This window comes from Tasmannia lanceolata, unplaced genomic scaffold (assembly GCF_043159265.1).
Source record: "Tasmannia lanceolata isolate RefF3 unplaced genomic scaffold, GAP_Taslan_0.1 ptg000006l, whole genome shotgun sequence".
In the NCBI taxonomy this organism is placed as follows: Eukaryota; Viridiplantae; Streptophyta; class Magnoliopsida; order Canellales; family Winteraceae; genus Tasmannia; species Tasmannia lanceolata.
This window is the reverse complement of record NW_027518683.1, coordinates 19,642,659-19,703,606: the sequence shown is the minus strand read 5'-3', so window position 1 is coordinate 19,703,606 and position 60,948 is coordinate 19,642,659. Positions and strand designations below refer to the sequence as shown.

The window sequence follows — 60,948 nt, the reverse complement described above, 5'->3', positions numbered from 1 at the left end:
TTCAGCGAATTAGTAGAATTACATTCCCTGCTATTTTTCTCAAAAAAATGAACCAAACAAGGCATCACTAGTTGGACAAAACCTGCCAAAATGTCAACATGCATGTCAAATCAATAAAACAAGATCTGCCAAAAAGTCAGCCAGTAGGGTTGTTCTCACCTGCAAAAGCCAGCCGCGAAATGGCTTTCTGCCAAATTGCCTAGCGAATCCCTTTTTAGAAAAGTCCAAAAAAGGCCATGCTTGAAAACAATTCTGAAGTGAATGGAATGCAAAAGGCAAAGGCAATGTGAGAGGATACTATCAAACATCTTGGCGATTTGTTAGAAAGCCATTTGACAGTAAACTTTTGGAGGAGAGAGCAGCCGCACAGGTTCATTTTTTACGTTTTTAGCCGATATCTTCTGAAAATTATCGGTTCTCTCCTGCCAAAGTAAGCCGCGAAATGGCTTTCTGCGAAATTGCCTGCCAAATCCCGTGGCTGAAAATTTTCAAACACTAGCACTATCTTGTGTGGCCCACATGTTGGACTTTTGAGCCTACTGGTCTGGCCGACATGAAGGTAGCAATCAATAGTGCCGTGTTTGAAGGGAAACGATATCAGCACTACAATGTTTTGTTTTAATAGAAGCACGATCATAGCCTTGTCTTTTCTTTTTTAATTAGCTTGTAAGAGCTTTGACAGCTCTCTAAATAATACTAAAGGACAAGATACTTCCGCACATCTATTAAAACATTGCAGTGGTGATATCATTTCCCATTTTTTATGCCATAGGTAATTAGAAAACCTATGAATTTGATTTTATTTTCCCCTTATAAAATAGGACTTCCCTTATACATAAGACCCACTTATGCCATGTTTACGTGATATGATTTTTTGAACTGGAACACAACCACTCCACACTGATAAAAGACACTGGTGTTGTTAGTCGTTACACGAAGCTTCGATTCCGTTTCAAAGGCATGCATATACACAGTTCATAGTTGGGTGCTGATTTTTCTTCTCTCTAAGTTGAATACTATTGCTGTTGTAACTTTCTTTTTTCTTGTGCAGTTAGGGGGGCTTGAGATAGAAAATGGGGGAGGAGTTTCGTTTTTTCGAGTTGAACAACGGAGCGAGAATCCCATCGGTGGGTTTAGGGACGTGGCAGGCACCACCGGGAGTTGTCGGAGACGTTATCATTGCCGCCGTCAAGGTAGTTTTCGCGTTCTCAGTCTCATCACCTTTTCCATTTTCGAGTTTTCCTTCTTTCTTTTCTTTTTCTTTTTTAATTCGTTTTGATGTTTAATTGAATGCTACAAGCTTTTCATTTCTGCAGTTGGTATTATTTTCTTCTATGATCTCATTTCTGTTTCGATTTTTATCTTTTTTTTACAGTTTAATTTGGTTGAAGATTGAGTTATAGAATGATACGTGCATGTTATTGTGGTGTAAACGGGGTAGTTCGTGTTGTTATTATGTGGTTATCGTTATGTAGTTTAGGCTTGTGGGGGTTAATTATTGGTGATGTGTCTTTTAAGTGGGTAGATATGCATGCGATGTGGAACTACCTTTTGCTTGTATTTGGGTAGTAGTATTTCAATGTAAAAGAGAAAAAGAATTTTACAGCAAAAAGGAAACTAGTGTTTCAGGAGAGTCATGGTTTCTCTCAAATTGAACCATTTGGAGGTCTTGTTGCTTCGATACAACCCTTCCCTTCTCTTTTTCTATCTTTTCTATTTTCATTTGTGTTACGGCCAATTAAGCACATAACATAGAAGCTTTATAATCTGCAAGAAATTTGATACGCTCTGGTTTTAAATCTAACGTGCTTTGATTTTGAATCTGATGTGCTCTGTATTCTTTTATTTCAATATTTGACTTTATGTTATTGTGATCTTCTCTGATTTAAAGTGGGATTCGCTTTTGATTACTTATTTCCTAAGAATACTTAGTTCATGGACTGCGGCCGTCATGTTACAACCTTCATAATTTGTGTTTCATGCTAATGATGTTCGATGTCTTTGTGATGATTTATATGGTTATCGATTATATTGTGTAAGGTCTTACATATTTTATATATACTCTGGTTGCTATAGAAAGATATTTCTAGGATTTGCTATTTAGGTATATAGGATTATGTGAACGAGTGCGAAAAATGGACAAGAAGATGTGAAAGATTGTCAACATAGTACGAAATTATAAGATTTACAAGGAATAAAATAGATCGCTTTTTGACAAGTTGGATATTCGAAAAAGTTTGCCTTCCGTAGGGCTACAAAATTACAAAAAAATTCATTAAAAAATAAACAAAATCATGAAAACACTTCAGTTGTTATAAGTGATTTAGCCATGGCTCAAAATTCTAGCAGATATTCATTTTTATACATGTATGTGATCTCCACTAATTTTGAGTGGGATTTGCTCTTATGATTCATTTCCTAAGAATATTAATTTCCTAGATGCAACCATCTGTTATTGATAAGAGGTTTTGCTGTCACACTAGAAAAGGGTGGCCCAGTACACGAGGCTCCCGCAATTGCGGAGTGTGGAGAGCCGTAGTACAAATCAAAGGGAACTCACACCAGTTGCCTATATTGCCTATGTTGCCTTAGGCTTGTGGCACATATACGCCCATTACATTCAAATTTGCACAATCTGTGTGCTTAAATACATACAAATGACAAGCCAACATGTAGCATAACTTACCCCTGTTTTTGCTACTACATTCTGTAACAAAATTCAACATCTAGGGAGACGTCCATATGCACTCTTGAGTTCATTAGAGCCATGTTTTGACGAACAACATGCTTATTCTTGAATTGATGTGGCTTTTACATTTAGAGATCCATGGTATTCTTGAGCTATCTTTGGGAGTTTACATCCACCAAGAGGTGATGACTGATATCTAGGCCCATGCTGAGTTCCCCTCCCCCCCAGTTTTGAACTGTTGAAAGCGTAAGTTATAAATCCCGTTTATTTTCGTCCGGAATGGGTGAAATGCTTCTTTTCATATGAATCGTGATAAAAATGACCTCTAAGGGGAGAAAGCCTACCAAATTAAATGTGCTTGCACCTCTTCACTTGATCATTAGATATGCACCATATTCTCGTTCTGGCTGAGTGTGACTACTTTTTTTAATATTTTCAGCCACAATAATTTGCTGCCATTTGATGTAGTTGGATTGGAGTTTTGGAAAGGGCCATCAGCATATCTTCTAACCATGTGCTTTATGTTTCTCTTATCTCTGTTAATTGTTGTTTTACAATTTTTTTCCCTTTTAGATGAAGTGAGTTACTACTGTATGTAATCAAACATTCTTACACTTTATTAACGGTACAATGCAGGAAGGTCATTATGTTTTACTTATATCTAACAATAACTACTATGTGTAGTCAATCATTCTTGGACTTTATTACTGTCACAATGCATTACAGTAAACATGTTATACAATTGCTATGTCTAACATTATATGGAGTTACCTAAGCACAAAAATAGATTGAATTGCAAGTTCTGTGAATATCTGCTTGGCCATGATCTTTAACATGAAATAATTATGGTCCCTTGATCATGACATACTGTTTTTTTTCTGCCTCTGGTATTTTTTGACAGACTTCAAAGCTCTATTCTTAATTTGAATGGATAATATCACTATTTTTTGCTTGTTCTTGACCCAAATCAAAGTGGTGCTTATTTTGAAAATTAAGACTCTAACTTACTCTACTTACACGTCAATGCAGGCTGGCTACAGGCATATCGATTGTGCTCGAGTATATGAAAATGAGAAAGAGGTAATTAACTACAGTGATTTGAGTAGTTCATTATTTATGTTTATAAAATTTAAGAAAAAAACAATGGAGATGTCCAAGCTGTTCATACTAAGATAAACATAAAATTAAAAAAAGAATGAAACTACTTAGTTTAGCTCGACTACAATAGCAAAACAATTGCGACCAGACCAGTGAACTGATCTTAGGCTTTGCATCCTGACTAACACGATGAAATTATATACGTATTCTTTAAGAAAGAACGAAGATCATCTCTATATAATTTTCTTACTCGTGTACCTTTTAGTATTCATTTTTAAAACATTAAGTTATGTCAATCCTGCCTAACCTTCCTTGAGAACCTCAACATCCCTTCTCCCTCTTTATGGGGGTATTATACTTGTCATAGTTTGGAAAACTAAAGTATGTCTAGCGTGGTTGCGTGTGCATATGTGATGCATGAATTTGTTTGATCTCTTCCAGAGACTTTGGTCACTTTTATTTGCGAAAAAAGATGCTGTGAGTTGATTGAGTTATCTGCTTCATCTCACAGTTTTCCTTCATTTAATCTTGTTTTTGCTTTAATCGTAGATTGGTATGGCTTTGAAGAAGCTGTTTGAAGATGGTGTAGTGAAACGTGAGGATTTGTGGATTACCTCCAAAATCTGGTTGGTTTTACTTCTTTGTTTGAGTTGTAAAACATTAGAGGCACTTGGAGTATGTTGGTCACCGTTTGGATTAATTTTTTTTTTATAGATCCATCCATTTTCTTCTATATAAACAACGAAAATCTAATTTTGCTGGTGTAATTATCCTGAAGATGTGCCTGTGGTATTGGAGATAACTTTGCAAGATCTGCAGCTTGACTACGTAGACCTGTACCTCGTATGTTCTTGTTTCAATGTTAAATTGTGTACTTGGCAGATCATTTTTAGTTAATTGTGTTTATTATGCTTATAGGTTTATCCTTTACACTTTGTAGTATAGTTATAGTATGATCTAGGTTATTATATATGAGAAAACGGGTTCTACACACTAGTGTAGATAAGTTATCTACACACTAGCTTAAAATACAGTGGAGGGCATATTGTTTGGGTGATCCAAACCATTCATTTGATTGGCCCTCACATAGATAGGGTGTCCACAAAAAATCAGCTCCATAGGATCATCCCAACCCTACGATTTGTGGAGGTAAAATGGACGTGTATAAACCTTCACAAATCTGTCAATTTTTTGCCTCCACGGTTCGAAGGGTTAGGATGATCCTATGGAGCTGATTTTTTGTGGACACCCTATCTATGTGAGGGCCAATCAAATGAATGGTTTGGATCACCCAAACAATATGCCCTCCACTGTATTTTAAGCTAGTGTATAGAAACCATTTTCTCATTTTATATATATATTGATTGATTATAGTCATTATTTGGCATTCTCTAGTGTTCTTTGGTTTATATGATGGATGCACATATTTTTCCACGGAAAATATGAACGGATAAAACTACAAGTCTGCCATGCACGGACATCCAGGGGCGGAAGCACATATAGCGTGGAGGTGGCCGCAGCCCCCAATGACTTTCAAAATCCCTTTGCCATCCCTACTCCCTAGCCCAATGCTCTGCCCCGCGGACATCCACTCCCATTAGAACATTCTAAGCCTCCAATTTGTAGACGCTTCCTTGATGAATACAGACCGTTGCTTTTTTATTTTCTCACCTTCCATCTAGTGCTGCAAATTGGAGGGTTAGAATCACCCAATGGGGGTGAATTTTGCCCCAGGGCCCATCCATAGCAAGTGCTAGGAAATAAATGGTCTGGATAGGTGAGCAAGTGGCATCCACATTTACTTTTGCTGCCTGCTCATGGTCTTCAATAGAAAAATATGCTCATTCATCATATAATCTTATTCTTTTAACAATTAAAAATTGTGATGCTCAATCTCTAAGTACCGTGGAACATGGTTCTGGTGTACCAACATTTACCTAGAGCATACTCTAACTATACCAACAGCTCATGTTGAGGGAGACAGAGAAGGAAGGGGGTACTTCCTAGTGGAGGGGAGAGGTTGAGGAGCAAAGAGGGTGAAGGAAACTGCCAGATCTATGGATTTTCAATTTCTTATTTCCACAGCAAATTTAGAAATCTGATTTTTTTTCACTGTCAGCTGCTGAATTAGAAATCCAAGAATTTGATCCGATCCAAATTACAATGCAAAAAGGGCTGCCAAATTTGAGAAATCCAAATCAAAATCTTCTCAGCATCCAAACGGGCCCTTAGTATTTAGTTTTTAGATCTTTGGTTTTATGGAAATTACAGTTAAGTAATGTTATTCCACTGTAACTAACTTTGCTGCTAAATCCCTAAAGGTCCATTGGCCCTTAGCAAAGAAAAAGGATATACCTGGCTTCACCCCTGACTGCTTTACTGCACTTGACATACCTGCTACATGGAGAGAAATGGAGAAAATTTATGATTCTGGCAAGGCTCACGCCATTGGTGTGAGCAATTTTTCTTCAAAGAAATTGGAGGATTTGCTTAAAGTTGCACGTGTGCCTCCTGCTATCAACCAGGTGGAATCCCACCCTGTTTGGAATCAGAGCAAACTCCGCGAATTCTGTCAATCTAAGGGAATTCACTTAACTGTAAGTTTTCAAATCATTTGGTTGCTGATTTTCTATTTCATGTCAATTTATGATTTATATTTGAATGGTTGCATATGTGTTATGATTCATGTAATGGGTTTTTTGTAGGCTTATTCCCCATTAGGTTCTCCAGGCACAATATGGATCAAGAGCGATGTCCTTAGCAATCCTGTTCTGGATATGGTTGCAGAGAAATTGGGAAAGACACTGGGACAAGTTGCTCTTCGTTGGGGCCTTCAAATGGGCCAGAGTGTTGTGCCTAAGAGCACAAATGAAGCAAGAATAAAGGAAAATTTTGATATATTTGATTGGTCCATCCCTGATGACTTATTTGCGAAGTTCTCAGAAATCAAACAGGTAAGTGTATCGTTTCTTCAACATCAACCCTTTACTTCTAACCCAGTATAAATATTTTTCTTTCTTAGACTGCTTATCATTGTCGAATGCCGATAAATTTGATTTCCTTGGCTTGTTATCCAGTTGATTTAAATCTGGGTTGGCTGTTGAAATTAGTTATTAGGTATATATGAATACAATACTTACAGTGGAATGTAGGTAAGGCGCTTCTGTATCTGCTCTCTTCAAGACATCTAATAATCTTTCTATGTTATCTAATGATGCAGAGAAGGCTAATTGAAGGTCAGTTTCTTATTCATGAACTTGGTCCTTACAAAAGCGTCGAAGAACTATGGGATGGTGAAATCTAAGTACGCGTACAATGATGAAATCTAAGTAGGCGTACAAGCTGTAGTTGCATTCGTAAGTTTCTGTTTCTCATATGTGCTTCAGAATCTCAGAAGAGGTTGAATTTGTCTGAACACACATGTTCAATGTTACTGTTTTACATTTGAACTACCATAGCTTTTGAAATCTGTTCTTTTAACTCATAAAGTTCAGTGTCACTGTTCTACATTTGAACTACCAAGGCTTTTGAAGTCTTGTCAATAGATTGGAGCTGGAATATACTCCCGAAACCAGCCATTTTAACTTTTTGTTTTATGATGATTGATAGAGCCAAGGCCGCCCTACATAATGAGCCAGAAAAGGGCCCCTGATTGGATCCATGTCATTAACTGCAACTGAATTTATTTTCTCAACTGACTTTAAAAAGTTACAGAAAATGACTTGCATAAGGAGTATAGTCAGTTAAATTTTTTTCTTTCATCCATTTTACCCCTAGTTCTAGATACTTAGAAATCTCTAAAATCTCTCATTTGACAGCCTAAAAATCTCGCTTACGAAGGCAACATCTCTTGCAAGATTTTATATGGTGTAAGCCCGTATAGTCTATTATTTTTCAAAAAGTATTGTACGTGTCACACTGTGGGATGATGCGAACCGTCCATTTGATGGGCCCACCGTAGTATGATCCAACCATTCATTTGATGGGCACACTGTTCTATGATCCAACCATCCATTTGAAAGGCAACGATGTAAATAGGATGTGGCCCAAAAATCACTTACATAAGATAATCCCAACCCTCTGATCTATTGAGGAACTGCATATTATGGAAACTGCTATAGATCTGATGGTTGGGATCATCCTATGGAAGTGATTTTTGGGCCACGATCCATTTAAGTTGTGGCTCATCAAATGGATGGTTTGGATCATACAACGGTGTGCCCATCAAATGGACGGTTAGATCATACTATGGTGTGCCCATCAAATGGACGGTTTGGATCATCCAAGGGTAGTGGTACGCAGTACTATTTTCTTTTTCTTTTTTTTTGAATAATAATGGTCTTTTCGAGCTTACACCATATCGCCATCTTGCCTTTATAAGTAAGAGAGAGAGAGAGAGAGAGAGAGAGATTTTCAAAGGATTTAATTTTGCTTTAGTGGTGGAGAGATTTTAGGGATTTCTAAGGTAATATAATGAAGGGTATAATGGGTAAAATAAATAATAAAAAGCTATTTTTAGCTCAAAAGTCAAAATTGTATCACTCGTAATTATGAAAAATTTGAGGGGATTATTGATAGATATGTTTTAATCTAGGGAGTTTTTAGTAGTTATCCCTTAAAATTTTTGAAAATTTAATGATGAGAAACAAACAATAGAAAAAGGGAAATGTTTTCAGCACTACTGTATTTTGATGAGGACACTCCTCACTTTATTAAAAGTACGGTATGGCCCGCACCATAGGATGATCCAAACCGTCCACTAGATGGGTCACAGCTGAAATAGGTTGTGCCCAAAAAATCATTTCCATAGCTTGATCCTACGCTTCCGATCTGAATGTTAGAGGGTTGATCCTAAACCTCTATAGATCGTAGGGTTATGATCAACCTATGGAAATAATTTTGGGGGCACAACCTATTTAGGCTGTGGTGTGGACGGTTTGGATCATCCTATGGTGTGGACTATATCGTACTTTTAATAAAATGAGAGTGCCCTCATCAAAATACAGTAGTGTTGATAACATTTCCCTAGAAAAAATTTCCAATAAAAACAATAAAAAATCTTTCTAAGGAAGAATATTTTCCACCGAAAATCTTTTTCCACATCCAAACGTGCCCTAAACGAATTAGAGGATTTTATCTGAATAGTCATTGATTTGTAAGGGTGTCAATTTTGGCTCGAGCTCGGCTCGGCTCGTTAAGGCTCGTTAAGAATTTAACATATTTAAATATATATATATATATATATATATATATATATATATATATATATATATATATATTAATATATACACTAAAGGGTTATCCAGGGACTGAAAGGGGGAGGCAAATTATGTCACTTCATTTTTGAAACCCCATTTGTTACTTGGACCACCCCCATAGTGTAAAAAAAAGTAGTCAAATGACACTATATAGGGCTGTCCAGGGAAGATGAGGGGTGTGAACTTAATATAACCTGAGCTCGGTAAGGCTCGCGAGCCTGGCCGAGCCTGACCGAGCCGAGCCTGGTTCGAGCCCGAGCCCGAGCCCGAGCCCGAGCCGAGCCGAGATTGGCAACGAGATAAGAAATGTGATTCCATTGACCCTTGCATAAGAGATTGCCTAGATCAGAAGATTGATCATTGTAGGAATAGAGCATTTTCAACGGATGGATCATGACAATCGTGAAACACCATGAATCTAATCATTATGGCTAGAGGTAAGATCATTTTCCTCATTAAGATTTAATTGAAATATAACATCTAGCGCTATGTTTTTCTAATACACTGATTTGTAGAGGTCCGGCCCACGATAAGCCTTGCATGCTCACTTGTGGCGTTAATCTCAAGTTGTTGCATTCCCTTCTTTGGTTTCTCCTTTTCAAAATTTTAAGTTGTAAAAAATTTCCGTACTCGACGGCTATAATTCGGTTATTACCCCCGCGCATAGAAAATAACCTTTTTTTTATTGGTAAAAAAATAACCTTTTCCCATTGATTGGTTTGCTTAACACGACTTTCGCCGCGGGGATTTTTTTTATTCTTGGGACTTTTGTAGGATTTCCTCACGTTTGGTTGGTGGGCCCAAAATAATCCCAGGAACGAAAATAACCCCGCACGAAACCCCAGGAAGGAAAAAAAATACTCCCAGGAACCAAAAATAAGCTTGAGAAGATTTTTTTTCTTTCTTCCCAACAGTTCAAACAACCAAACAAAGCTGTCCCCCCGTAGTCCGGTCAACCAAACATGGGCTTTTTATTTTACCGGGATACTTCTAGGACTTTTTTTCCCCCACTAATCTCTTTGGATTTTTTTTCTCCCACATAAATCCCAGGAAAAAAAAAAAAAAAAAAAACCGGCAACCAAACAGAAAGGAAAATCTCCGCTAAACACACAAACCTTTAGGTGCCGTTTGGATACGCGGATTTTAGAATCCGGGATTTCTTCAGAATTGTAGCTAAGAGACAAGAGAAGAAATGGACCAGCCGTCATTTTTGACTCATTTTTGACTTCTCGCCTTTCTTTCCGTCAGCAACAGAGTAACAGATCTTCCCATATTTGCAGGTTTTAGAAATCTTAGGATGCAGGAAGATTTTTAAACCCTGAATTTCTTGCTTCAAATCCAAGAAACGCTATTAGGGCAGCATGCAGCAGCTTGATCATGAACCCTCTTTTACACGGCCGTTTGGATACGTGAATTTTAGAATCCAGGTTTTTATTTTGGAAGCATTGTAAAAGAGGGGCGACAAATAAGAAAATGACGGACGATCTGCTTTTTTAAAATCTTGGATATCAATTATTTTCTTTGATACTAAGTAAGAAATCCAAGTTATAGAAATCTCTCCCCCCCAACTTGAAATTTCTAAAACCTAGAAACACGGGATGATCTCCTACTCTCTCCTTCCACGAAAAGAGGGGCGAGAAATCAGATAGTCAGCTATCCAGAATTTTGAGGAAATTCGGGATTTTAAAAATCTTTGTATCCATTGATTTTATTTATTCATTTATTGTGCACATGGATGTTTATTTGTGTTGGGATGAAAACCATGTAGGCTGCCTCATGTTCCCTTCATCCCTTGTAGGACCCAAATATGCGTTTTACCCTTAAAAGTGATTTTTCTGCTTAATTGTTCCTCAAGATATCTTTCTGGTGACGGGGCTGTGTAGAGGGCCCACTTCCCCGAATCGTGGAGAGCGACTCGCAGATAAAATTATCTCTTCTCCCCCTCTCCAAGTCTTCGATTCCTTTTCACTCTTTTCCTGCGTGGTCATTTTTTCTTTGTTATATACTGTTGCTGTTGAAATCTATGCTTCCTCTTCTTTTATTAGGGCAAGCGTGAAATTTTCTTTGTATTCTGCAGTTAGGGGGTGTCGAGATCGAAAATGGGGGAGGAAATTCGATATTTCGAGTTGAACAACGGAGCGAGAATTCCATCCGTCGGTTTAGGGACCTCGCAGGCACCTCCGACCGTCATCGGAGATGCTGTAATCGCCGCCGTCAAGGTAGTTTTCGTATCCTCAATCTCATAGCCTTTCTTATTTTCTTTGCTTTCTTTCTCTCTTTTTTTTTTTTAAAAAAAAATTCATTTTGATTTTTACTTGAATGTATGATTTTCCTCTATGATTGAGTTGCAGAAGCTCTACTATCTGCAACCGATAGTTGAAGAAATGCGATATTCTCTGTTTTTAAATCTAACGTGCTTTGATTTTCAATCTGATGTGCTCTGTAGGCATTTATTTGAATATTCGAGATTATGTGGTTGTGATCTTCACTGATTTAGAGTGGGATTTGCTTCTGATTACTCATTTCCTAAGTGATGGCGCCAGAATCCGTGCTCGAGCGGGAATGGGGCATGATAAGTCCACCTTCTGTCGGGGCTCGGCTTGTGACCCGCGCTCACGGGCAAAAGGTGAAGGACCACCCGGAGTTGGAACACCAGGAGAACCCTTCGACACTCAAGTCAGACCGAGGCGTAAGGAAAGGAGAGTTGAACCAGAGGGGGTGGGGGGAGAGTTCTCCCTGCTGAGTTCTGGAAGGTGAAGGGATCTTGGAGAGTCCCTTTGGAGTGTCTCGTGATGCCTGACCTTTGAGTGGGGGGTTCCCTTTGTAATGGGGGTTCCGAGTTCCTAGGCATGATGTTACGGTGACGTGGCACCATGTATATCTAGGACTGGCAATCGGGATGGGCAAGCTCGAAGCCCGCTAAAAGCCCGCCCATAATTAAAATGAAAACCAGCCAAACCAAGCTTGGTCAAAAGTTGAACCCCGAACTCTAATTTAGGCTGAGCTTGATCAAGGGTTGTCCGGCCCGTTATAGGCCCGGGCCCGATAATATATTTACTATATAATTATTTTGGATTTTTTATGCCCTTAAAAATAACAGTAGATATTAATTAAATAGGTACTTAAACACTCTCTGTTACTCTTTATGATATTACATGGTTTTCTAGTTCAACACTTAAACATGAATACGTTCAACAGGTTTTTTTTGGATGGAATGTTCAATAGGTTTTTGGTTGTTAACTTGTCTTTGAGCTGGTACCTGGTCTCCTTACACTGTGCTTGCCTTATAGTCTTTTCTCGTGCAGAAAATAAGAGGTGATGGGCAAGCCCGAACTCGGCTCGAAGCCCGTTGTGGAGTTTGGGCAAGCAAATTTTCTAATTTAGTCAAGCCCGAACTCGGCTCGTAGTCCGTTGTATAGACATGGGCTGAGCTTGAGCACCTCAGGCCCGCCCAAGCTCGGCCCGATTGACAGTCCTATGTATTTCGCTGGAGATGGCGGCATTACAAACCATACGTGTACGGTCCTAGAAGGTGATGCGACATATGGCTGCTGAGTGTCACTTCATATGATGACAGCTTGGCGGTTGGCAGATTATAGGATCTTGTATGGTGGAGGCGGGATCTGATACGATCACTAGAGATGATACTATGTGCCTGGAGGGATCTTGCATGACAAGGTGGTTCTTGGGGAGGTGATGCCATGTGCCCGGAGGGCTTCCACTCGGCAAGAACTGGAGGACGGGGACTCGGCCGGAGTCACTCAGTCCTGGGTCTTCCTATTGAGAACCGGCTGCTGGGGCCTAGTTCACGGTGTTACGGGGACTCGGGCCAGAGTCACTCAGTCCTGGGTCTTCCTATCGAGAACCGGCTGCCGGGGCCTAGTTCACGGTGTTACGGGGACTTGGGCCGGAGTCACTCAGTCCTAGGTCTTCCTATCGAGAACCGGCTCCCGGGGCCTAGTTCACGGTGTTACTCATATCATCTATTCCTTCCGATTGGGATACACGTATGCATATCTCGAGTTCCCCTTTTTACCCCCAACATATAGGTCCCCCACTTCTTCTAGTCGGTACGAGACGGAGAAGTAGTGTAGATATCTGTGGGGCAATCATATTGCTTCAGAGGGTAAGATGGTCTTGTTTGATGAGGGAAAATGCTTTGGTTTCAGTCGATCAGTAAAAGAGAGATCATGAATCGAGGCGGCACAATTATTGCTCCCGCTCGATTCCGATGTAGGATGAAGCAGTTGCATGCGGAGATGATCGTGCGTGGGAGTTGGCGCTTTATATCACTGGGAATGGCACATCCATGTTGATGTTATGGAGAAATGATAGGGGGATTCCCATGGCGTGATCATGGCCGTGAATCCGAAAGGTCGCAACCCCCACCGTGAATGCGGTCAGTCACACTTTAAACGGTGTGGAGTAGTTTATAAAAGGAGCCTTCTTGCGTGGATTTTTGGTGAGCCAGTGCAATGTGTAACCCTTCAACTTTTTCCTCCCCTATGAGTGGGGTTTTCTCTTTTGCGCCCAACAATCATGTTGGTAAGGGTGGGACGGAGATGGAGTTCCAAGAACTCATATTTGTGTTTGGGGGCCATCGTCCCTGGTTTGCAATTGTCGTTCACCTTGTGTTTTGACCGTGTTGGAGAGTCGTCTTGTGTCTCGACCGTGAGGTCAACACACGATTGGAATTCACGGTGCCCCCTTGTGGATCCACCTCTGAGGGTAGTATATCTGATGCTACCACCAGTGGTTTGGGGAGTTAGGGCGGGGGTGTCATCCTCGCATGTCCAGGATTGTAAAAATCCTTCGGCAAGGGACCCGGTAGAGGAAGGCGAAGACGGAGCAAAGAGGATGGAATGGTGGAACCGGAAGTGCTAGCAGTGGGATGCTCGCATCGCAACGACAGAGGTCTTTAGCACATGTTTCATTGTTCTGTTTCTCTATTTCAGTGTACTTCCGCGCCTCACGCCTCGACTGTGGTGTTTCTTTTCTCTGTATGTAACGGCGAAGAGCCATACTTGTAAAATCTTGAAAGAATGTATAAAGTTTTCTTTTTGCATGTTGCATTTCTATGCTGTTGTTTCGCGCTTGGCTTGCTTGTTTTGCCTGTCGAAGCATGTACCCCCGAGTGTCAATACTCTTAAGATGACAAGGCAAGGGTAGCATGACCGGTCAACTTAATGAGGATGTGAGAGCTAGCTAGAGCCAAGGCGTTTTTGGAGTGTGAGTTTCCGTTTGTGGTGAATCACTGTTTGCTGGGCATTCATCATTTCTAAGCCAATCCCTTAGGATCTCCGGGTACCAGCCCTTTGGAGTGTTCCGGGTAGGTGAGGATGTTTGCATCTAGGTTGCAGAGCTTGCACTTAGGAGTGGTGTTGATGATGTATGGCTATTACGCGGGATGATCCAGCTCAAGAAATCTTCGAAGCACTTGACTAGTCCGCGCGATATTGCCCTCGACTAGACCGTGAGGCTAGAACACTTGTCTAACCCACAAGATATAGGGCTTATCTAGGCTGTGAGGCTGGATTACTCGTCTAGTCCGCGAGATATTGTACTTGACTAGGCCGCGAGGCTGTCCTTTGGAGAAGTCCATGAAGCGCTCGACTAGTTCACGAGATGTTGCGCTCGACTAGACCGCGATGCTAGAGCACTTGTCTAGCCCGCGAGATATTGCGCTGAACTACCCCGCGAGGCTGTCCCTTGGAGAAGTCCATGAAGTGTCTCACTAGTTCGCGAGATATTGCACTCGACTAGACTGCGAGGCTGGAGCACTTGACTAGACTACGAGGCTGGAGCACTCATCTAGCCTGCGAGATATTGTGCTCGTCTAGGCCGCAGAGCTATCCCTTGGAGAAGTCCTCAAAGCGCTTGACTAGTCCGCTAGATATTGCGCTCGACTAGATAGCGTGGTTAGAGCACTCGACTAGGTCGCGAGGCTGTCCATTCGAGAAGTCCACGAAGCACTTGACTAGTCCGCCAGATATTGTGCTCGACTAGACAGTGAGGTTGGAGCACTCGTCTAGCCCGCAAGATATTGCGCTTGTCTAGGCCATGAGGATGTCGTTGGTTAAGCCAGCAAGACGATTTGAAGCCCGCTTTGTCAGGGAGAGGATGTAACCGGTAAGAAGACCGACTTGTCCGGCGAGGAGGCGACGCATTGAGCACGTGTTGAGGCCCTCTTGACACGGAGAGGATGCAATCGTCAAGGGGATCGACACATCTAGCGAGGATGTTACGCGTTGTGTGCATGTTGAGGCCCTCTAGACGCGGAGAGGATGCAACCGCCAACAGGTCAACTCATCCGGCAGGAGACTACACACTGAGCTTGTGTTGATGCCCTCCCAACGCGGAGAGGATTCAATTGCCAAAGGGATCGACTCATCAGGCGAGGCGGCTGCGCGTTGAGCGCTTGTTGAGGCCCACTCGACGTAGAGAGGATGCAATCGTCAAAGGGATCGACTCATCCGGTGAGGTGGCATCATGTTGAGCGTGTGTTGAGGCCCTCCTGATGTGAAGAGAATGCAACCATCAAAGGGATCAACTTTTCCGTCAAGGAGGCTACGCGTTGAGCTCGTGTTGAGGCCCTCTCGATGCGGAGAGGATTCAACCACCAAATGGATCGATTAATCAAGCGAGGAGGCTACTCTTTGGGTGAGAGTTGGGGCCCTCCCGACGTGGAGAGAATGCAACCACCAAAGGGATCGACTTTTCTAGCAAGGAGGCTACGCGTTGAGCGCGTGTTGAGGCCCCCTTGACGCGGAGATGATGCAATTGCCAAAGGAGGCACAGGGATGGCGCCTCTTTGATGTGTACTATGATCCGTCCCCAGGTCAACTTCGTAGGACGAGGGTGCCTCCGGCAGCGACGGTCGAGCTGGAGCCCCGCACATTGGGTCGCTCAGGTAAGCGCAGTAAGAGCCGCATACTAATAAGGAGGTTAGTCCGCGATGTATTCACGGAGGAATCCATGTTGAATGAGCTCCTCGATGTGGTACTTAAAGAAGCGACAATTTTCGGTGCCGTGGTTGTAACCCAGTGTAAGTGGCAGAATTTGCTCTTGTCAACCCTCTTGCCTTCGGACCACAGTTGCTCTTTATAGCCTCCCGGGATATATGCTACTACATGGTCTCTAGCGAAGTTTTATGTGGGGCGTTCTCTCCACACCTCGGCTTGGGGTCTCTGACGTAGATGGGGGTTGGTCTTTCTCAGCAAGCCGGCCTGCTTGGCTACCCTCCGAAATGGGTCGACATTATATCACCTGTGTTGCCGGGAGGGTGATCTCGCTAGGCTCTTCCTCGACTCAGGACCATGGAAACGTTTCGGCCGAAATATTTCGATTTCGGTGGAAAACGAAACGAAATTCACAGTGAGTCGGAAAAGTACCAAACTTCGCCGAAACGTTTCGGAAATTTCGGCCGAAGGAAATTTTGGTGAAACGTTTCGGTGTAGTACAAAATTTCGGTGAAACGTTTCGGAAATTTCGGTGAAATTTTTACAAGATTTCGTCCGAAATTTCGTACCGAAACCGAAACGTTTCGGTTTCGCTGATGACCGGAACCGAGATTTAAAACCTTGCTCGGGACGAGCGTCGCGGACGCACATTCCTCATAACTGACAAAGGTGTTTACCTGAGCAGCCAAATCATTCATATTTCAATTGGGTTTCCTTTGTAAGGATTGTAGAAGTGGTGAAGAAGGTTTCAGGCCTCCTTGGAAGGCAAATGTTGCCATTTCAGTATCCAAAGGTCCTTGTATTTTATTGGTGGAGATAGCTCTTTAGGGACTCACCCTTTTGTTGCTTAAGGGTGGCTAGGGAGGATGGAGGTCCCCAGTATCCACGAGTAGCATCAAAGAAGGCGTCCATTTGCTCACCGAGCTGTTTAAAATAACTTGGTGGATTTTGCCGGGAGCGTGATGGATCAAACTCGCGCCACCCCTTCCAAGGTGGAAGGAAAGACCCGGCACATGACGACGTCTTCCTCGGCCTCGTGAAACATGATGGCCGCGAATGCATCCATGTATTCCCTCAAATCTGTAGAACTGTCATAAGGAGCAAATAGCGGTAACTGAAGATTTTTCAGAATCGGTACGCCAGTTATCTCCACCTTAAAGGGGAGATCATGCTCATGGTGACAGTCACTAGCCATCTTTGCTCTCTGAGGTAGTGGTGGCGTGTTCAATGTTAATGGCCCTCCTCTTTACTTCACAAAAGGGACAACTCTCAATGAGAGCACCAATCGATGGTGCCCGAATCCGTGCTTGATAGGTCCGCCTTCTGAATGGCAGGGCATAGATGAAAGGTTAGGGACCACCCGGAGTCGGAACTCCAGGGGAACCCTTCGACACTCAAGTCAGACAGAGGCATCAGGAAAGGAGAGTTGAACCGGAGAGAGAGAGAGGCGAGAGATCACAACGAGCCTTTCGAATGGCAGGGCTCGACTTGTGACCTGCGCTCATAGACAAAAGGTTAGGGACCACCCGAAGTCGGAACTCCGGGTCCCTTCGACACTCAAGTCAGACAGAGGCATCAGGAAAGGCGAGTTGAACTGGAGAGAGAGAGAGAGAGAGAGAGAGAGAGAGAGAGAGAGATCACCACGGATGGAGAGTGAACACTTGCACCTGGGGTTGTGTTCCAGAGAGAGGGAAGGAGTTCTCCTTGCTGAGTTCCGGAAGGTGAAGTGATATTGGAGAGTCCATTTGGAGTGTCAAGTGATGCTTGACCTTTGAGTGGGGGTTCCCTTATAATGGAGGTTCCGAGTCCCTAGGCGCGATGTTATGGTGACGTGGCACCGTGTATATCGCTTGAGATGCTGGTGTTACAGGCCATGCGTGTACGATCCTGGAAGGTGATGCGGCACATGGCTGCTGAGTGCTGCTCCAGATGATGACAGCTTGGCGCTTGTCAGATTACAGGTTCTTGTACGGGGGATTTGATACGACCACTGGAAATGGCAGTGCGGGATGGTGACATGACAAGGTCGTTCTTGGGGAGGTGATGCCATGCGCCCAGAGGGCTCCCGCTCGGCGAGAAGTGCATGACGGGGACTCAAGCTGTAGTCACTTGGTTCTAGTCTTCCTGTTGAGGGCCGGCTTCTGGAGCCTAGTTCATGGTGTTACTCATATCTTCTATTCCTCCTGATTGGGACATGTGTAGGCATATCTTGAGTTCCCGTTTTTACCCCCAACACTAAGAATACTCAGTTCGTCAACTGTGGAAGTCCGTTACAACCTTCATGATTTGTGATTCGTTGCGATGTTGTTTGCTGTCTTTGTGATGATTTATGTGGTTTTGGCTTATATTATGTGAAAAAGTATGAAAAACGGACCAGAAGATGTGAAGGATTGACAACCTAGTAAGAAACAATAAGATTTACAAAGGACACACTGGATCACTTTTTGGCAAGTTGGATATTATGAAACTTTTGCCTTTCTTGTGGCTATAAAATCACGAAAACATCCATTTGAAAATAAACAAAATCATGAAAACATCTGCCTTTGTCTGGTATGTTTTGGCAGACTTCAAAGATCTATTCTTAATTTGAAATGATAATATCACTTTTCTATGCTTGTTCTTGACCCAAATCAAAGTGGCACATATTTTGAAAATGAAGACTCTAACCCACTCTACTTACATGTCAATGCAGGCTGGCTACAGGCATATCGATTGTGCTCCAATATATGGAAATGAAAAAGAGGTAACTGCAGTGATTTGGCTAGTTCATTTTTTTTTTCTTTTAGAATTTTTTTTAAAAGGCCCATGACTCAATTTCTTAATTTTATGACCCGGCCCGACTTGTGACTCGTAAGAGTTTTTGACAGGAACAAAAATTTAGTTGAAAAAAATATAATTATATATCAAAAGATGAAGCATGTAAAAAAATATAATCTAATAGCCAAAAATATAAATAACTATATGCTTGTATCTTGAATGCACAAAAGTAATTAAGTTCTAAGTTCCAACTTCCAAGCTTTCAACCATCAAAACAAGAATGCCCAGGCCTAGCAACGCGACTCGACTCGACTCTTAAGAGGCTTATTTTTCAAGTTGACTCCCAATGACTCGTTCAAGTCACCAAACGACTCGGATGAGTTTTCAACATAGGCGAGTCGCCCATGCGACTTGCCTCGAAAGCCCATCGACTCGATTCGAGAGTTGACTCGTACGACTCGTAAGAGTTTGACAATCTACGAGTAACCTAGGCGACTCGCCTTCGAAGCTCAGCGACTCGACTCAACTCGGGAGTTGACTTGTACGTCTCAACAGTTTGACAACTATGACCAAGACAAACATAAAATAAAAAAAATAAAACCACTTGGTTTAGCTTCACTACAATAGGAAAACAGTTACAAACAATGTCCTGTCCATCCTCTCACCAATGAACCGAACATGATGAAATGAAATCTACTGTTCTTTTAAGAAAGATCAAAGATGATCTCTATATGATTTTCTTACTTTTGTACCTTTTAGTATTCCTTTTAAAAAAAAAAATAGTATTCCTTTTTATCATTATGTCAATCCTGCCTAAGCAGGGTGAGCCTTGGCTCAATGGTAAGGTTGCTCCATTGTGACCTGATGGTCGCGGGTTCGAGTAACGGAAACAGCCTCGCAGCAAAGCAGGGGTAAGGCTGCGTACATCTAGCCTTCCCCAGACCCTGCAATGGCAGGAGCCTCGTGCACTGGGCCGCCTTTTTTTTTTTTTTTTTATATCAATCCTGCCTAAGCTTCATTGAGAACCTCCACATCCCTGCTCTCCAATGCCTGCTCTCACATTATGGGAACATTATGCCTGTCATAGTTTGGAAAACTATAGTATGTCTAGTGTGGTTCTGTGTGCATATGTGATGCATGAATTTGTTTGAACTCATCCAGAGACTTGGTCACTTATTTGAGAAAAGACGTGTGGTGCGTTGATTAAGGTATCTGCTTCATCTCACAGTTTTCCTTCATTTAATCTAGTTTTTGCTGTAATTGTAGATTGGTATGGCTTTGAATAAGCTGTTTGAAGGTGGTGTAGTGAAGCGCGAGGATTTGTGGATTACCTCCAAGCTCTGGTTGGTTTTACTTCTTTGTCCGAGTACTAAAACATTCGAGGCACTTGGAGTGTGCTGGTCACATGTTGGATTTTTTTTTTTACATATCCATCCATTTTCTTCTATATAAACAACGAAAAGTGAATTTTGCAGGTGTAGTCATCCTGAAGATGTGCCTGTGTTATTCGATATAACTTTGCAAGCGCTGCAGCTTGACTACGTAGACCTGTACCTTGTATGTTCTTCTTGTTTCAATGTTAAATTGTGTACTTGGCAGATCATATCTTAGTTAATTGTGTTTATTATACTTATAGGTTTATCCTTTACACTTTGTAGTATAATTATCGTATGCTCTAGGTTATTATCTTTTGGTGTTACGGGGTTCTCTGGTTTATATGATGGATGCACATATTTTTCCACGGAAAATATGAACGGGTAAAACTACAAGTCTGGCCACTGGTTCATTAACCCAAACTATTAATCTGTTAGGCTCTGTGTAGGCCATGCACGAACATCCACTCACATTTGATCATTCTAAGCCTCTAATTGGTAAAGGCTTTCTTGATGAATACATACCATTGCTTTATTATTATCTCACCTTCCAAATTGGAGGGTTAGAATCCTCCAATGGGGGTGGATTTTGCCTCTTGGCACATCCATAGCAAGTCCTATGAAATAAATTGTTTGTATAATTGAGTAAGTGGTGCCCACTTGTACTTTTGCCAGCTCATATTTTTCCTTGGAAAAATATGCACATTCATCATATAATATATATTTTTTGGAAAGGCATTCATCACATAATCTTATGCTTATAATTATAAAAAATTGTAGTGTGAAATTTGAAGCACAACCATGATTTGAAGGTTGTGATGCTCAATCCCTAAGTACTGTGGAACATGGTTTTGGTACCCCAACATTTACTCCATAAGGTTTACTATGGGTTATATGTTTCACTCCTATGTTTTACTATTGAAGTTCTGGGGTATGTTTCGAGTCTTGTACAGTTCGTGAATTGTTTCATTTGTGAAGAAGATGACAGCAATTTCTCACACTAATAATGTCATCTGTAAATTGTGGAAGAAATCCATGTCAGTTGGCATTACCTCTAGTGTTTTCCTCATTGGCAAAACATGCCCGTAGCCCCAATATGTGAATGTTATGATTTCAGGATTGCACTATTCATGAATTGACGGATGGCAAGACGGGCCTTTAAGCTTGAAATTAGATCCAAGCAATATATCATCACAGCCATGATTTTAAATGACATCCGAGCTCCCTGTTTGACAATGGCACTCCACACTTTATTTACCACTTTTCAGATTGGCTATTGAGAGCATCTTAGGAAATACACCACTCTTTAAAAGTAATTAGAAAGTGTGCAGATTGGAGTGCCATTATTGAAACAAGGGAGTGAGGATATGAACTCTTCTCTCTCTCTCTCTCTCTCTCTCTCTATATATATATATATATATATATATATATATATATATATATTAGTCTTTATTTCTAAAATTCTAATTAGTATTTAGTTTACTTTAGTTTTATGGAAATTACAGTTAAGTCATGTTATTCCGCTGTAACTAACTAGCTGCTGGATCCCTAAAGATCCATGGGCCCTTTGCGAAGAAAAAGGATATGCCTGGCTTCAACCCTGAGTGCTTTGGTCCACTTGACATACCCGCTACATGGAGAGAAATGGAGAAACTTTATGATTCTAGAAAGGCTCGCACCATTGGTGTGAGCAATTTTTCTTCCAAGAAAGTGGAGGATTTGCTGAAAGTTGCACGTGTGCCTCCTGCTGTCGACCAGGTGGAATGCCACCCTGGTTGGCAGCAGAGCAAACTCCGCGAATTCTGTCAATCGAAGGGAATTCACCTGACTGTGAGTTTTCAAATCATTAGATTGCTCATTTTCTATTTCATATCAATTTATGATTTGTACTTGAATAATTGCATGCATGTTATGATTGATGTAATGGGTTTTTTTGTAGGCTTATTCCCCACTAGGTTCTCCAGGCAGAAATTGGATCAAGAGTGATGTCCTTAGCAACCCTGTTCTGAATATGGTTGCAGAGAAACTGGGAAAGACACCGGGACAAGTTGCTATTCATTGGGGCCTTCAAATGGGTCAGAGTGTAGTGCCTAAGAGCACAAATGAAGCGAGGATGAAGGAAAATTTTGATGTTTTTGATTGGTCTATCCCTAATGACATATTTGCGAAGTTCTCTGAAATCAAACAGGCAAGTGTATCTTTTCTTCAACATTAATCCTTTCCTTCTAACCCAACATAAATATTTTTCTTCCTTAGACTGCTTATCATTACCTATTAATTTGATTTCATTGTCTTGTTATCTGGTTGATTTTCTTCCTTAGAAATCAGTTACTAAATATATATGGATTCAATACTTACAATGGAATGTATGCGAGGAGCTTTCGCAGTTGCTGCCTTCAAGACATCTAATACTCATTTTATGTTATAATGATGCAGAGAAGGCTATTCGATGGTCAGTTTCTTGTTCATGAACTTGGTCCTTACAAAAGCATAGAAGAACTTTGGGATGGTGAAATCTAAGCAGGCGTCCAATCTGGTGTTCCCTTTCATAAGTTTCGGTTTCTCATACGTGCTTAGTGTCTCAGAAGAGGTTGAAGTTTTGTGAACACACATGTTCTAGTTCACTGTTTTACATTTGAACTCCTACAGCTTTTGAAGTCTTATTTTGAACACATTTTCAATGTCGTTGTTTTAAATTTAAACTACTAAAGCTTTGAACTCTTATATTTCTAACGAACAAATATACCTCAAGTGCAGTCACGCGTAGGGCTGGCAATTTCACCCGAAAAAGCGGGGATCCGCCCCGCCCCGCCCCGTTTGGGGAGGGGATTCCCCGATTTGAAAGGGGAAGGGGAAGGGGAAGGGGATTGAGGGGAAGGGGAAGGGGATGGAGTTGTCCCCGACCCGCCCCGACCCGCCCCGCTACTCTTTAAGTCAAGTTGAAAATTATAAGCATTTCCCCCCATGCCGTTAACCTATGTCTTGCTTCATCTCATCTTTGTAATGTTGCTCAGCAAGTATTCCTTGTTCACAGTACACTATATTTGAGGAACTGGATTTCATAAGAATGATACACCTCTTCCTTATGGTCAGATAACCATAAGATAACATTCGTCTTGGCAGCTTATTAGAGAGGTACAAAAATCATCTTGTGTCTAAGATGAGAAGCCCTTTTCACCCTTAATGCTGCTAATTTCTATAACATGTAGATGCTGTATGACTATTCAGCAAGCAATACTCACATCTAGTGCTTTTAGAGGTTGAGTTTCCTCAAATTATCTCATTTTTTCTCCATTTTGTCCTACTCTATTATTCTTCTTCTTCTTTATTTTCTATTTTGATATCATAAAACCTTAAAACAAAGTAGTAATTACAGTTAGATAATAACAATTAGGACAAGGATACTCAATTTCTCCAAACAAAAATCAAGAAACCTAAACAGATAACAAAAAAAAAGGTAATCAGAAAGATTAATACCAGAAAGCGGAGTAATTAGAAAATCCAGAAGAAGAAACCATGGCCCCGATCGAAGCCGCTGCGAAAATACACTGCCCTATCCTTAGAAGAAGCCCTGTGACCGTACCAGGCCCTCCAATCAAGCTCTTCATTTCCTCTCCTTCCAAGGGCCTTTCCTCAAAACGGAAAGCCCTAAGAAGAACAATTAGATTTCAAACCCTAATCATCCCAATCTCTTGCCCTTTTTCCCCAATTCAAATACTGATTTTGAATAGGAAAGAAGACCAATTTTTTTACAGCGTTCTAATCAATATCTAAAGATTCAGATCCTTTGACAGAATCAAAATCTGACCTAGGTTATTTTAAAACCCTAGAAATTCTCAGCGATGAAGGAAGACTGAGCAAAAAAAATTTCTTTTTTTTCTTTTTTTTTGACAGATCACGTATTCAAGGGCGAGGAGAGAGCTAAGAACAGTGACGAGGTCTTAGAAAAGGAATTGCACTAGTAATAAGAGAGAGGGGCCACGCAGAAAGTCACTTTTACTATCAATGGTAAAAAGCTGCTTTTTTGGGTCCTACAACAAAGGGGGCATAATGGTGGGTGTAAATGAAATCAAGAGCACACATGATCTCAGTCCCAATTTCGAATGTGTATCTCATGTGTGTGATAAAGGATTACAAAATCAACGGTTTAGATTTATTTGGAAGAACTCTAAATAAGCTTAGAGGGCGAGCCTTGGCACAACATTAAGGTTGCTCCATTGTGACCTGGTGGTCACCGATTCGAGTCACGAAAACAGCCTCTCTGCCAAAGCAGGGGTAAGGCTGGGTACATTTAACCCTCCCTAGACCCTGCAATGGAGAGACGGACCCTCTAGGCTGCCCTTTTTTCAAACTCTGAATAAGCTTGCCGGACTAAATACGGATTGCGTAAGCAAAAGGAAAGGTCCAATAAATGCTTAGGAAAGTGTAAAAGAAACTTCCTTTTTTGTATTTTCTTTAGGGCTCCTCATATTATAATTCAATATGGGCCCTAGACGATTGGACGGTTAGGATAGTTTAGGCATCCAACATCCAAAGCATCCATTTGATGTTTATAAAATGAGAAAGAGGTAATTAACTACAGTGATTTGAGTAGTTCATTATTTATGTTTATAAAATTTTAGAAAAAAACAAAGGAAATGGCCAAGCTGTTCGTACTAAGATAAACATAAAATTAAAAAAAGAATGAAACTACTTAGTTTAGCTCGACTACAATAGCAAAACAATTGCGACTGGTGTCCTGTCCATCCTCTCACCAGTGAACTGATCTTAGGCTTTGCATCCTGACTAACATGATGAAATTATTTGCGTATTCTTTAAGAAAGATCGAAGATCATCTCTATATAATTTTCTTACTCGTGTACCTTTTAGTATTCCTTTTTAAAACATTAAGTTATGTCAATCCTGCCTAACCTTCCTTGAGAACCTCAACATCCCTTCTCCCTCTTTATGGGGGCATTATACTTGTCATAGTTTGGAAAACAAAAGTATGTCTAGCGTGGTTGCGTGTGCATATGTGATGCATGAATTTGTTTGATCTCTTCCGGAGACTTTGGTCACTTTTATTTGCGAAAAAAGATGCTGTGAGTTGATTGAGTTATCTGCTTCATTTCACAGTTTTCCTTCATTTAATCTTGTTTTTGCTTTAATAGTAGATTGGTATGGCTTTGAAGAAGCTGTTTGAAGATGGTGTAGTGAAACGTGAGGATTTGTGGATTACCTCCAAAATCTGGTTGGTTTTACTTCTTTGTTTGAGTAGTAAAACATTAGATCGGCACTAGGAGTATGTTGTTCACCGTTTGGATTAATTTTTTTTTTATAGATCCATCCATTTTCTTCTATATAAACAACGAAAATCTAATTTTGCAGGTGTAATTATCCTGAAGATGTGTCTGTGGTATTGGATATAACTTTGCAAGATCTGCAGCTTGACTACGTAGACCTGTACCTCATATGTTTTTGTTTCAATGTTAAATTGTGTACTTGGCAGATTATTTTTAGTTAATTGTGTTTATTATGCTTATAGGTTTATCCTTTACACTTTGTAGTATAGTTATAGTATGCTCTAGGTTATTATATATGAGAAAACGGTTTCTACACACAAGTGTAGATAAGTTATCTACACACTAGCTTAAAATACAGTGGAGGGCATATTGTTTGGGTGATCCAAACCATTCATTTGATTGGCCCTCACATAGATAGGGTGTCCACAAAAAATCAGTCCGATAGGATCATCCCAACCCTACGATTTGTGGAGGTAAAATGGACGTATAAACCCTCACAAATCTGTCCATTTTTTGCCTCCACGGTTCGAAGGGTTAGGATGATCCTATGGAGCTGATTTTTTGTGGACACCCTATCTATGTGAGGGTCAATCAAATGAATGGTTTGGATCACCCAAACAATGTGGGCCTCCACTGTAGTTTAAGCTAGTGTGTAGAAACCGTTTTCTCATTATATATATTGATTGATTATAGTCATTATTTGGCATCCTCTAGTGTCTTTCAGTTTTACAGTGTTCTTTGGTTTATATGATGGATTGAAATATTGTTCCACGGAAAATATGAACGGATAAAACTACAAGTCTGGCCAGTGGTTCAATGACCCAAACCATTAATCTGCTAGGCCTTGCTCTGGATAGGCCATGCACGGACATCCAGGGGCGGAGGCACATATAGCGTGGGGGTGGCCACAGCCCCCCCAATGACTTGCAAAATCCCTTTGGCATCCCTACTCCCTAGCCCAATGCTCTGCCCCGCGGACATCCACTCCCATTTGATCATTCTAAGCCTCCAATTTGTAGACGCTTCCTTGATGAATACAGACAGTTGCTTTTTTATTTTCTCACCTTCCATCTAGTGCTGCAAATTGGAGGGTTAGAATCACCCAATGGGGGTGAATTTTGCCCCAGGGCCCATCCATAGCAAGTGCTAGGAAATAAATGGTCTGGATAGGTGAGCAAGTGGCATCCACATTTACTTTTGCTGCCTGATCATGGTCTTCAATAGAAAAATATGCTCATTCATCATATAATCTTATTCTTTTAACAATTAAAAATTGTGATGCTCAATCTCTAAGTACCGTGGAACATGGTTCTGGTGTACCGACATTTACCTAGAGCATACTATAACTATACCAACAGCTCATGTTGAGGGAGACAGAGAAGGAAGGGGGTACTTCCTAGTGGAGGGGAGAGGTTGAGGAGCAAAGAGGGTGAAGGAAACTGCCAGATCTGTGGATTTTCAATTTCTTATTTCCACAGCAAATTTAGAAATCTGATTTTTTTTCACTGTCAGCTGCTGAATTAGAAATCCAAGAATTTGATCCGATCCAAATTACAATGCAAAAAGGGCTGCCAAATTTGAGAAATCCAAATCAAAATCTTCTCAGCATCCAAACGGGCCCTTAGTATTTAGTTTTTAGATCTTTGGTTTTATGGAAATTACAGTTAAGTAATGTTATTCCACAGTAACTAACTTTGCTGCTAAATCCCTAAAGGTCCATTGGCCCTTAGCAAAGAAAAAGGATATACCTGGCTTCACCCCTGACTGCTTTGCTGCACTTGACATACCTGCTACATGGAGAGAAATGGAGAAAATTTATGATTCTGGCAAGGCTCACGCCATTGGTGTGAGCAATTTTTCTTCAAAGAAATTGGAGGATTTGCTTAAAGTTGCACGTGTGCCTCCTGCTATCAACCAGGTGGAATCCCACCCTGTTTGGAATCAGAGCAAACTCCGCGAATTCTGTCAATCTAAGGGAATTCACTTAACTGTAAGTTTTCAAATCATTAGGTTGCTGATTTTCTATTTCATGTCAATTTATGATTTATATTTGAATGGTTGCATATGTGTTATGATTCATGTAATGGGTTTTTTGTAGGCTTATTCCCCATTAGGTTCTCCAGGCACAATATGGATCAAGAGCGATGTCCTTAGCAATCCTGTTCTGGATATGGTTGCAGAGAAATTGGGAAAGACACCGGGACAAGTTGCTCTTCGTTGGGGCCTTCAAATGGGCCAGAGTGTTGTGCCTAAAAGCACAAATGAAGCAAGAATAAAGGAAAATTTTGATATATTTGATTGGTCCATCCCTGATGACTTATTTGCGAAGTTCTCAGAAATCAAACAGGTAAGTGTATCGTTTCTTCAACATCAACCCTTTACTTCTAACCCAATATAAATATTTTTCTTTCTTAGACTGCTTATCATTGTCGAATGCCGATAAATTTGATTTCCTTGGCTTGTTATCCAGTTGATTTAAATCTGGGTTGGCTGTTGAAATTAGTTATTAGGTATATATGAATACAATACTTACAGTGGAATGTAGGTAAGGCGCTTCTGTATCTGCTCTCTTCAAGACATCTAATAATCTTTCTATGTTATCTAATGATGCAGAGAAGGCTAATTGAAGGTCAGTTTCTTATTCATGAACTTGGTCCTTACAAAAGCGTCGAAGAACTATGGGATGGTGAAATCTAAGTACTCGTACAATGATGAAATCTAAGTAGGCGTACAAGCTGTAGTTGCATTCGTAAGTTTCTGTTTCTCATATGTGCTTCAGAATCTCAGAAGAGGTTGAATTTGTCTGAACACACATGTTCAATGTTACTGTTTTACATTTGAACTACCATAGCTTTTGAAATCTGTTCTTTTAACTCATAAAGTTCAGTGTCACTGTTCTACATTTGAACTGCTAAGGCTTTTGAAGTCTTGTCAATAGATTGGAGCTGGAATATACTCCCGAAACCAGCCATTTTAACTTTTTGTTTTATGATGATTGATAGAGCCAAGGCCGCCCTACATAAAGAGCCAGAAAAGGGCCCCTGATTGGATCCATGTCATCAAGTGCAACTGAATTTTATTTTCTCAACTGATTTTAAAAAGGTTACAGAAAATGACTTTCATAAGGAGTATAGTCAGTTAAATTTTTTTTCTTTTATCCATTTTACCCCTAGTTCTAGATACTTAGAAATCCCTAAAATCTCTCATTTGACAGCCTAAAAATCTCGCTTATGAAGGCAACATCTCTTGCAAGATTGTATATGGAGTAAGCCCGTAAGCGTATAGTCTATTATTTTTCAAAAAGTATTGTGCGTGTCACACTGTGGGATGATGCGAACCGTCCATTTGATGGGCCCACCGTAGTATGATCCAACCATTCATTTGATGGGCACACTGTTCTATGATCCAACCATCCATTTGAAGGGCAACGATGTAAATAGGATGTGGCCCAAAAATCACTTCCATAAGATAATCCCAACCCTCTGATCTATTGAGGAACTGCATATTATGGAAACTGCTATAGATCTGACGGTTGGGATCATCCTATGGAAGTGATTTTTGGGCCACAATCTATTTAAGTTGTGGCTCATCAAATGGATGGTTTGGATCATACAACGGTGTGCCCATCAAATGGACGGTTAGATCATACTATGGTGTGCCCATCAAATGGACGGTTTGGATCATCCAAGGGTAGTGGTACGTAGTATTATTTTCTTTTTCTTTTTCTTTTTGAATAATAATGGTCTTTTCGAGCTTACACCATGTCGCCATCTTGCCTTTATAAGTAAGAGAGAGAGAGAGAGAGAGAGAGATTTTAAAAGGATTTAATTTTGCTTTAATGATGGAGAGATTTTAGGGATTTCTAAGGGTAATATAATGAAGGGTATAATGGGTAAAAGAAAAAACAAAAAGCTATTTTTAGCTCAAAAGTCAAAATTGTATCACTGGTAATTATGAAAATTTTGAGGGGATTCTTGGTAGATATGTTTTAATCTAGGGAGTTTTTAGTAGTTTTCCCTTAAAATTTTTGAAAATTTAATGATGAGAAACAAACAATAGAAAAAGGGAAATGTTTTCAGCACTACTGTATTTTGATGAGGACACTCCTCACTTTATTAAAAGTACGGTATGGCCCGCACCATAGGATGATCCAATCCGTCCACTAGATGGGTCACAATCGAAATAGGTTGTGCCCAAAAAATCATTTCCATAGCTTGATCCTACGCTTCCGATCTGAATGTTAGATGGTTGATCCTAAACCTCTATAGATCGTAGGGTTATGATCAACCTATGGAAATAATTTTGGGGGCACAACCTATTTAGGCTGTGGTGTGGACGGTTTGGATCATCCTATGGTGTGGACTATATCGTACTTTTAATAAAATGAGAGTGCCCTCATCAAAATACAGTAGTGTTGATAACATTTCCCTAGAAAAAATTTCCAATAAAAACTATAAAAAATCTTTCTAAGGAAAAATATTTTCCACCGAAAATCTTTTTCCACATCCAAACGTGCCCTAAACGAATTAGAGGATTTTATCTGAATAGTCATTGATTTGGCAACGAGATCAGAAATGTGATTCCATTGACCCTTGCATAAGAGATTGCCTAGATCCGAAGATCGATCATTGTAGGAAGAGAGCATTTTCAACGGATGGATCATGACAATCGTGAAGCACTATGAATCTAATCATTATGGCTAGAGGTAAGATCATTTTCCTCATTAAGATTTATTTGAAATATAACATCTAGCGCTATGTTTTTCTAATACACTGATTTGTAGAGGTCCGGCCCACGATAAGCCTTGCATGCTCACTTGTGGCGTTAATCTCAAGTTGTTGCATTCCCTTCTTTGGTTTCTCCTTTTCAAAATTTTAAGTTGTAAAAAATTTCCGTACTTGAGGGCTATAATTCGGTTATTACCCCGCGCATAGAAAATAACCTTTTTTTTTATTGGTAAAAAAATAACCTTTTCCCATTGATTGGTTTGTTTAACACGACTTTCGCCGCGGGGATTTTTTTTATTCTTGGGACTTTTGTAGGATTTCCCCACGTTTGGTTGGTGGGCTCAAAATAATCCCAGGAATGAAAATAACCCCGCACAAAACCCCAGGAAGGAAAAAAAAATACTCCCAGGAACCAAAAATAAGCTTGAGAAGAATTTTTTTTTTTTCTTCCCAACAATTCAAACAACCAAACAAAGCTGTCCCCCCGTAGTCCGGTCAACCAAACATGGGCTTTTTATTTTACCGGGATACTTCTAGGACTTTTTTTCCCCCACTAATCTCTTTGGATTTTTTTTCTCTCACATAAATCCCAGGAAAAAAAAAAAAAAAACCGGCAACCAAACAGAAAGGAAAATCTCCGCTAAACACACAAACCTTTAGGTGCCGTTTGGATACGCGGATTTTAGAATCCGGGATTTCTTCAGAATTGTAGCTAAGAGACAAGAGAAGAAATGGACCAGCCGTCATTTTTGACTCATTTTTTACTTCTCGCCTTTCTTTCCGTCAGCAACAGAGTAACAGATCTTCCCACATTTCCAGGTTTTAGAAATCTTAGGATGCAGGAGAGATTTTTAAAACCTGAATTTCTCACCTAAAATCCAAGAAACGCTGTTAAGGCAGCATGCAGCAGCTTGATCATGAACCCTCTTTTACACAGCCGTTTGGATACGTGGATGTTAGAATCCAGGTTTTTATTTTGGAAGCATTGTAAAAGAGGGGCGACAAATAAGAAAATGACGGATGATCTGCTTTTTTTAAATCTTGGATATCAATTATTTTCTTGGATACTAAGTAAGAAATCCAAGTTATAGAAATCTCTCCCCCCAACTTGAAATTTCTAAAACCTAGAAACACGGGATGATCTCCTACTCTCTCCTTCTGCGAAAAGAGGGGCGAGAAATCAGATAGTCAGCTATCCATAATTTTGAGGAAATTCGGGATTTTAAAAATCTTTGTATTCATTGATTTTATTTATTCATTTATTTTGCACATGGATGTTTATTTGTGTTGAGATGAAAACCATGTAGGCTGCCTCATGTTCCCTTCGTCCCTTGTAGGACCCAAAAATGCGTTTTACCCTTAAAAGTGATTTTTCTGCTTAATTGTTCCTCAAGATATCTTTCTGGTGACGGGGCTGTGTAGAGGGCCCACTTCCCCGAATCGTGGAGAGCGACTCGCAGATAAAATTATCTCTTCTCCCCCTCTCCAAATCTTCGATTCCTTTTCACTCTTTTCCTGCGTGGTCATTTTTTCTTTGTTATATACTGTTGCTGTTGAAATCTATGCTTCCTCTTCTTTTATTAGGGCAAGCGTGAAATTGTCTTTGTATTCTGCAGTTAGGGGGTGTCGAGATCGAAAATGGGGGAGGAAATTCGATATTTCGAGTTGAACAACGGAGCGAGAATTCCATCCGTCGGTTTAGGGACGTCTCAGGCACCTCCGACCGTCATCGGAGATGCTGTAATCGCCGCCGTCCAGGTAGTTTTCGTATCCTCAATCTCATAGTCTTTCTTATTTTCTTTGCTTTCTTTCTCTTTTTTTTTTTTTTTTTCTTTTTAAATTCATTTTGATTTTTCCTCTATGATTGAGTTGCAGAAGCTCTACTATCTGCAACCGATAGTTGAAGAAATGCGATATTTTCTGTTTTTAAATCTAGCGTGCTTTGACTTTTCAATCTGATGTGCTCTGTAGGCATTTATTTGAATATTCGAGATTATGTGGTTGTGATCTTCACTGATTTAGAGTGGGATTTGCTTCTGATTACTCATTTCCTAAGTGATGGCGCCAGAATCCGTGCTCGAGCGGGAATGGTGCATGATAAGTCCACCTTCTGTCGGGGCTCGGCTCCGCGCTCACGGGCAAAAGGTTAAGGACCACCCGGAGTTGGAACACCAGGAGAACCCTTCGACACTCAAGTCAGACCGAGGCGTAAGGAAAGGAGAGTTGAATCAGAGGGGGTGGGGGGAGAGTTCTCCTTGCTGAGTTCTGGAAGGTGAAGGGATCTTGGAGAGTCCCTTTGGAGTGTCTCGTGATGCCTGACCTTTGAGTGTGGGGTTCCCTTTGTAATGGGGGTTCCGAGTTCCTAGGCGTGATGTTACGGTGACGTGGCACCATGTATATCTTGGACTGTCAATCGGGTTGGGCAAGCTAAAAGCCCGCCCATAATTAAAATGAGAACTAGCCAAACCAAGCTTGGTCAAAAGTTGAATCCCGAACTCTAATTTAGGTTGAGCTTGATCAAGGGTTGTCCAGCCCGTTATAGGCCCGGGCCCGATAATATATTTACTATATAATTTTTTAGGGTTTTTTATGCCCTTAAAAATAACAGTAGATATTAATTAAATAGGTACTTAAGCACTCTCTGTTACTCTTTATGATATTAAATGGTTTTCTAGTTCAACACTTAAACATGAATACGTTCAACAGGTTTTTTTTGGATGGAATGTTCAACAGGTTTTTGGTTGTTAGCTTGTCTTTGAGCTTGTACCTGGTCTCCTTACACTGTGCTTGCCTTATAGTCTTTTCTTGTGCAGAAAATAAGAGGTGATGGGCAAGCCCGAACTAAGCTCGAAGCCTGTTGTGGAGTTTGGGCAAGCAAATTTTCTAATTTAGTCAAGCCCGAACTCGGCTCGTAGTCCATTGTATAGACATGGGCTGAGCTTGAGCACCTCAGGCCCGCCCAAGCTCGGCCCGATTGACAGTCCTATGTATATCGCTGGAGATGGCGGCATTACAAACCATACGTGTACGATCCTAGAAGGTGATGCGACATATGGCTGCTGAGTGTCACTTCATATGATGACAGCTTGGCGGTTGGCAGATTATAGGATCTTGTATGGTGGAGGCGGGATCTGATACGATCACTAGAGATGATACTATGTGCCTGGAGGGATCTTGCATGACAAGGTGGTTCTTGGGGAGGTGATGCCATGTGCCCGGAGGGCTTCCACTCGGCAAGAACTGGAGGACGGGGACTCGGGCCGGAGTCACTCAGTCCTGGGTCTTCCTATTGAGAACCGGCTGTACGGGGACTCGGGCCGGAGTCACTCAGTCCTGGGTCTTCCTATCGAGAACCGGCTGTACGGGGACTCGGGCCGGAGTCACTCAGTCCTGGGTCTTCCTATCGAGAACCGGCTGCCGGGGCCTAGTTCACGGTGTTACGGGGACTCGGGCCGGAGTCACTCAGTCCTGGGTCTTCCTATCGAGAACCGGCTCCCGGGGCCTGGTTCACGGTGTTACTCATATCATCTATTCCTTCCGATTGGGATACACGTATGCATATCTTGAGTTCCCCATTTTACCCCCAACATATAGGTCCCCCACTTCTTCTAGTCGGTACGAAACGGAGAAGTAGTGTAGATATCTGTGGGGCAATCATATTGCTTCAGAGGGTAAGATGGTCTTGTTTGATGAGGGAAAATGCTTCGGTTTCGGTCGATCACTAAAAGAGAGATCATGAATTGAGGCGGCACAATTATTGCTCCAGCTCGATTCCGATGTAGGATGAAGCAGTTGCATGCGGAGATGAGCGTGCGTTGGAGTTGGCGCTTTATATCACTGGGAATGGCACATCCATGTTGATGGCAGTTATGGAGAAATGATAGGGGGATTCCCATGGCGTGATCATGGCCGTGAATCCGAAAGGTCGTGACCCCCACCGTGAATGCGGTCAGTCACACTTTAAACGGTGTGGAGTAGTTTATAAAAGGAGCCTTCTTGCGTGGATTTTTGGTGAGCCAGTGCAATGTGTAACCCTTCAACTTTTTCCTCCCCTATGAGTGGGGTTTTCTCTTTTGCGCCCAACAATCATGTTGGTAAGGGTGGGACGGAGATGGAGTTCCAAGAACTCATATTTGTGTTTGGGGGACCATCGTCCCTGGTTTGAAATTGTCGTTCACCTTGTGTTTTGACCGTGTTGGAGAGTCGTCTTGTGTCTCGACTGTGAGGTCAACACACGATTGGAATTCACGGTGCCCCCTCGTGGATCCACCTCTGAGGGTAGTATATCTGATGCTACCACCAGTGGTTTGGGGAGTTACGGCGGGGGTGTCATCCTCGCATGTCCAGGATTGTAAAAATCCTTCGGCAAGGGACCCGGTAGAGGAAGGCGAAGACGGAGCAAAGAGGATGGAGTGGTGGAACCGGAAGTGCTAGCAGTGGGATGCTCGCATCGCAACGACAGAGGTCTTTAGCACATGTTTCATTGTTCTGTTTCTCTATTTCAGTGTACTTCCGCGCCTCACGCCTCGACTGTGGTGTTTCTTTTCTCTGTATGTAACGGCGAAGAGCCATACTTGTAAAATCTTGAAAGAATGTATAAAGTTTTCTTTTTGCATGTTGCATTTCTATGCTGTTGTTTCGCGCTTGGCTTGCTTGTTTTGCCTGTCGAAGCATGTACGCCCGAGTGTCAATACTCTTAAGATGACAAGGCAAGGGTAGCATGACCGGTCAACTTAGTGAGGATGTGAGAACTAGCTAGAGCCAAGGCGGTTTTGGAGTGTGAGTTTCCGTTTGTGGTGAATCACTGTTTGCTGGGCATTCATCATTTCTAAGCCAATCATCATTTCTAAGCCAATCCCTTAGGATCTCCGGGTACCGGTCCTTTGGAGTGTTCCGGGTAGGTGCGGATGTTTGCATCTAGGTTGCAGAGCTTGCACTTAGGAGTGGTGTTGATGATGTATGGCTATTATTGTTAGTGATTTTGGATTTTCAAAATCATGTATTAGTGTTTTGGAAAATGTTTTATCAAAAGCGTTTGGGAAAAAGAAAATGTTTTCTTGGAAAAATTTGCTTTTACAAAAGGATGTAGAAGTGTAGTTGAAAAGATAGTCCCGTACCGGATGAGAGAAAAGAAAGAGAAGGGCTTATAAAGCACTACACTTTTCTATTACTTGTTTGATTGCACATTGGGTTGAACCCATGGTTGGACCCGCGGTACGGTGCAACGCACCTTTCGCACACGCGCACGCGCGCGCGCGGCGTGGGCAATGGGCTATAGGGCGCATAGTGGCGCTTTTTTAGGCGCACTTTGCACTTCGCACGTACGCAACGTCGCGAGGAGCGATTGGAGCCTTTAATTTTTCCAGATTTGATCTGCACCGTTGGATCAAGATGAAGGTGGACCGGTTGGATGGGTGGGTCAAATGGTTCGTAGGCCCATCAAGCCGAACGGTTGGGTTGGGCTTCGGTTCGGGCCTAATGGTTGGCCCAACGGGCCCATAACTCCAACGGTCAAAGGGTGTGATTAAATGGGTTGTGTCCCTTCCCCCAACGGTCAAGTGCCAAGGGGGTGCGATCCACACCATAGATGGTTGATCTAACGATGACTGGGTTGGAGAGAGGTTTTACTCAAACCAACAGTCACATCTAGGATCGATCAGGACCGTTCAATATCAATGGGTGCGATCTAACGGTCAGATTTCAAACATTCTGAAAAGGTGCCCTGTAGAGGTGTTTTTCACACTGAAAAGACACCAGGTGGTCTACAAAACGTACAAAATTCGGTCATTTCAAATAGAAAAACGAATTGGAAATTCTGACAGACTTTACACTCTCTTCTACACTCCTACAAAATCCCCAAGTATTTCTACATACTGTTTTTCTTTTGTTTACTGTTCTAGATACTGTTTTTCTGCAGAAACATTATCTAGAAATTTCTCTAAGGCTTGAACTTTCAGAAGGGCATTTCGGGTTTGATTCCGCTAGTGCTACGCGTCATCAAACATTAGTAGGGCTTCCCTACTAGGCTTCATTGTATCTTGGAGGCAATTCGCGGATCCCCTTTGCACACTACTAGTGGGGGCGAATCTTGTCTTAAGGAAAGTGATATCACGCCTTGAAGCAACAAGTTTCTGTTTTCTATCAACAACAGTACCCTCAATTTTTCAACAATTACGCGGGATGATCCAGCTCGAGAAATCTTCGAAGCACTTGACTAGTCCGCGCGATATTGCCCTCGACTAGACCGTGAGGCTAGAACACTTGTCTAACCCGCAAGATATAGGGTTTATCTAGGCTGTGAGGCTGGATTACTCGTCTAGTCCGCGAGATATTGCACTTGACTAGGCCGCGAGGCTGTCCTTTGGAGAAGTCCATGAAGCGCTCGACTAGTCCACGAGATGTTGCGCGCGACTAGACCGCGATGCTAGAGCACTTGTCTAGCCCGCGAGATATTGCGTTGAACTACCCCGCGAGGCTGTCCCTTGGAGAAGTTCATGAAGTGTCCCACTAGTTTGCGAGATATTGCACTCGACTAGACTGCGAGGCTGGATCACTTGACTAGACTACGAGGCTGGAGCACTCGTCTAGCCTGCGAGATATTGTGCTTGTCTAGGCCGCAGAGCTATCCCTTGGAGAAGTCCTCAAAGCGCTTGACTAGTCCGCTAGATATTGCGCTCGACTAGATAGCGTGGTTAGAGCACTCGACTAGGTCGCGAGGCTGTCCATTGGAGAAGTCCACGAAGCACTCGACTAGTCCGCCAGATATTGTGCTCGACTAGACAGTGAGGTTGGAGCACTCGTCTAGCCCGCAAGATATTGCGCTTGTCTAGGCCATGAGGATGTCGTTGGTTAAGCCAGCAAGACGATTTGAAGCCTGCTTTGTCAGGGAGAGGATGTAACCGATAAGAAGACCGACTTGTCCGGCAAGGAGGCAACGCATTGAGCACGTGTTGAGGCCCTCTTGACACGGAGAGGATGCAATCGTCAAGGGGATCAACACATCTAGCGAGGATGTTACGCGTTGTGTGCATGTTGAGGCCCTCTAGACGCGGAGAGGATGCAACCGCCAACAGGTCAACTCATCCGGCGAGGAGACTACACACTGAGCTTGTGTTGATGCCCTCCCAACGCGGAGAGGATTCAATTGCCAAAGGGATCGACTCATCAGGCGAGGCGGCTGCGCGTTGAGCGCTTGTTGAGGCCCACTCGACGTAGAGAGGATGCAATCGTCAAAGGGATTGACTCATCCGGTGAGGCGGCATCATGTTGAGCGTGTGTTGAGGCCCTCTTGATGTGAAGAGAATGCAACCATCAAAGGGATCAACTTTTCCGGCAAGGAGGCTACGCGTTGAGCTCGTGTTGAGGCCCTCTCGATGCGGAGAGGATTCAACCACCAAATGGATCGATTAATCAAGCGAGGAGGCTACTCTTTGGGTGAGAGTTGGGGCCCTCCCGACGTGGAGAGAATGCAACCACCAAAGGGATCGACTTTTCTAGCAAGGAGGCTACGCGTTGAGCGCGTGTTGAGGCCCCCTCGACGCGGAGATGATGCAATTGCCAAAGGAGGCACAGGGATGGCGCCTCTTTGATGTGTACTATGATCCGTCCCCAAGTCAGCTTCGTAGGACGAGGGTGCCTCCGGCAGCGACGGTCGAGCTGGAGCCCCGCACATTGGTCGCTCAGATAAGCGCAGTAAGAGCCGCATACTAATAAGGAGGCTAGTCCGCGACGTATTCACGGAGGAATCCATGTTGAATGAGCTCCTCGATGTGGTACTTAAAGAAGCGACAGTTTTCGGTGCCGTGGTCGTAACCCAGTGTAAGTGGCAGAATTTGCTCTTGTCAACCCTCTTGCCTTCGGACCACAGTCGCTCTTTATAGCCTCCAGGGATATATGCTACTAAATGGTCTCTAGCGAAGTTTTATGTGGGGCGTTCTCTCCACACCTCAACTTGGGGTGTCTGACGTAGATGGGGGTTGGTCTTTCTCAGCAAGGCGGCCTTCTTGGCTACCCTCCGAACTGGGTCGGCATTATATCACTTGTGTTGCCGGGAGGGTGATCTCGCTAGGCTCTTCCTCGACTCAGGAGTCGGGACGCGCGTCGCGGACACACATTCCTCATAACTAACAAAGGTGTTTACCTGAGCAGCCAAATCATTCATATTTCAATTGGGTTTCCTTTGTAAGGATTGTAGAAGTGGTGAAGAAGGTTTCAGGCCTCCTTGGAAGGCAAATGTTGCCATTTCAGTATCCAAAGGTCCTTGTATTTTATTGGTGGAGATAGCTCTTTAGGGACTCACCCTTTTGTTGCTTAAGGGTGGATAGGGAGGATGGAGGTCCCCAGTATCCACGAGTAGCATCAAAGAAGGCGTCCATTTGCTCACCGAGCTGTTTAAAATAACTTGGTGGATTTTGCCGGGAGCGTGATGGATCAAACTCGCGCCACCCCTTCCAAGGTGGAAGAAAAGACCCGGCACATGACGACGTCTTCCTCGGCCTCGTGAAACATGATGGCCGCGAATGCATCCATGTATTCCCTCAAATCTGTAGAACTGTCATAAGGAGCAAATAGCGGTAACTGAAGATTTTTCAGAATCGGTATGCCAGTTATCTCCACCTTAAAGGGGAGATCATGCTCATGGTGATAGTCACTAGCCATCTTTGCTCTCTGAGGTAGTGGTGGCGTGTTCAATGTTAATGGCCCTCCTCTTTACTTCACAAAAGGGACAACTCTCAATGAGAGCACCAATCGATGGTGCCCGAATCCGTGCTCGATAGGTCCGCCTTCTGAATGGCAGGGCTCGACTTGTGACCTGCGCTCATAGATGAAAGGTTAGGGACCACCCGGAGTGGGAACTCCAGGGGAACCCTTTGACACTCAAGTCAGACAGAGGCATCAGGAAAGGAGAGTTGAACCGGAGAGAGAGAGAGAGAGAGAGAGAGAGAGAGGCGAGAGATCACAACGGGCCTTTTAAATGGCAGGGCTCGACTTGTGACCTGCGCTCATAGACAAAAGGTTAGGGACCACCCGGAGTCGGAACTCCGGGTCCCTTCGACACTCAAGTCAGACAGAGGCATCAGGAAAGGCGAGTTGAACTGGAGAGAGAGAGAGAGAGAGAGAGAGAGAGAGAGAGAGAGAGAGATCACCACGGATGGAGAGTGAACACTTGCACCTGGGGTTGTGTTCCAGAGAGAGGGAGGGAGTTCTCCTTGCTGAGTTCCAGAAGGTGAAGTGATCTTGGAGAGTCCCTTTGGAGTGTCAAGTGATGCTTGACCTTTGAGTGGGGGTTCCCCTTATAATGGAGGTTCCGAGTCCCTAGGCGCGATGTTATGGTGACGTGGCACCGTGTATATCGCTTGAGATGCTGGTGTTACAGGCCATGCGTGTACGATCCTGGAAGGTGATGCGGCACATGGCTGCTGAGTGCTGCTTCAGATGATGACAGCTTGGCGCTTGTCAGATTACAGGTTCTTGTACGGGGGATTTGATACGACCACTGGAAATGGCAGTGCGGGATGGTGACATGACAAGGTCGTTCTTGGGGAGGTGATGCCATGCGCCCGGAGGGCTCCTGCTCGGCGAGAAGTGCATGACGGGGACTCAGGCTGTAGTCACTTGGTTCTAGTCTTCCTGTTGAGGGCCGGCTTCTGGAGCCTAGTTCACGGTGTTACTCATATCATCTATTCCTCCTGATTGGGACATGTGTAGGCATATCTTGAGTTCCCGTTTTTACCCCCAACACTAAGAATACTCAGTTCGTCAACTGTGGCAGTCCGTTACAACGTTCATGATTTGTGATTCGTTGCGATGTTGTTTGCTGTCTTTGTGATGATTTATGTGGTTTTGGCTTATATTATGTAAGGTTTTACATTTCTTATCTATAGTTTACTTTTATAGAAAGACAATTCAAGGATTTTCTCTCTAGGTATATACGATTATGTGAAAAAGTATGAAAAGTGGACCAGAAGATGTGAAGGATTGACAACCTAGTAAGAAACAATAAGATTTACAAAGGACATACTGGATCACTTTTTGGCAAGTTGGATATTATGAAACTTTTGCCTTTCTTGTGGCTATAAAATCACGAAAACATCCATTTGAAAATAAACAAAATCATGAAAACATCTGCCTTTGTCTGGTATGTTTTGGCAGACTTCAAAGATCTATTCTTAATTTGAATTGATAATATCACTTTTCTATGCTTGTTCTTGACCCAAATCAAAGTGGCACATATTTTGAAAATTAAAACTCTAACCCACTCTACTTACATGTCAATGCAGGCTGGCTACAGGCATATCGATTGTGCTCCAATATATGGAAATGAAAAAGAGGTAACTGCAGTGATTTGGCTAGTTCATTATTTTTTTTCTTTTAGAATTTTTTTTAAAAGGAGATGTCCAAGCTCGTTGTACTAAAACCACAGTGTTCAACCCATGACTCAATTTCTTAATTTTATGACCCGGCCCGACTTGTGACTCGTAAGAGTTTCTGACAGGAACAAAAATTTAGTTGAAAAAAATATAATTATATATCAAAAGATGAAGCATGTAAAAAAATATAATCTAATAGCACATAGATAAAGCACGCCAAAAATATAAATAACTATATGCTTGTATCTTGAATGCACAAAAGTAATGAAGTTCTAAGTTCCAACTTCCAAGCTTTCAACCATCAAAACAAGAATGCCCAGGCCTAGCAACGCGACTCGACTCGACTCTTAAGAGGCTTATTTTTCAAGTTGACTCCCAATGACTCGTTCAAGTCACCAAACGACTCGGATGAGTTTTCAACATAGGCGAGTCGCCCATGCGAGTTGCCTCGAAAGCCCATCGACTCGATTCGAGAGTTGACTCGTACGACTCGTAAGAGTTTGACAATCTACGAGTAACCTAGGCGACTCGCCTCCGAAGCTCAGCGACTCGACTCGACTCGGGAGTTGACTTGTACGTCTCAACAGTTTGACAACTATGACCAAGACAAACATAAAATTAAAAAAATAAAACCACTTGGTTTAGCTTCACTACAATAGGAAAACATTTACAAACAATGTCCTGTCCATCCTCTCACCAATGAACCGAACTTGATGAAATGAAATCTGCTGTTCTTTTAAGAAAGATCAAAGATGATCTCTATATGATTTTCTTACTTTTGTACCTTGTAGTATTCCTTTAAAAAAAAAAAAAAATAGTATTCCTTTTTATCATTATGTCAATCCTGCCTAAGCAGGGTGAGCCTTGGCTCAATGGTAAGGCTGCTCCATTGTGACCTGATGGTCGCGGGTTCGAGTAACGGAAACAGCCTCGCTGCAAAGGAGGGGTAAGGCTGCGTACATCTAGCCCTCCCCAGACCCTGCAATGGCAGGAGCCTCGTGCACTGGGCCGCCTTTTTTTTTTTTATATCAATCCTGACTAAGCTTCATTGAGAACCTCCACATCCCTGTTCTCCAATGCCTGTTCTCACATTATGGGAACATTATGCCTGTCATAGTTTGGAAAACTATAGTATGTCTAGTGTGGTTCTGTGTGCATATGTGATGCATGAATTTGTTTGAACTCATCCAGAGACTTGGTCACTTATTTGAGAAAAGACATGTGGTGCGTTGATTAAGATATCTGCTTCATCTCACAGTTTTCCTTCATTTAATCTAGTTTTTGCTGTAATCGTAGATTGGAATGGCGTTGAATAAGCTGTTTGAAGGTGGTGTAGTGAAGCGCGAGGATTTGTGGATTACCTCCAAGCTCTTGTTGGTTTTACTTCTTTGTTCGAGTACTAAAACATTCGAGGCACTTGGAGTGTGCTGGTCACATGTTGGATTTTTTTTTTTTACATATCCATCCATTTTCTTCTATATAAACAACGAAAAGTGAATTTTGCAGGTGTAGTCATCCTGAAGATGTGCCTGTGTTATTCGATATAACTTTGCAAGCGCTGCAGCTTGACTACGTAGACCTGTACCTTGTATGTTCTTCTTGTTTCAATGTTAAATTGTGTACTTGGCAGATCATATCTTAGTTAATTGTGTTTATTATACTTATACGTTTATCCTTTACACTTTGTAGTATAATTATCGTATGCTCTAGGTTATTATCTTTTGGTGTTACAGGGTTCTCTGGTTTATATGATGGATGCACATATTTTTCCACGGAAAATATGAACGGGTAAAACTACAAGTCTGGCCACTGGTTCATTAACCCAAACTATTAATCTGTTAGCTTCTGTATAAGCCATGCACGAACATCCACTCACATTTGATCATTCTAAGCCTCTAATTGGTAAAGGCTTTCTTGATGAATACATACCATTGCTTTATTATTATCTCACCTTCCAAATTGGAGGGTTAGAATCCTCCAATGGGAGTGGATTTTGCCTCTTGGCACATCCATAGCAAGTCCTATGAAATAAATGGTTTGTATAATTGAGTAAGTGGTGCCCACTTGTACTTTTGCCAGCTCATATTTTTCCTTGGAAAAATATGCACATTCATCATATAATATATATTTTTTGGAAAGGCATTCATCACATAATCTTATGCTTATAATTATAAAAAATTGTAGTGTGAAATTTGAAGCACAACCATGATTTGAAGGTTGTGATGCTCAATCCCTAAGTACTGTGGAACATGGTTTTGGTACCCCAACATTTACTCCATAAGGTTTTACTATGGGTTATATGTTTCGCTCCTATGTTTTACTATTGAAGTTCTGGGGTATGTTTCGAGTCTTGTACAGTTCGTGAATTGTTCCATTTGTGAAGGAGATGACAGCAATTTCTCACACTAATAATGTCATCTGTAAATTGTGGAAGAAATCCATGTCAGTTGGCATTACCTCTAGTGTTTTCCTCATTGGCAAAACATGCCCGTAGCCCCAATATGTGAATGTTATGATTTCAGGATTGCACTATTCATGAATTGACGGATGGCAAGACGGGCCTTTAAGCTTGAAATTAGATCCCAAGCAATATATCATCACAGCCCTGATTTTAAATGATATACGAGCTCCCTGTTTGACAATGGCACTCCACACTTTATTTACCACTTTTCAGATTGGCTATTGAGAGCATCATAGGAAATACACCACCCTTTAAAAGTAATTAGAAAGTGTGCAGATTGGAGTGCCATTATTGAAACAAGGGAGTGAGGATATGAACTCTCCTCTCTCTCTCTCTCTCTCTCTCTCTCTCTCTCTCTCTATATATATATATATATATATATATATATATATATATATATATATTAGTCTTTATTTCTAAAATTCTTTAGTATTTAGTTTACTTTAGTTTTATGGAAATTACAGTTAAGTCATGTTATTCCACTGTAACTAACTAGCTGCTATATCCCTAAAGATCCATTGGCCCTTTGCGAAGAAAAAGGATATGCCTGGCTTCAGCCCTGAGTGCTTTGGTCCACTTGACATACCCGCTACATGGAGAGAAATGGAGAAACTTTATGATTCTGGAAAGGCTCGCACCATTGGTGTGAGCAATTTTTCTTCCAAGAAAGTGGAGGATTTGCTGAAAGTTGCACGTGTGCCTCCTGCTGTCAACCAGGTGGAATGCCACCCTGGTTGGCAGCAGAGCAAACTCCGCGAATTCTGTCAATCGAAGGGAATTCACCTGACTGTGAGTTTTCAAATCATTAGATTGCTCATTTTCTATTTCATATCAATTTATGATTTGTACTTGAATAATTGCATACATGTTATGATTGATGTAATGGGTTTTTTTGTAGGCTTATTCCCCACTAGGTTCTCCAGGCAGAAATTGGATCAAGAGTGATGTCCTTAGCAACCCTGTTCTGAATATGGTTGCAGAGAAATTGGGAAAGACACCGGGACAAGTTGCTATTCATTGGGGCCTTCAAATGGGTCAGAGTGTAGTGCCTAAGAGCACAAATGAAGCGAGGATGAAGGAAAATTTTGATGTTTTTGATTGGTCTATCCCTGATGACATATTTGCAAAGTTCTCTGAAATCAAACAGGCAAGTGTATCTTTTCTTCAACATTAATCCTTTACTTCTAACCCAACATAAATATTTTTCTTCCTTAGACTGCTTATCATTACCTATTAATTTGATTTCATTGTCTTGTTATCTGGTTGATTTTCTTCCTTAGAAATCAGTTACTAAATATATATGGATTCAATACTTACAATGGAATGTATGCGAGGAGCTTTCACAGTTGCTGCCTTCAAGACATCTAATACTCATTTTATGTTATAATGATGCAGAGAAGGCTATTTGATGGTCAGTTTATTGTTCATGAACTTGGTCCTTACAAAAGCGTAGAAGAACTTTGGGATGGTGAAATCTAAGCAGGCGTCCAATCTGGTGTTCCCTTTCATAAGTTTCGGTTTCTCATACGTGTTTAGTGTCTCAGAAGAGGTTGAAGTTTTGTGAACACAGATGTTCTAGTTCACTGTTTTACATTTGAACTCCTACAGCTTTTGAAGTCTTATTTTGAACACATTTTCAATGTCGTTGTTTTAAATTTAAACTACTAAAGCTTTGAACTCTTATATTTCTAACGAACAAATATACCTCAAGTGCAGTCACGCGGCCTGAACTGTTCACATTTTTTTTTTCTTTTTTTCTTTTTTTGTGAATGGTTGGGAGAGTCTAACTAAAAAGACAGTTTTTTAATCTCAGTCCTTTAAACGATCAACTAATCACAACCATCAACTGTAGGTGAGATAGTCTAACTAAAAAGACATGTTTTTTAATCTTGGTCCTTTAAACGATCAACTGTAGTTTTCTCATACACTCTTTGTAAGTGATTGAATGCTTAATAGTAGAAACACATTATACTTTCTTTGTAGACTGAAATCATATACTAAAACAGAGAAGTGTTTCTGCGCAGGGAGCTCCATGCACACAAGTGGCTTAAAAAGCCTATGTGGCTGCTCCCTCATGCAACATACGCTCTGCGAAATCCCTTCTAAAAAACCTATCAAACATTAGGCCATGTTTGGCAGCCATGAAATTTTTTTCACATGCAATATTAGTTTATCCAATAATGAGAGGGGGGCAAGAAGGGTGGGGGAGGTAGAAAATTGAGAGGGCATTAGTAAGTAGATTATAAGGAGTGGCTGAAAAACAAGGAAAAACTCTGCTCAAAATAGAGTTTTATTTTTCCCATTTTTCTTCCACTATGTACCATCTCCTTACTCCCACCCTCTAACTGCTCTCCCTCTCTTGCCCTTTCTATCACCTTAGGGCATGCTTGGCTGCAATAAAAAATAATTCATGGAATATTCGTTGGCCCAATAGTGAGAGAGGAGCTGGGGAGGGAGGAATGCGGGAGACTTAGGAGGGTAATTGTGGAGAGAGCATGAAAAATTCCTAAAAAAAAGAAGGCAATGAAAAAAAAATGCACGACTTCAAATTGGGTTTTTCTTTTGCTCGTTTTTCAGCGGCTTTTCATGCTCCTCTCACTCCCACTATCTCAAGTCTCTCCCTCTCTGCTCATTTCTCTTATCCCTACATAAAAAACCCCTTAGCCTCTCTGGCTAGTTTCATCACGCCACTCGGAATTTGGGCGCAATCCACCATCACCTTAGCCATTTAAGGGACTGAATGAGGATAGGGTAGGAAAAGCCTGAAAATCCAGGACACAGAGAACTCCACTCAAAAATCGGTTGGTGGTGGTGGTTGGGGGGGATCGGTTGTCATAATCCCAAACGAACAGGGCATAATTTATCAGGAAAACTATTCCTAGTTGGTAGACATGGCCTAAACGTCTGTTGACTTGTCCCTTGTTCTCCCTAATGACCAATGTGAACACTTCTTTTCTTCCATCTACTTTCTTCCGTTCCGCCCGCCAGAGAAAAAATATATATGGGTGGAAAATTGCTCTCTCTCTCTCTCTCTATACTTTTCTTCCATCTACTCTCTTCTGCCCGCGAGAGAAAAAAAATATATCCATGGAAAATTGAAAAAAAGGAACAATTACTAATGGGGGGTAAAAAGTTAGGCGGAATTATCAACAGGACCTATGCTCTTATGAAATTATCAACGAGCGACAAAAGAGGTCTTGTCAGTAAAAGCTGGACGAAAATGCCCTTTTCTTAAGCAACAAATTTTGTTTTTCCACTTTTCCCTCTTCTCTCTTCTTTCCCTCTTTTTTTTTTTTTTTTTTTTTTTTAACTTTTCCATTTTCAACTTTAATTTTTTACCCTACGAATCATCTTCTTCATCATTTGGCCACCATTGGAGACGGGAAAACTTGAAACGTGAGATCATTCCCATGTATCTCTATGTATCTAGGTCTTGTTTTTCATTTGTTTTAGGGTTTTGCATTTCTCCTTCTCACTTTCAATGGAGGATGAGGAAGATAAATCGTAGGGTAGAAAGAAAAAAAAACATTGAAAATGAACGAGTGAAAAAAAATAGGAAGTAAAAACTTGTTCATAAGGGACTTGATAAGCCCATTCAGAATTTGGTAACCCCATTTTGATACTGGATAACCCCAATCTAGAGACTTGAAAACCCCCTTCCAAAAATCCAGTACCCTCGGCCAATTTTAAGGGACTTGATAAGCCCATTCATAAATTGGTAACCCCATTTTGATACTAGATAACCCCAATCCCAAATGCTTGAAAACCCCATTCCAAAACTCTTGTACCCTCGTCCAATTTTCAGGGACTTGATAAGCCCATTCGGAAATTTGTAACCCCATTTTGATACTAGATAACCCCAATACCGGAGACTTGAAACCCCCTTCCAAAACTCCAATACCCTTAGCCAATTTTCAGAGACTTGATAAGCCAATTTAGAAATTGGTAACCCCATTTTTTATACTAGATAACCACAATCCTAGAGACTTGAAAACTCCCTCCCAAAACTCCAGTACCCTCGGCCAATTTTTAGGGACTTGATAACCCCATTCGAAAATTGGTAACCCCATTTTTATACTAGATAACCCCAATCCTAGAGACTTGAAAACCCCCTTCCAAAACTCGAGTACCCTCTACCAATTTTCAGGTACTTGATAACCCCATTGAGAAATTGGTAACTCTACTTTTAAGAGTTGCTAACCCCCTTCCAGAGAGTTGATAAACCCCTTCTGCTACAAAATCCTTGCCTATAGCAATTCTTCTAACGGGCATTACAATTCTGCTCATGATAGAAATAACAAAAGAAATGAATGTTGTTTTCATTAAATGTGCTTCATGTATTACATCACAATTTGTGTATTACAAAACAAATTAAGTATATCAAAAAATGTGTAGCCATCCATTCATGTGTTACATCAAATTTTTCTTATACAACCACTTGGCTTCAAAAAAATGAGTGAAGCTATCCATGCATTATCTCCAGAACACACCCTAAGATACAAACCGCTTAAACCCTAAACAAGATAAATCAGAACTAGGGGATTGAAAAATAGTGCAAGACCCTAAAAAAAAAAAAAAAAAAAAAAACGTAGATATAGAGATAGATGGTAAGAACTCAACATTCAAGTTTTTAAGATTTGCCAGCAACGAACAAGGAGGAAGATGACTAGTAGGGTAAACAAATCAAAAAGTGAAAATGGAAAAGTAAAAGAAGAGGGAAGAAGGAAAAACAAGATGAAAACATGTTGTAAATGCCAAGGGGCATTTTTGTCCAGCTTTTACTGACAAGGCCTCTTTTGTCCCTCGTTGATAATTTTTGAAAAGCTTGTGTACTGTTGATAATTCCACCTAATTTTTGTCCCCCATTGGTAATTGTTCCTTGAAAAAAATATATGCTTGGAAAATTGCTATCTCTCTCTCTCTCTCTCTCAATGTGTGGTAGCTGGTTGAGAGTGGAATTGTGGAAGTCCAAAGGAGTTGCTTTTTCTTGTATCTATATTCAGGAAACTTAGGAATTTTATTTTCCTTGCCAAGGGCCTTAGTTTTTTATGGCGTAGATAATTAGAAAACTTCTGAATTTGATTTGATTTTCCCCTCATAAAATAGGAGGGATTCCCTTGTATAATTATTCTAGATGTTTGTGGACAAACAGTGAGATCTACCAAAATTGTGATCCTCAGTCACTGACCAACATCTATAGCATTGAGAGTGTAATGCTTCAAACAAATCAGATGATCCTAACCGTCGGATTGAACCAAACCATCTTCAACTAAAGGAGGTAATCAAACAAGGTAAATTCTAAAAGGAAGTCACTTTTATGCCCTTTGCTAAAAGACACTTATATAGACCTACTTATGCTGTGTTCATGTGATCTCTGTTCCATTGATCGATTGATCCTCGGCCCTGGATCCATCAAGTCTCGATCAAGCATCACTTATAGGGGTCCACAAGATAATTTAAACCATTGATTTTATTTAGTCATATATCTTTGCAATTTTTGGGTTGGGACCAGAACCATGTGGCTGGCTCACACTCGTAAAACCCCCAAAAAATAAAAAGGCCCTTTACCGTCGATTGTAAAAGTGAATTGCTGGTCAAGATGTCTTCTTGGTGACGTCGCGGTGTAGACTGAGACACAATTTCGACAGTCGTTACAGGAGCCTTCGCTTCCTTTTAAAAATGCGTCGTCCTAGGGGTGTAAACGAGCCGAGCCGAGCCGAGCCGAGCCGAGCCGGGCTGGGCTGAGCTTGGCCCATCTCTGCTCAGCTCGTTAAGCTCAAAAGCTCAGCTTGGCTCGGCTAGGCTCGTGAACCTGCTTATATTAAGAGCAATGATATATTCACACCTCTCATCTTCCCTGGACAGCCCTATATAGTGCAATTTGACTACTCTTTTTACACCACGAGGGGGTCTAAGTAACAATGTGGTTCTAAAAAAGAAGTGACATATTTTGCATCTCCCTTTCACTCCATAGACAACCCTTTTAGTATATATATATATATATATATATATATATATATATATATATATATATATATATATAGAGGAAACTGTTAAGCTCACCAAACTTATGGTGAGCTAGCTTGCCCAATCACATGGGGGCCCACTTTGTTAGGATGATCCAAACCATTCATTTGAAAGTCCCTTACATAGATGGGGGGTGTACCAAAAATCAGCTCCATAGGATCATCCTAACCCCTCCATTTGTGGAGGACAAAAATGGACAGACACAAATCTGCCCCATTTTTGTCCTCCACAAATGGAGGGGTTAGGATGATCCTATGGAGCTGATTTTTGGTACACCCCCTATCTATGATAAGGCCTTGCAAATGAATGGTTTGTATCACTCCCCAAAATGTGGAACCCATGTGATTGGGCAAGCTAGCTCACCATAAGTTTGGTGAGCTTAAGCTCACCAACAGTTTCCTCATATATATATATATATATATATATATATATATATATATATATATATATATATATATATATATATTAAGTGCGTGTTTGGCGTACTGTTTAAAACACCGTTTGGCGTTTGAAACACCGTTTTGGAGCCATATATATATATTAAGTGCGTGTTTGGCGTACCGTTTAAAACACCGTTTGGCGTTTGAAACACCGTTTTGGAGCCAAACGGCCATTTAGGAGTGTTTGGGTGCGCAACCATCGTTTGAAAAGCCGTTTGAAATACCGTTTTGAACCCTCAAAACGGCATTTTGCAAACGGAGGCAGGGAGGTCCGTTTGCAAAACGCCGTTTTGAACGGAGTTTTTGGGTTGTGGGTTTTTACATGTTTGCCCTTACCAAAAACCCATTTTTACGTATATGCGTACGATTTTATGCGTTACGTCAAATACCAAAAAAGTGGGGGTGTTAGTATCATTCTTGAGGACACAAATTTGTTAAATTGTTAATATTTAATTCAAAACAAGGGGCTGCTGATATCATTATATGATCTCTTAATTTTGATTTTTTAAAGACAAAAGAATTAAAAGAAACCCTAGTTTCTTACTTTCTTCATCTACTTTGCAAAGTTGTAAACCCTTTCACGCCTCACTGCCTCAGCGCCTCCACTCGTTTGTCAAATCCTTCAAATCCGACCGTTGAGAAGAAGAAGGAAAAGAACCCCAAAGGTATAGCCTTTTTTGGCAATGATGTTTAATTTTAATAGTATTTGATTGAGATCCTAATGACCTTTTAACATTGGGCCTAATGAGAGAGAAGTTGAGTTACATTCAGGCCAACCAAACAATGCCCTTTTTGATCATTTTACCACTAAAATTTCGTTTTGGGGCATTTGCAACCAAACACACAGTACCTCTGTTTACCGTTTAAAACGCTGTTTTGATCTGGCCAACCAAACATGAAAACGCCGTTTGGCAAAACATCATTTTGAATCAAAACGCCATTTTGCAAAACGGTATTTTAAACGCTATTTCAAACGGCACGCTAAACACACCCTAAATCCTTAACGAGCCGAGCCTGGCCTAGTTAGGGCTCGACTCGTTAAGCTTAACGATTCTAGCAAACCAGCTCGGCTCGGCTCGTTAAGAATTCAAGCCGAGCTTTTATCACGCTCGAGCGAGCTTCCGAGCCCTAGCCAAAATTGACACCCTTAGTCGTCCGCATACACTTATTCTCAGTCGCGTGGTGATTTTTTTATTCTTCTCTCTCTCTCTCTCTCTCTCTCTCTCTCTCTCATAGTCTTATAAGTATTTTGCCGTTGAAATCGGTGCTTTCTTTTTTATTTTAGGGCAAGCTTGAAACTTTATTTTTATTGTGCAGTTAGGGGGTGTTGAGGTCGAAAATGGGGGAGGAAATTCGATATTTCGAGTTGAACAACGGAGCGAGAATTCCATCCGTCGGTTTAGGGACGTTGATGGCACCGCCGGCAGTCGTCGGAGATGCTATAATCGCCGCCGTCAAGGTAGTTTTCACGTCCTCCTTCTAATTGCCCTTTCGACTTTCTCGCTTTCTTTTAAATCTAGTGTGCTTTGATTTTGAATCTGATCTGCTCTGTATGCTTTTATTGAACTGATTTAGAGTGGGATTCGCTTTTGATTACTTATTTCCTAAGAATAGCCAGTTCGTGGACTTTGGTCCTCTGTTACAAGTTACAACCTTAATGATTTGTGATTCGTTGCTGATGATGTTCCATGTCTTTGTGTGGATTTATATGGTTTTGGATTATATTACATTCAGACGAACCCAACTAGTGTCAGGATTAAACTTAGTCAATTTGAGCCGGGTATATCCGTTCATGAAAATTTTCTGAAGGATTCATTAGCCGACCCCAACTAGTTTGGGACAAAGGCTTAGTTGAGTTGAGTTGAGTTTGGATCATAGTACGTAAGGTTTTACATTTCTTATATATATAGTTTACTTGATATAGAAATATAATTCAAGGATTTGCTCTTTAGGTATATATAATTATGCGAAAAAGTGTGAAAAATGGACCAGAAGATTTGACAGCCTTGTAAGAAATGATTAGATTTACAAAGGATATACTGGATTGCGCCTTTTTGGCAAGTTGGATATTAGGAGACTTTTGACTTTCATGTGGCTATAAAATCACGAAACCATCCATTCAAAAAATAAACAAAATCATGAAAACATGTCAGTTGGTATAAGTGATTTAGCCATGGCTTAAATTTCCACCAGATATTCATTCATCTGCACACATATCTGTGATCGTCACTGATTTTGAGTAGGATTTGCTTTTATGACTCAATTCCCAAGAATACTTTTTTCGTTGACCTACGGCCGTCTGCTACAACTTACAACCTTTAGGCCACGTTTGGATACCCACAAGATTTAGATTTGGATTTCTCACATTTGCAGTTGAATTTTGGAACTAGATCAAATCTTTAGATTTCCAAATCAGTTACAAGTTACAACAGTGAAAAAAATCCGATTTTCAATTCTGTTCTGCAAGACATTATTTGGAAATCAATATTTGTGGCAATTACCTTCACCTTCACCCTCGCTGCCACTCGACCTTGCTGCTTCTCTCTCTCTCTCTCTCTCTCTCTCTCTCTCTCTCTCGTACAACATGAGCATGAGGATGATTGATGTATTGTGTATGCAAAACTCAAATCTAAATCCAAATACAAAAACATGAGGTATCCAAAAGTGGCCTTATAGTATTTGATTAGTTACTGTTGATGTTCGATGTGATGTCATTATGATTTATACAGTTACTGTTGATGTTCGATGTGATGATTTATACAGTTTTGTTGTCAAAATTCTTGCTCTTTATTAGTGGCACAATGTGGTAAGGTTATTATGCTTTACTTATACTAACATTAAGTAATATGTGGAGTCAAACATTCTTGCACTTTATTAATGTCACAATACGTTAAACTTAACATGCTTTACAATTCCTATGTCTAACATTATATGGAATTACCTAAGCTCAGAAATAGATATAATTGCAAGTTCTATGAATATCTGCTTTGGCTATGATCAACAACTCTGTTTCCTTGATCATGACATTTTGTTTTCTTACACTGCCTTTGTCTAGTATGTTTTGGCAGACTTTAAAGATCAATTCTTAATTTAAATTGATAATCTCACTTTTTTCTGCTTGTTCTTTGACCTAAATCAAAGTGGAACATATTTTGAAAATTAAGACTCTAACTCACTCTACGCACATGTCAATGCAGGCTGGCTACAGGCATATCGATTGTGCTCGAGTATATGAAAATGAGAAAGAGGTAACTGCAGTGATTTGGCTTGTTCATTATTTTATTTTTAGAAAATTTAAGAAAAAACAAAGGAGATGTCCAATCTGGTCGTACTAAGACAAACCTAAAAAAAAAAAAAAAAAAAAAAAAATATAAAAATAAAAATAAAAATATATATATATATATATATATATATATATGAGGAAAGTGTTGGTAAGCTTAAGCTCACCAAACTTATGGTGAGCTTAAGCGCCCAATCACATTGGGGCCTACTTTGTTAGGATGATCCAAAGCATTCATTTGAAAGGCCCTTACATAGATGGGGTGTGTACCAAAAATCAGCTCCATAGGATCATCCTAACCCATCCATTTGTGGAGGTCAAAATGGACGGACATTATTTTTCCACAAATCTGCCCATTTTTTTCCTCCACAAATGGAGGGGTTAGGATGATCCTATGGAGCTGATTTTTTTGTACACACCCTATCTATGATAGGGCCTTGCAAATGAATGGTTTGGATCACCACAGAAAATGTGGGACCCATAAGTTTGGTTAGCTTAAGCTAACCAACACTTTCCTCTCTCTCTCTCTCTCTCTCTCTCTCTCTCTCTCTCTCTATATATATATATATATATATATATATATATATATATATATATATATATATATATATATATGAGGAATAAGAGTGTGCGCTCGATCGCACCAAGCTTAGGTGCGGTCGAGGGCCAAAAACTCATGTGGGCCCACATTGTTAGGATGGCCCAAAGCATTCATTTGCAAGACCCCATCATAGATAGGGTGTGTACAAAAAATAAGCTCCGTAGGATCATCCTAACCCTTCCAAAAGTGGAGGGCAAAATGGCAGACACCGTTTGCCACAAATCTGCCCATTTTGCCCTCCACTTTTGGAGGGGTAAGGATGATCCAATGGAGCTGATTTTTTGTACACACCCTATCTATGATAAGGCCTTGCAAATGAATGGTTTTGATCACTACAAAAAGTGTGGGACCCATGTGTTTAGGCCCTCGACCGCACACTCTTATTCCTCTATATATATATATATATATGAAACCACTTTAGCTCCACTACAATAGGAAAACCATTTCCAACGATGTCCTGCCCAATTGCCCATCCTCTCACCAATGAACCGATCTCAGGCTTTGCATCCTGGCCAACATGATGAAATGAGATCTGCTGTCTTTAAGTAAGATCGAAGATCATCTCTATATAATTTTCTTACTTGCGTACCTTTTAGTATTCATTTTTTTTTCGCATCAACCTACCTGAGAACCTCCACATCCCTGCTCTCCAGTGTCTGCTCCCACTTTATGGGCATTATGCCTGTCATAGTTTGGAAAACTAAAGTATTGCTAGTGTGGTTGCGTGTGCATATGCATATGTGATGCATGAATTTGTTTGAACTCAGCTGGAGACTTGGTCACTTTTATTTGCGAAAAAACATGCGGTGAGTTTATTAAGGTATCTGCTTCATTTCACAGTTTTCCTTCATTTAATCTAGTTTCTTTTTCTTTTCTGTAAGCATAGATTGGTATGGCTTTGAAGAAGCTGTTTGAAGATGGTGTAGTGAAGCGTGAGGATTTGTGGATTACTTCCAAACTCTGGTTGGTTTTACTTCTTTGTTCGAGTGGTAAAACATTAGAGGCACTTCTAGTGTGCTGGTCACAGTTTGGATTAATTTTTTCATACATGAGACATCCATCCATTTTCTTCTATATAAACAACAAAAAGTGAATTTTGCAGGTGTAGTCATCCTGAAGAGGTGCCTGTGGTATTGGATATAACTTTGCAAGAGCTGCAGCTTGACTACGTAGACTTGTACCTTGTATGTTTTTCTTGTTTCAATGTTAAATTGTGTACTTGGCAGATCATATTTTAGCTAATTGTGTTTAGTATACTTGTAGGTTTATCATTTACACTTTGTAGTATAATCATAGTATGCTCTAGGTTATTATATTTATTGATTATAGTCATTATTTAGCATCTGTAATGTCTTTCAGTGTTACAGGGTTCTTTGGTTTATATGATGGACGCACATAATTTTCCATGGAAAATATGAACAGTTAAAAGTACAAGTCCGACCACTGGTTCAATGACCCAAACCTTTAATCTGTTAAGCCTTGCTCTGGATAGACCATGCACGAACATCCACTCCCATTTCATCATTCTAAGCCTCCAATTTGTAGAGGCTTTCTTGATGAATACAGACCCTTGCTGTTATATTTTTCTACTTCCATCTAGTACTGCAAATTGGAGGGTTAGAATCATCCAATGGGGGTGGATTTTGCCATGATTTGAAGCACAACCATGATTTGAAGGTTGTGATGCTCAATCCCTAAGTACTGTGGAACATGGTTTCAGTGCATCAACATTTACTCTGTAAGGTTTACTATGGGTTAAACGTTTGACTCCTTTGTTTTACTATTGAAGTTCAAGGAAATGTTTGAGCCTTGTACAATTTGTGAATTGTGCTATTTGTGAGGGAGGTGAAAGTAATTTCTCACACTAATAATCTCATTTGCAAATTGTGGAAGAAATCCATGTCAGATGGCACTACCTCTGGTGTGAAAGATTATCAACCCCTAAGCTTGAATTTAAATCCAAGCAATATATCATCTCAGTCTTGATTTTAAAAGCTTAAGATTCTCAGTTTTATAATATATTTGTGTGTAGCAGGTAAATGATATCTTGTATCTCTGTTTTGAAAGTGGCACTCCACACTTTATTTACCACTTTTCAGATTGGCTGTTGAGAGCATCTTAGGAATTACAGCACCCTTAAGTAAATTAGGAAGTGTGCGATTGGAGTACCATTTTTGAAGCAAGGGAGTGCAGATATGAATTGTCTCTCTCTCTCTCTCTCTGTGTGTGTCTATTGTCTTTATTTCTAAAATGATAATTACTATTTAGTTTTTAGATCTTTGGTTTCATGGAAATTACAGTTAAGACATGTTATTCCACTGTAATTGACTATGCTGCTAAATCCCTAAAGATCCATTGGCCCTTGGCGAAGAAAAAGGATATGCCTGGCTTCAGCCCTGACTGCTTTGCTGCACTTGACATACCTGCTACATGGAGAGAAATGGAGAAACTTTATGATTCTGGCAAGGTTCGCACCATTGGTGTGAGCAATTTTTCTTCCAAGAAATTGGAGGATTTGCTTAAAGTTGCACGTGTGCCTCCTGCTGTCAACCAGGTGGAATGCCACCCTGTTTGGCAGCAGAGCAAACTTCGCGAATTTTGTCAGTCTAAGGGAATTCACCTCACTGTAAGTTTTCAAATCATTTGATTGCTCATTTTCATTTTTCGTTTCTTTTCTTTCCTTCTTTTTTGAATGGTTTGATTGCTCATTGTCTAGTTCATATCAATTTATGATTTGTACTTGAATAATTACATGTTATGATTCATGTAATGGGTTTTTTGTAGGCTTATTCCCCATTGGGTTCTCCAGGCATGACATGGATCAAGAGCGATGTCCTTACCAACCCTGTTCTAAATATGGTTGCGGAGAATTTGGGAAAGACACCGGGACAAGTTGCTCTGCGTTGGGGCCTTCAAATGGGTCAGAGTGTTGTGCCTAAGAGCACAAATGAAGCGAGGATAAAGGAAAATTTTGATATATTTGATTGGTCTATCCCTGAGGACTTATTTGCGAAGTTCTCTGAAATCAAACAGGCAAGTATATCTTTTCTTCAACGTCATTCCTTTACTTCTAACCCAACATAAATATTTTCTTCCTTTGACTGCTTATCATTGTCAAGTGCCGATTAATTTGATTTCCTTGGGTTTTTACCTAGTTGATTTAAGTCTGGCTTGGCTGCTGAATGTAGGCAAGGCTCTTTTGTATCTCCTTTCTTCAAGAAATCTAATAATCTTTTTATGTTATCTAATGATGCAGAGAAGGCTAATTGATGGTCAGTTTTTTATTCATGAACTCGGTCCTTACAAAAGCGTCGAAGAATTATGGGATGGTGAAATTTAAGTAAGCATCCAATCTGTTCTGTTGTATTGATAAGTTGAGATTTCTCATACTTGCTTGAGAATCTCAGGAGAGGTTGAATTTGTCCGAACACACATGTTCAATGTTACTGTTTTACATTTGAACTACTATAGCTTTTGAAGTCTGTTTTTAACACACAAGTTCAGTGTCACTGTTACCATTCAAAAAAATAAATAAAAAGTTCAGTGTCACTGTTCTACATTTGAACTGCTAAAGCTTTTGAAGTCTAGTCGATAGATTGGAGCTGAAGAAATAGTGCAGTTGTGTCGCCGGAAATCAGCCCTTCTAATTTTTTTGTTAATGTCAGTAAAGAAAATAGTCATGTGATGAAGGGCCGTAGAAACACGCACTGATAATCTACCCTTGATATTTGATCCAACAGCAGCTCACTTTTTGAGGAGCTGCTGTTGGATCAAGTATCAAGGGTGGTACTTCTATCGTGCCACCTTTATGTATTCATACGGCCTTTCATCATATAATTTCGCCCCTTATTTTTACTATCCAAGAAAAGAAACTACCACTATTGCTTAATTTTGCTAAAAATAGAAAGAATTGAGGTAAAAATAAAAAATCAGAAAAAAACTCCTAAAAGAAAAGAAAAAAAAAATAGAACTCTTATGTCATAGGAAATAATCAAAATACCCCTATCTCATAAAATAACCAAAATACCCGTCTCATTGAAAGGACCAAAACACACATATTTCATAAAAAAACCAAATTGCCGCTATATCTGTAGAAAATGACCAAAGTACTACTCTCATTAGGGAGGCCTAGTGCACGAGGCTCCTACCATTGCGGGATTTGTGGAGGGCTAGATGTACGCAGCCTTACCTCTACTCTGCAGAGAGGCTGTTTCCTCGACTCAAACCAATGACTACCAGATCACAATGGATCAACCTTATGTTGCGTCAAGGCTCGCCCTTTAAAGTACTTCTTTCATAAAAGACCAAAATATCCTTATCTCATAAAAATGACCAAAGTACCCTCATATAACGTTTTTGTATTCAATGAAAGTTTGTCTATCCAAGAAAAGTCTGAGAAAAAAATAAAAAATTGAGAATTTTTTAAAAAAATCCTAAAACAAGAGAAAAACCCTAGAAGACCTCTATTTCATAGGAAATGCGCAAAATATTCCTATCTAATTAAAAATGACAAAAATACCCGTACCTATTAGAAAATAACAAAAATACCTCTGATGAAAAATAACCGGAATACCCCTTTGTCATAGAAATGGACCAAAATACCCTCATCTTTCATTGACCCCTACGTCATAGGGATTTGGGGTATATTGGTTAATTTTACAAAAGTTACTTATTTTTAATTAAATAGGGGCATTTTAGTTGTTTTTAAGTGGATAGGGTATTTTTTTTTATCATTTTCTATGAGATATAAGAGAATTTTGGACATTTTTATGAAATAGGGTATATTGGTCCCTTTTCATGAGGTAGGGTAGCCCCTATTGCGGTGAGTGACATGGATCCAATAGGGTGCTCTTTCCATTTGGCCCTTGCAAGGGTGCACTTCAATTTATCACTCTTCTAGATAATTTTCTATGGGAAATGCTGACCCACATCAATCAAATTGTAGAATTTAAAATTTTAGAAAACTAAAGGATGAGAAACAAACAATAGAAAAAATTTCAAATGAAAACATCTATAAAAAAAGCTTTCTAAAGAAAAAAAAAATTCCACGAAAAACTTTTTCCACATTCAAACATGCCCTAAGAGAATAAGAGGATTTTATCTGAATGATCCCTAATTTGGAAACAAGGGACATGCGATTCAATTGATCCCTGCATGAGAGATTGTGTAGATCAGAAGATCCCTTCAGAAGTTCTATAAATCTAATCATTATGGCTAGTGGTAAGATCATTTTTCACATTAAGATTTAATTGACATATATCATCTAGCTCTCCGCTTTCCTAATACATTGACTTGTAAAGACCGGCTCTGCAAATAAGCTTTCCATTCTCACCTGTGGTGCTAGTCATGAGCATGGTTCTAAATTTCAGCTTCGGTATGCGTTTTGGCCACCGAAACCGAAATTTCGCCGAAATCCTTTCACCATTAAAAAATAATATAATTTGATTTTTAAGTAAATTTTTTTGAGATTTTGCCCATTTCGGCCAAAATCCGAAATTCCGGGCGGAATTACCTAAATTTTGGCAAAATCCTGTAACATTTCGGGTATATTGGGTTTCAGTTTTGGTTTGGCGGTTGAAAGTTAAAACCATGGTCATGAGTCATTGTGTTTCGTTCTTCGCTTTCTCCTTCCGAAAAATTTAAAGTGTAAAAAATTTCTCCGCTCGAGGTACATAACTCGGTTACTACGCATAAGCATAAAAATAACCTTTTAGTGAAATATATTTCCCATTGACTAGTTTGTTTTACGCCTGACATTGGAAAACCTATGCTAGATACACACCTTTATTTTACTGGTTTTTTCCTCTTCAAGTTTAGCAATCAAGATGATTGTGATAAGGTGCTTGAAGCAAAAACACACAACTATGGGGACGCCCGTCCCTCATTCTTTGAAAATGGTAACCAGATATTGCCAATGACAAATTAAATTTGTACTTCATTCCTGTGTGGATAAGACTCCCCGGTCTCCATCTGAAGTTTTGGACGCAATCGGGGCTTGACAGAATAGCCAGTGGAATAGGTAAACCTCTGTATATGGATACCCATATTGCAGAAGGATCACGCCTTAGCTATGCCCAAGTATATATGTGTTGAAGTTGAACCAAACTATCCTAACCCTGATCACATTGAAATCCAAACCTCAACAGGGAAGATCTTCCAACAAGTGGAATATGATTAGAAACCATCAACATGCTCTTCTTGTCGAATCTTCAATCATTCAAAAGCTTCCTGCCCAAAATCAGGAAAAAAGAAAGAAATCCCCGTTCAAGAAGGAATGGGGACCTGTTCAAAAGAAGGAATCTCAGGCATATGAGAGGCCAACTCAAATAGATCCTCAACCAAGGGAGAAAGAGAAAGTAGCGAAGAAGACAATGATATCTAAACAAAGCTCGAGAGAGAGCGAGAGAGAGAGAGAGAGAGAGAGAGAGAGAGAGAGAGAGGCAGTCATCTACCAAATCTACAATTGAGGCCCCCACTCATGAGGAGCCAGATACTTCTCAACCCATGCTCAGCCACATTCAGCTATCTGAATATAGGAAACGGGAAGTTGGGTCAAAAACCTTATGAGGTGCTCTCTGAAGAAGAAGATCTCCCCCACTCTCCCCCAGTAGTGAGCCAGAGAAACGGAAAGATAGGTCAGGAGATGATAGCCCTCCTCCCACTAAGGACACACCACCAAAAACAAAGGACAAAACACTGAGAATAAACCGTCAGAAGTTGAGGGAGGGCAGGAGAATCAGGAAGCTCAGTCAGAAGATGATAGGCCTCCTAAAACATTAGGAGCATCAAATTCACCCAAGCTATCTGCCCAGGTCACTAGTGATCATTTGAGTCTTTTGTTTTCCCTTCCTAATGTGTCTCGAGGACAGGGATGATCTTCATACTAAAATGTACCATCTTTTCCTTTCATTTAATAAATCGGTAGGGGTCCTCGCCAAACCCTAGCTTACCTACAAAAAAAGGGGTTTTATATGAAAATTAGATGGTCTTCATACTCCACCAGAAACAGATGTTCAAGAACACGATGATCTTTGAAAGCATTTTTTATTTTCTTTGTGCGGTTTATGTCCTTTTCCATGTGTCAACTTTTGTAAGATCTTATGTGGGCAATCAATCTTCTATGATCAACTGTCTAGATAATTGAATGAGATTAAGTTTGAAATTATTGGAGTTTCCCATTGACCAGAGTGATCAGTGAGGGGTATAAGGTTAATCAATGCATCTTATCCTTATTGAGACATCGATGAATAGTGTAGCCATAAGTTTTGCTACGTTAGCTGGTAAAATAGATTAAGCTAATTAGAGTTCTATTATGGGCGAAAATCTAGGAAGTCTTTTTCTATAAATAAGAGGTTGGTTGCTGCTGCTATTAAGTGATCAAAAGGAGATCTCCCTATTAGAGATTAGGTTAACTAGAGAGACAGTAGAAGATCCAACCCAAATCGAACTCTGCCATGGCTGATCGAGATAAGTTCTTAATCACTCGTTTGTATATAGTAATCTGCATGGTTAGATTATATATTTGTTCGAAATATATCTATCCGAATAATTTAATTAGATCTATTGTATTTGTGGTCCTGGAATATTGAATGCCCTGATCCTAGGTTTTACACTTCATAAAGGAAA

At 40.7% G+C, this 60,948-nt stretch overlaps 5 protein-coding genes across 6 annotated transcripts; all 5 read left to right on the top strand.

Annotated features, from left to right (window-relative positions):
• The first annotated feature begins 824 nt into the window (after window positions 1–824).
• Window positions 825–7,239, top strand: LOC143880033 (NADPH-dependent aldo-keto reductase, chloroplastic-like). Its single transcript, XM_077382794.1, has 8 exons — window positions 825–958; window positions 1,052–1,193; window positions 3,719–3,769; window positions 4,337–4,414; window positions 4,544–4,630; window positions 6,109–6,384; window positions 6,493–6,741; window positions 7,008–7,239. Exons 2-8 carry the CDS (start codon window positions 1,074–1,076, stop codon window positions 7,089–7,091), a joined length of 945 nt encoding a protein of 314 aa, XP_077238909.1. The 5' UTR covers window positions 825–958; window positions 1,052–1,073; the 3' UTR covers window positions 7,092–7,239.
• Window positions 7,240–11,011: 3,772 nt separating this feature from the next.
• Window positions 11,012–22,894, top strand: LOC143880032 (aldo-keto reductase family 4 member C10-like). Of its 2 annotated transcripts, none has more exons than XM_077382793.1 (7): window positions 11,012–11,264; window positions 18,697–18,747; window positions 20,028–20,104; window positions 20,237–20,318; window positions 21,710–21,964; window positions 22,074–22,322; window positions 22,571–22,894. In XM_077382793.1, exons 1-7 carry the CDS (start codon window positions 11,145–11,147, stop codon window positions 22,652–22,654), a joined length of 918 nt encoding a protein of 305 aa, XP_077238908.1. In that variant the 5' UTR covers window positions 11,012–11,144; the 3' UTR covers window positions 22,655–22,894. The 2 variants fall into 2 exon arrangements, with proteins under 2 accessions (XP_077238908.1, XP_077238906.1); XM_077382791.1 differs by having other exon boundaries at window positions 11,017–11,264; window positions 21,689–21,964.
• A 2,399-nt stretch (window positions 22,895–25,293) lies between these two features.
• LOC143878800 (NADPH-dependent aldo-keto reductase, chloroplastic-like) lies at window positions 25,294–28,369 on the top strand. The gene is made up of 6 exons (XM_077381032.1): window positions 25,294–25,364; window positions 25,502–25,576; window positions 25,681–25,690; window positions 27,131–27,406; window positions 27,515–27,763; window positions 28,030–28,369. Exons 1-6 carry the CDS (start codon window positions 25,294–25,296, stop codon window positions 28,111–28,113), a joined length of 765 nt encoding a protein of 254 aa, XP_077237147.1. The 3' UTR covers window positions 28,114–28,369.
• A 3,310-nt stretch (window positions 28,370–31,679) lies between these two features.
• On the top strand, window positions 31,680–44,693 carry LOC143878468 (aldo-keto reductase family 4 member C10-like). Its single transcript, XM_077380756.1, has 7 exons — window positions 31,680–31,901; window positions 40,424–40,474; window positions 41,810–41,886; window positions 42,020–42,101; window positions 43,488–43,763; window positions 43,873–44,121; window positions 44,370–44,693. The coding sequence occupies exons 1-7, from the start codon at window positions 31,782–31,784 to the stop codon at window positions 44,451–44,453; spliced, it is 939 nt and encodes a 312-aa protein (XP_077236871.1). The 5' UTR covers window positions 31,680–31,781; the 3' UTR covers window positions 44,454–44,693.
• Window positions 44,694–50,686: 5,993 nt separating this feature from the next.
• LOC143880031 (aldo-keto reductase family 4 member C10-like) lies at window positions 50,687–56,881 on the top strand. Its single transcript, XM_077382790.1, has 7 exons — window positions 50,687–50,900; window positions 52,639–52,689; window positions 54,209–54,285; window positions 54,425–54,506; window positions 55,673–55,948; window positions 56,107–56,355; window positions 56,579–56,881. Exons 1-7 carry the CDS (start codon window positions 50,781–50,783, stop codon window positions 56,660–56,662), a joined length of 939 nt encoding a protein of 312 aa, XP_077238905.1. The 5' UTR covers window positions 50,687–50,780; the 3' UTR covers window positions 56,663–56,881.
• The last annotated feature ends 4,067 nt before the right edge of the window (window positions 56,882–60,948 follow it).

Bases quoted from the DNA above. Each gene is read 5' to 3' on its own strand.
- LOC143880032 (XM_077382791.1), top strand. From the start codon at position 11,145: ATGGGGGAGGAAATTCGATATTTCGAGTTGAACAACGGAGCGAGAATT. The intron at 11,265-18,696 runs GTAGTTTTCGTA...ATGTCAATGCAG, and splicing joins CTGTAATCGCCGCCGTCAAG to GCTGGCTACAGGCATATCGA. The intron at 20,105-20,236 runs GTTGGTTTTACT...TGAATTTTGCAG, and splicing joins TGGATTACCTCCAAGCTCTG to GTGTAGTCATCCTGAAGATG.
- LOC143880033 (XM_077382794.1), top strand. From the start codon at position 1,074: ATGGGGGAGGAGTTTCGTTTTTTCGAGTTGAACAACGGAGCGAGAATC. The intron at 3,770-4,336 runs GTAATTAACTAC...CTTTAATCGTAG, and splicing joins TATATGAAAATGAGAAAGAG to ATTGGTATGGCTTTGAAGAA. The intron at 6,385-6,492 runs GTAAGTTTTCAA...GGTTTTTTGTAG, and splicing joins CTAAGGGAATTCACTTAACT to GCTTATTCCCCATTAGGTTC.
- LOC143878800 (XM_077381032.1), top strand. From the start codon at position 25,294: ATGGCTTTGAAGAAGCTGTTTGAAGATGGTGTAGTGAAACGTGAGGAT. The intron at 25,365-25,501 runs GTTGGTTTTACT...CTAATTTTGCAG, and splicing joins TGGATTACCTCCAAAATCTG to GTGTAATTATCCTGAAGATG. The intron at 27,764-28,029 runs GTAAGTGTATCG...CTAATGATGCAG, and splicing joins AGTTCTCAGAAATCAAACAG to AGAAGGCTAATTGAAGGTCA.
- LOC143878468 (XM_077380756.1), top strand. From the start codon at position 31,782: ATGGGGGAGGAAATTCGATATTTCGAGTTGAACAACGGAGCGAGAATT. The intron at 41,887-42,019 runs GTTGGTTTTACT...TGAATTTTGCAG, and splicing joins TGGATTACCTCCAAGCTCTT to GTGTAGTCATCCTGAAGATG. The intron at 44,122-44,369 runs GCAAGTGTATCT...ATAATGATGCAG, and splicing joins AGTTCTCTGAAATCAAACAG to AGAAGGCTATTTGATGGTCA.
- LOC143880031 (XM_077382790.1), top strand. From the start codon at position 50,781: ATGGGGGAGGAAATTCGATATTTCGAGTTGAACAACGGAGCGAGAATT. The intron at 50,901-52,638 runs GTAGTTTTCACG...ATGTCAATGCAG, and splicing joins CTATAATCGCCGCCGTCAAG to GCTGGCTACAGGCATATCGA. The intron at 55,949-56,106 runs GTAAGTTTTCAA...GGTTTTTTGTAG, and splicing joins CTAAGGGAATTCACCTCACT to GCTTATTCCCCATTGGGTTC.